The 72,089-nt window shown below is 40.7% G+C and overlaps 5 protein-coding genes across 10 annotated transcripts; 1 reads left to right on the plus strand and 4 right to left on the minus strand.

Annotated features, from left to right (window-relative positions):
* Window positions 1-330: 330 nt before the first annotated feature.
* On the minus strand, window positions 331-20,948 carry scml4 (Scm polycomb group protein like 4). Of its 6 annotated transcripts, none has more exons than XM_046873839.1 (9): window positions 20,676-20,948; window positions 19,075-19,315; window positions 10,766-10,992; window positions 9,881-10,010; window positions 5,504-5,704; window positions 5,068-5,271; window positions 2,132-2,338; window positions 1,883-2,028; window positions 331-1,664 (listed from the first exon to the last, which is right to left on the minus strand). In XM_046873839.1, the coding sequence occupies exons 2-9, from the start codon at window positions 19,277-19,279 to the stop codon at window positions 1,539-1,541; spliced, it is 1,446 nt and encodes a 481-aa protein (XP_046729795.1). In that variant the 5' UTR covers window positions 19,280-19,315; window positions 20,676-20,948; the 3' UTR covers window positions 331-1,538. The 6 variants fall into 6 exon arrangements, with proteins under 6 accessions (XP_046729795.1, XP_046729796.1, XP_046729799.1 ...); XM_046873840.1 differs by having other exon boundaries at window positions 19,075-19,326; XM_046873843.1 differs by lacking the exon at window positions 19,075-19,315.
* A 4,088-nt stretch (window positions 20,949-25,036) lies between these two features.
* Window positions 25,037-34,747, minus strand: sec63 (SEC63 homolog, protein translocation regulator). The gene is made up of 20 exons (XM_046873088.1): window positions 34,344-34,747; window positions 32,794-32,893; window positions 32,382-32,496; window positions 32,121-32,233; window positions 31,580-31,641; window positions 31,430-31,488; window positions 30,683-30,733; window positions 30,473-30,581; window positions 30,117-30,211; window positions 29,705-29,837; window positions 29,528-29,620; window positions 29,297-29,442; window positions 28,719-28,866; window positions 28,551-28,633; window positions 27,878-27,940; window positions 27,618-27,785; window positions 27,297-27,458; window positions 26,998-27,198; window positions 26,356-26,460; window positions 25,037-25,515 (listed from the first exon to the last, which is right to left on the minus strand). Exons 1-20 carry the CDS (start codon window positions 34,465-34,467, stop codon window positions 25,378-25,380), a joined length of 2,268 nt encoding a protein of 755 aa, XP_046729044.1. The 5' UTR covers window positions 34,468-34,747; the 3' UTR covers window positions 25,037-25,377.
* A 750-nt stretch (window positions 34,748-35,497) lies between these two features.
* On the minus strand, window positions 35,498-38,826 carry si:ch73-257c13.2 (protein ALP1-like). The gene is made up of 3 exons (XM_046873089.1): window positions 38,395-38,826; window positions 38,161-38,290; window positions 35,498-37,031 (listed from the first exon to the last, which is right to left on the minus strand). The coding sequence occupies exons 1-3, from the start codon at window positions 38,490-38,492 to the stop codon at window positions 36,024-36,026; spliced, it is 1,236 nt and encodes a 411-aa protein (XP_046729045.1). The 5' UTR covers window positions 38,493-38,826; the 3' UTR covers window positions 35,498-36,023.
* A 4,321-nt stretch (window positions 38,827-43,147) lies between these two features.
* ostm1 (osteoclastogenesis associated transmembrane protein 1) lies at window positions 43,148-48,976 on the minus strand. The gene is made up of 6 exons (XM_046873090.1): window positions 48,571-48,976; window positions 46,057-46,171; window positions 45,568-45,665; window positions 45,368-45,478; window positions 45,112-45,277; window positions 43,148-44,109 (listed from the first exon to the last, which is right to left on the minus strand). Exons 1-6 carry the CDS (start codon window positions 48,898-48,900, stop codon window positions 44,054-44,056), a joined length of 876 nt encoding a protein of 291 aa, XP_046729046.1. The 5' UTR covers window positions 48,901-48,976; the 3' UTR covers window positions 43,148-44,053.
* Window positions 48,977-61,448: 12,472 nt separating this feature from the next.
* nr2e1 (nuclear receptor subfamily 2, group E, member 1) lies at window positions 61,449-70,833 on the plus strand. The gene is made up of 9 exons (XM_046872452.1): window positions 61,449-62,930; window positions 65,766-65,911; window positions 66,424-66,511; window positions 66,644-66,879; window positions 67,623-67,769; window positions 67,903-67,999; window positions 68,304-68,453; window positions 68,581-68,686; window positions 68,816-70,833. Exons 1-9 carry the CDS (start codon window positions 62,873-62,875, stop codon window positions 68,976-68,978), a joined length of 1,191 nt encoding a protein of 396 aa, XP_046728408.1. The 5' UTR covers window positions 61,449-62,872; the 3' UTR covers window positions 68,979-70,833.
* Window positions 70,834-72,089: the final 1,256 nt, after the last annotated feature.

Consider the following 72,089-nt stretch of genomic DNA (forward strand, 5'->3'; position numbering starts at 1 on the left):
TTTTTTTGTTTTTTTTCAGGAACGGTGCTGGTCGTTCTGGAAGGCGAGGAACGCCTGTGGCTTCGGCTTGATTATATTGTTGTATTTACAAGAAGGAATTGATTTTTCACTTGCGTTTCATTGCCGCAATTTTTCAGCTCTCTGCTGAAAAACAAACAAAAACTCAGACGCTTGAGTCACTTTGCAATAAAAATCAAAGTAAGAAAAAAAAGAAGGCAAAATTAAAAACAAATTATAAAATAAAATACAAAAAAAACGACCTGATGGTCAAGTCAGGATTTGGTCGGCATGCTAGCTTCCAAATTTACCAGCTATTAATGCAATACAGTATAAAATTTACACTTTAATAGTAAACAGAATTGTTTATCTTATAGGATACTTCCATAAATGGCCAAAAGTATTGGGACACCTAACTTTTCCATCCACTTGAACTAGGAGATTCAAAGCTATGCACAAAACAAGCTCAATGAAGATCTGCTTCCCATGGGTTGAGTGGAAGTATGTGGAAGATCTTACATATCTGCTATAGAGCTCAAACCCCACTGAACACCTTTTAGGATGATTCTCCCCATTCTCACCTTTTTCCTGAATGAATCTTACACAAATCTCTCCAGAATCTAGTGGAACATCTTCCAAGAGTAGTGGAGCTCATTATAAGAGTGAATGGAGACTAAATGTGGAATGGGATGCTCAAAAAAAAGGACATAGCAAGCTTAATGGTCGGGTGTCCAAAAACCTTTGACCTCACGGTCCATATCTTACTATATGCACTATTTCCCAAAGATTGAACATTAGTGTATTTTGTAATAGATATATCTTACGGAACTTAGGCAGGTGTGTGTGTGTGTGTGTGTGTGTGTGTGTGTGTGTGTGTGTGTTCAGTGAAGAAACTTGCCGTGGGTCCACATGGATTTTGGTCCTCTCAGTTGGACTGGGATTGTGCCGAGATTTCGGGAATTGATGTGTAACTTGTGCAAAAACACATTGAATTTCTTGATTGGTCCACGGGTTTGTCTCGATGCCTGTTTATCGCTGGTTATGGAGATGTTTTGAGCCCTGTTGTGTGTTTGAGATGCGCACTGTCCAGTAGTATATATATATATATATATATATATATATATATATATATATATATATATATATATATACACACACACACACACACACACACACACACACACACACACACACACACACACACACACACAATTAAGTCTTGTTTAGCTGCTCTTGGAGAAATTAAATCCAGCGGTCATAGGGAGCTGCAATGTCTCGATTACACCACAAGGTGGCCAAAGATCCATGAATTATGGGAAGTCTAAAGAACCATGTACGGGTCTGGTCCATGACAAATCATGAGCAGTCAGTTCAAAAATCTTCATATTGTTATCCAAAAAATGTGTACAAAGAACACAAATTATGTCCTGATATTGTGAAGTGGTCCATCTCCAGGTGAGAGAACGTGTGTGTTTGTGGGATCAATATATTCGCATATCTGTACTCAAGTGTGTGTGTGTTGTGGAGGTGTTGAGAAGCATTTAAAACTTGGTCTGTTTTAACTTGTCTATGTGGTAGCAGAGTTTGAGAGCCGGGCCCAACTTGAGTCCCAGGTACTTCATGATCATGTCGCTCTTCAGCAGCAGAAGAGCATCTCCGTCGATCTCCTGCAATACAGGCACACATCCAGCAAATGCTTTCAAATAATTACCTTCAGAGATTCACACATTTTGAAGAAACATTCTTGTGCTAGATCATGAACTAAGGGATGAACATTCATGATCTTAATAGCCTGTGTATGTTCTCCTATGTTCTTCACATATGTTCTTCTATATACCTTGTTAATGATCTCGCCTAGTTTGTGATGCCACAAAACCGCACTCACATGTTTCCGAAAGAGTTCCACATGTGGACCAAGGGCCTGAGGATCTGCGTCTTTGATAAACCACACCACTTCTTCTACACTCCACCGAGACGGGTCTTTACTTGGAGGTGGTTTCGCCTCGCCTGCCTCTGGAGATGGACTATAGGCTGAACATAGACAGAAGAAAGACCAAAGCAGAGATTTAGTTCGAAAGATTACGGTCAATCTACCATTCCTACAGTTTAATACAGAAGCTTCGGATCCTCTTACCACTTCTGTTTCCTTCCTGGAATGAACTGGGGCTGGCCGCTGGTCTGCAAATGCCCCCAGAGTAGGTGGCACCAGAGCGGAAGCCGTAGTTGGATTTTGAGGTGATGTACGGTGATGTCATCACGCCAAAAGGCGTGTCAGTATGGTCGACAGAGTAGCGCTTGGACTCCATTGGTTCCGAGTGGTAATCATCCACCATAGAGTCTGCTACACAAGACAAGAAAACATTGCAATTGACGAGAATTATATTTGTGCTTATAGAGAAACTGGCAGGAGTGGAAACAGATTTAGGTTTGCCTCTGAGAAAACCTTGTGAGACGCGAGAACACCTTACATCTCAACATCTTACCCAGTGAGTTTCCATTACTGTAATTCATCAGCTCCCTGGAACACTTATCACTGGACATTTCTCCTACTTATGGCCTTCATCTCTCCTTACTCTACTCAGGCCATGTCTACGCTAATAAGTTTTTGTTAGAAAAAACGCATATTCTTCTCTTCATCTTGGTCTTCCGTCCATCTGAGACGGCGTCGCACTGTGGACCAAAATAATAACGCATTTTAAATCATTGGCGCGACTTTTCCAAGAGCTGAAAAGTCAATAAACAGCAGGTTGAAGCGTCTTAGGTTTTAGTCATTAACGTTTTCAGACGTTTCGTTTTCAGCATCTTTTGGGAAACGAGTCAAAATGAAAGTAAAGCGTTTTTACATTTTTTGTTGACATAGCCACAGCAACTTAAACTTTGATGTTCAACATCAACCCCAAGGTAAAAAAAAGTTTCTGGACCTGGTCTTCAGCTGGTCTTTTTTCAGATCATCAAATTATATTAATCAAACTCTCTATTCCTGCTTTTCATGCCACCAACTGTTCATATTTCTCTCCAAGTGGTTTTAACCTCCACTTGAACTCTCCTTCCACTTTGGCTTCTCACAATCTAAAAACCCTTCCACACCCTGTCTCCTTCTTCCCCTCTCGCTGAATCAGCACAGGAAAATAGCAGAAATAACAATTTTACACTGCTCTCCGTTAATACTGTCAAATTTCCCATTCAACACTGTGACATTCCAGAAGACCCTTCACTTGACTTCAAACCCTTCACTTCCTCCATTACCTTCTTTCCTGAGTTGCTAAATCTGCCACTCCATCCCTGCTAGCTCAATACCCAGATGCCACAACTATTATTCTCTTCCTGTTTCTGTCACATTGTTTTTCTTTCTGCAAAAAAGATCCTGCAAAAAACTGGATCCCATTTTTAACACAATGCTCCTGCTGCAAAATCGCCTCCTTCAAAAAAAAACTCTATGACAAAAGTTCATCTGATGAAGACCCTCAAAACTGCTGAGATGATTTCCTTCTTGAAGAACTTCAGATACCTTAGGCATTAGCAAAATCTCGCTAAGATTCAAACAAGTCTGACTTTAAATGCATTTGGAGGTTTCATGCCTTTCAATCATTGGTCCTCGTTTCCATCAGCCTTCAACAGAAGAAAACTCACATCACAGCACATTCAAAGACCAAGAGGCTCTTCTGTCCCTTCTACTAAGACATGAGCTTTGCTAATGACACTTAACACATCTTCTTCTTCCCTACCACAGGCACTCATGGTTCTGCTCAGATCTCAGCGTGAATGATATATGGATGGAATGAAGACATTTGTGCACAGCTTGACTGGCCCCCCATCATCCCTCAACATACAAGGAAGACACAGTGCTCCTCAATTCTGGCACCCAGATGGTGGGATGAATGTTTCCTGGCTGTTCCAGCTAATAGTATTTTAGCTTTATGCTATTCTTAGTCCTTGACCTAATTGAAAAGCACATAGATAACCGTTTTTTTATGGAAACACTGTGGAGCATTTGCAGAAGGATGGAAATGTAAATGGTGATCCCTAAACATGTTATTTATTGAGTCTAATTACATGCATAATGCTCATATTATTGATACTTATTAATCATTTCAAAATACATGTAAAAACGTTCGAAAATCGCATAAAAAACCAAGAGAGATTGTTTGGATCAGTGAGAGAAGTGGGATGGAAAACACAAAGGAGATTAACAGTGAATCTCATTGCACTAATGGATGTTCTGCATCCGTTGTTAAACATGTATGAACACACACACACACACACACACACACACACACACACACACACACACACACACACACACACACACACACACACACACACACACACACACATACACATGAGGCTAAACACCTGTGACACTCCCAAGACAACATTCCACTTATAAATCCAATTACTGCCAAGAGGAGGCTTCATTATTATGGGAACATCTCCCCAGAAACCAACATTTATAAAGGAGTTGCATCATCCTGAACCTCATAAATCTCTTCCCCCTGCTGTTTCCAAATCCGTTGAGGCCATCACTACATCCACTACATCCACTACATCCATAAGAACTGCAGAAAAGAACACTCAAGAGGTGATTATCCCCTTTCTGATAAGCAATTACAAGGGCTCAGGCATGTCAAAAGATCTCCACATGTAAGTATTAAACTGATTTGCAAGGACGACTTGACCCCTGGACCAAGAATTACACTGTTTGCCAAAAAACAATCAAAGAAATTGAAAGTTCCCTTTGTATTTTTTTGCTTTCGGCAGTTTTTTTTTTCTCAGGTGCTCAGTTGAATAGCCAAATTGAGTTCTCTTGATTGCCGAAGAGCTACGCCATCAATTAGATGTGCAGAATCGGCCAAAAAACAGCTAACACCTAGAGCCAACTGTGCTGGACACACTGCAAAAACTAAAGTCAAGGTTTGTTTTTGGTGTGTTTCTAATGAGCTCTCATGGAGTTTTGCGCTTGCCATTGCTGCCACTGGATCACTCGTCAAAAAGAAACGTATCAGGACTAATATAGATGCAGAAATGTATATTCTGGTGGGCAAAACAGAAAAAGATCCGCACTCAACTCACTCGACTTGGATTGTCCGTCTGAATGCTTGTCTGTGTGGGCCGAGGAAGAAGAGGACGAAGGCGAGGATGAAGGTGCGATTGGCTGATCGCTAAACAGGTTCTCGCACAGAAGGCTCCGGCAGAGCTTTTTTAGGAAGCGAAGGACGTAACCGACACTGTTCACCACCGGCAGACTCAGAAGGTGCTGCTTGCCGTCAAAGGTGGCTACATGGACGACACAGAAAGACGAGTGTTACCAAAATTGCACACGAGATTTCAGAGGAAACCTGCACATGTGGAGTAGGCGGAGCTTGTCCGAAACAAAGGCGTGTGTCTCAGTTGAGCCTTTTTGGAATATAGAAAGTTGGGGAAATTTGATAACATTTTGCAAACAGAGGGTATTTGAGCTCACCATTAGCGCTGCTTTCGCATGCGAGTGTGTGTGAATGTGTGTAACCTGATATCTTCTCTCCTCCATAGCCCTGTGTGAGCAGGGTGAAGACCGTTTTCTGCTGGTAAGCGCTATCGATGCAACCCTGCACGGCCTGCTGCAGCACCACGGATGGCCGTGCTGGGCCTAGGTGATCGGGAAGCTGCATGACTTTCTGCCGGTCCAGGTTAGGGCCGGTGTTCACCTGTTTGTTCACGTAGATACACACTAGACAGAGAGTAAAATACTGCATTAGTAGAAGCAATGGTGGCCAATCAGGGCCTTTTTTATCCATGAATATTAAAATGTTCCCAACAGTCTATTGTAAGATGTGCTGCTTCAATGTGTGTCTGTCTACACTGTTGGTGTTTTTTTTTTCCAATCAGATTTCAGAAATCACATCACATGTTGCCAGGGTCTGCTTTTTTTTTGTGCAAAATCAGATTGCAACTTGTTGACTCCGAGGCCCTCTAGCAGGCGCCCAATAACCTCTGCATTTTCAAGTCATTTGATTGGATACACTAGTCAGAGCATGCAAACCGAATCTGTAGCAAACTGCACTAGCTCAAATGTAATCATGTGTATTTAATAGCTGTTTTGTTTTTGTTTATTCATTTCACAATGACTGACAGAGGAGAAGAAAACGATTTCCTTTTTTTTCACAAATTTCATCCGTTTATACTTTTGTGTTATCTTTCCGGCACAAAAACACACAACTTGCCTTCATTTCAAATCTCCAGGAAAACCGTAAAAAGCATGAAAAAATGCATGAGGTGATGTGACGAGGTGAATATCGGTGCTTCTGCTGGAGATGATGTATGTGGAGGTGCAGTTGTGGCTCCAGTGAAAGGAGATGTGTTAAGTTGTGATCATTGGGTTTCTTGCTTTAGTGATGAATTCATTCTCACTGTATGAGATCCTGAGTGTGATGCTGTGCTCTGTTCTACTGCACTTCTCTATAATACTGATGTTTTCTATTCTTATGGGATTAAGAAGTGGATTGGTTCAGGTAGAACATAACTGAAGGACTGGGGTGAAACACACAGACTGCTACTAACTAGTAATTATTTTATAGCACACACTTATAGTTCAACAGTGCAGTCAAAGTGAAATAATATATTCCTAAAAGCCTCCACCAGCCCTACAGGAGCCTTCAGTGGCGTCTTTATGCTGCATCAGCCAGCGACGTCCTCCTGTGGATAGCGATTAGGCGAATCACCAATGGAGCCAGACAAAGCAATAAACACTGCGAATGAGCGTCTTCAAATACACAGGACGATGATCTAATGGCAGAGAAGTCATGTTTGGCTACAAAGCGTCTCTATATGAAAGTGGGGGGGGGTGAGTTAATGGAAGAACAAGCCTGAAAGAGTGTGTGCAGGAATCCTCCAATCACTCAGCATCCCTCTTTTTACACACACACACACACACACACACATTCCGCCCAACTCGTCTGTGCCGCATCGCTGCTTTCATGAGACATGCTCTGGGATTTCCTTTGGCATCTGTCAGACAAACGGGCAGACGGCACACACACACACAGACACACACGCGCGCGCGCACACACACACACACACTCTTGTACAGTAATAAAAACTCTTCCACAAGCCATTGCTTACTAATTCTATGAATTGTATAAATGGATAAGACTTTCTTTTTGTCAAAATTATTGCCGCCCTTTATTTATTTATTTTTTGGGAGCTTGTAAATGTTTTAATAAGGTTTAAAATTGTGTCCAATGCGAATAAAAAATAAATAAATGTTTTCATCATACCCTTAATAATTTTTTTGGATTTATTCGAATTGTTTTATTTCTACAAAGAATTCAACAAAGATCACAGGGAATTTAGTGTATACAACCCGACAAAAACGAAATACAAACCATTTGTCATAATTTTCAAAAGCTGAAGATTAAACATACAGAAATGAAATAAACTGAAATGATAATAAGAATAAAAAAAAAGTGTTACACTGGCTCTCTGCTCCGGTCAGACACCTGATATATTAAAACCCACATTTCCTTTAAACCTGAGATCAACGGGTGTTTAATTCAAGTTCTGGAGTCGTAAGTCGTAAAATGGTACTGCAGTATGTGAGGGACAGGTGAGACACCCCATGCTAGAGTTCACTCAGAAACAGATGCTTGGGTGCACCATACAGATCCAGTACACTGTAAAAGGCAGGATTTGATCGTGTGTGATGGAGATCCAGGAATGTGGTGTGATTATTGCAGTTATAAGACCTGATTTATGCCGTGGATGTGGGTTAATATCTTAATTAGCAACGACTGGAATGTGTAAATGAATCGAATGATTAATTAGGAGATAAAGGCTTTAAAATCGGCAATGCCCTCAGAGACAGTCAAGACTATTAACCTTTAAAATAATAATTATGCACACTCACACACTCTGTATCTCACTGTAATATTTTCACTTTCATAGAGGTCACGACCTCTAAGATAATGAGTATGGGTATGTGTTAAAAAAAATCCTCACCACGATTAGACTTTTCTAAAATCATGCCACTATTAAAAAAAGAACAAGGATGAATGAAGTCTTGCCATCGCTATGGTTATGCCAAGTTCACCAAATTACGTATGAAAATTATGTTATCAGGAAAATATTTACTTCTGCCTACAAATCATTCAGGTCTGACTGAAAACACACATCTGTACTGCACTTCAATACATCACTGCACATCTGTACTGCACTTCACTACATCAATGCACATCTATACTGCACTTCACTACATCACTGCACATCTGTACTGCACTTCACTACATCACTGCACATCTGTACTGCACTTCACTACATCAATGCACATCTATACTGCACTTCACTACATCGCTGCACATCTGTACTGCACTTCACTACATCGCTGCACATCTGTACTGCACTTCACTACATCACTGCACATCTGCACTGCACTTCACTACATCGCTGCACATCTGTACTGCACTTCACTACATCACTGCACATCTGTACTGCACTTCACTACATAGCTGCACATCTGTACTGCACTTCATTACATCGCTGCACATCTGTACTGCACTTCACTACATCGCTGCACATCTGTACTGCACTTCACTACACCGCTGCACATCTATACTGCACTTCACTACACCGCTGCACATCTATACTGCACTTCACTACATCAATGCACATCTGTACTGCACTTCACTACATCAATGCACATCTATACTGCACTTCACTACATCACTGCACATCTGTACTGCACTTCACTACATCAATGCACATCTATACTGCACTTCACTACATCACTGCACATCTGTACTGCACTTCACTACATCAATGCACATCTGTACTGCACTTCACTACATCAATGCACATCTATACTGCACTTCACTACATCACTGCACATCTGTACTGCACTTTACTACATCAATGCACATCTGTACTGCACTTCACTACATCAATGCACATCTGTACTGCACTTCATTACATCGCTGCACATCTGTACTGCACTTCACTACATCGCTGCACATCTGTACTGCACTTCACTACATCTGTACTGCACTTCAATACATCACTGCACATCTGTACTGCACTTCACTACATCGCTGCACATCTGTACTGCACTTCACTACATCAATGCACATCTGTACTGCACTTCACTACATCAATGCACATCTATACTGCACTTCACTACATCACTGCACATCTGTACTGCACTTTACTACATCAATGCACATCTGTACTGCACTTCACTACATCAATGCACATCTGTATTGCACTTCAATACATTACTGCACATCTGTACTGCACTTCACTACATCGCTGCACATCTGTACTGCACTTCACTACATCTGTACTGCACTTCAATACATCACTGCACATCTGTACTGCACTTCACTACATCGCTGCACATCTGTACTGCACTTCACTACATCACTGCACATCTGTACTGCACTTCACTACATCGCTGTACATCTGTACTGCACTTCACTACATCAATGCACATCTGTACTGCACTTCACTACACCGCTGCACATCTGTACTGCACTTCACTACATCAATGCACATCTGTACTGCACTTCACTACATCAATGCACATCTATACTGCACTTCACTACATCACTGCACATCTGTACTGCACTTCACTACATCGCTGCACATCTGTACTGCACTTCACTACATCACTGCACATCTGCACTGCACTTCACTACATCGCTGCACATCTGTAATGCACTTCACCACATCGCTGCACATCTGTAATGCACTTCACTACATCTGTACTGCACTTCAATACATCACTGCACATCTGTACTGCACTTCACTACACCGCTGCACATCTGTACTGCACTTCACTACATCAATGCACATCTGTACTGCACTTCACCACATCGCTGCACATCTGTAATGCACTTTACAACATGTGTGTTACCTGTGAGGACCTCTGGTGTGGCAGAATGTGGAACAGTGGCAGCATCTTGAGGGATGGAGCTCATGTCTGGTTCTGGAGTGCTGCTGGGAGGCGAGATAGCCAGCGGAGTCATCGCCAACCTGGATTTCAGCTACACACACACACACACACACACACACAATACCTTAGTGATCTTTACATAGACCAATATATCGAGAGGAACCTTAAGAGGAACCCTGAAGAAAAAAACTTGAGAGGAACCTTGAAAAGAACCTTGGAAGAAACCTTGAGAGGAAACTTGAGAGGAACCTTTTGAGGAACCTTAAAAAATACCTTGAAAGAAACCTTCAGAGAAACTCCTACTAGTAAACACATTTAGTAGAATAAGAACTTAAAATGGTTTAAAAATATAGAAAATTCTTTCTTTACACACACACACACACACACACACACACACACACACACACACACACACACACACATACACACACATACACACACCCCATCATCATAACAGAGGTATGTCTCTTATTTCCTCTCTTTAGACTCAAAAGATCTGCAGTAGTAGTATGAGGCTGGCAGACGTAGCTAAAAATAACTCACTTTAGAGCACAGACTGCAGATACATCAGTCACTGTGAAACCCCACACACACACACACACACACTCACACACACACACACACACTCACACACCTCCCTTCCTTTCAATCTCGAGTGTTTCATTAGATGCGTCTGAAAAAGGGAAAATGGGTCACAAATATACGAACCATACTGTATATAAAAACCTCTTCATCTGATTCTAAATGAATTATAGCTACTCAACCCATACACACACACACACACACACACACACACACACACACACACACACACACACACACACACACACACACACTCAGGCTGACCTTGAATCCAGGCTTCCTCCCTCTCTTCTTAGGCACTTTGATGGGAGGGAGGGATTCTGGGTAGCGACTCTGATATTCCGGATGCCTTTTGAGCGGCGGCCGTCCCCTCTTGCGACCTGGAATCTTTCCGGATGGGGGTGGGAGAAAGGACGGGCTTATTGCCCCAGGTGACTGCATGTCTCCGCCCCCTGTCTGTCCAGATGCTGCTGTAGGAATACTCATCAGACCTGCAACCAAGTGGCAAAAAGAGAGCTTGAGAGGGGATGGACGCATGGACGAATCCACATTCTGAGCTTCGGCAAAAAAAAAATGGATTCACGCCGTCTTAGCACATTGAACCCAGTGCATAACACGAGCAATAACACTGTAATTCAGCATCAGCATCAGGTTCATCAACAAGCACCACCATCAGCACCTTTGTCAGTTACAACATAAGTACCACTATTTACACCACTGTCAGCAGGATTGCCATCAACCTCATCAGCACCTTCATCAGCACCATGATTAAAACATTTATCATCACCTCCGTCAGCACTACGATTAACACCACCAACAGCATCGCCATCAACCTCATCAGCACCACCAACAGCCCCACCATTAGCCTCATCATAAGTACCATGATCAAAACAATTATCATTACCTTCATCAGCACCTTCATCCGTACCAACATCAGTACTACTATTAACACCACCACCACCAGCATCGCCATCAACCTCATCAGCACCTCCATCAGCCTCATCATTAGTACCATGATCAAAACAATTATCATTACCCACATCAGCACCATCATCAGCACCTTCATCCGTACCAACATGAGTACTACTATTAACACCACCACCACCAACAGCATCGCCATCAACCTCATCAGCACCTCCATCAGCCTCATCATCAGCACCATTATCAAAACAATTATCATTACCTTCATCAGCACCACCATCAGCCTCATCATCAGTACCTTTATCAGTACTACTATTACCACCACCACCAGCATCGCCATCAACCTCATCAGCACCTCCATCAGCCTCATCATCAGTACCATGATCAAACAATTATCATTACCTTCATCAGCACCTTCATCAGTACAAACATCAATACTACTATTAACACCACCGCCAACAGCATCACCATCAACCTCATCAGCACCTCCATCAGCCTCATCATCAGCACCATGATCAAAACAATTATCATTACCACCATCAGCACCACCATCAGCCTCATCACCAGTACCTTCATCAGTACTACTATTAACACCACCACCAGCATAGCCATCAACCACATCAGCACCTCCATCAGCCTCATCATCAGCACCATCATCAAAACAATTATCATCACCACCATCAGCCTCATCATCAGTACCATGATCAAAACAATTAGCATTACCACCATCAGTCTCATCATCAGTACCATGATCAAAACAATTATCATCACCACCATCAGCCTCATCATCAGTACCATGATCAAAACAATTATCATTACCACCATCAGCACCTTCATCAGTACTACTATTAACACCACCACCAGCATCGCCATCAACCTCATCAGCACCTCCATCAGCCTCATCATCAGCACCATCATCAAAACAATTATCATCACCACCATCCGCCTCATCATCAGCACCATGATCAAAACAATTATCATTACCACTATTAGCACCACCATCAGCCTCATCATCAGTACTACTAATAACACCACCACCAACAGCATCACCATCAACCTTATTAGCACCACCATTAGCCTCATCATCAGCACCATCATCAAAACAATTATCATCACCTTCATCAGCACCATCATCTGCACTTTTATCAGCACCACCACTATCACTACCACCAGCATCATGAAAACAATTATCACCTTCATCAACAACACTATGAGTACCACCATCAGCACCACCACCAATACCATCATCAGCTCAATCATCAGTTCCACCACCATCGCTACTCCGCCCAATTAATCTCAGATCAACTTTTACACAAAACACAAAATCAAGCCAGAAAAATAAACTAAAAAAGTCTAAAAGTTGTGCGAAATTCTGTATTTCGCTCCATACATTCAGAACATCACACACCTGAAACTGTTCCTTCTACAGAACAGAGTGCTCATGTGATCCAGAATGATGTGTATCCAATCAAACCATAAACAAACTGAAAGCAGAAATACTACGGCGTCTAGAAGCCACATAAAGCTCTCTCACTCAATCACTCACACACTCACACACACACACACACACACACACACACACACACACACACACACTCATCCCCTTCCCCCATCCCTCACTTGTTTCCACCCTTCCCCCTCCAGCTGCGGGGCCTGGCCTCCGGATCCCTGATGGACGGCTTCCTCTCTCTCTCTCTCTCTCTCTCTCTCTCTCTCTCTCTCTGTTTCTCCTCGCTCCCTAAATCTCTCTTTCCATCGCGCCGAAATTCCTCATGCAGGGACGAACAAAAGTGCCAAGACTTTTTAGGATATTTAAAAATAATAATTTTTGATTTGTTGAATCTCATGAAACACTTGCAAATCACAATTAAAAGAAGAAGAAGAAAAAGAAAAAGAAGAAGAATAGAATCCATTCGTTATGCAATCGCTCTTTTGTACGGATTTCTATCCAAATGTTTCGCTGAATAAATGCTGAGTAGCTCAAAGCACAACATTCTTTATAAATATATATAAAATATAAGGGGGTTGAATAAAAAAACAAACAAACAAAAAAAACAACAACATTGTACAGAAAAGTAAAAAAAAAATAATAATAATAAAATAATAATAAAAACTAGTGTATGAAATTAGTGGATGCCTGTGCAAGTTGACTAACAAACAAACAAACAAACAAATAAATAAATAAATAAATAAATAAATAAATAATTTATGCATAATTACAAAAAGTGTACATAAAACTGGAATTATGTATATATTTAAATTTATATATAAAATTAATCAGTCAATCAATCACTCACTCAATCAATCAATCAATCAATTAATCAATCAATCACACACAGGTCAGAATACAATAAAGTATTTTTTTTTCGGATAAGTTTTTGATAAAAAATTTCACCTGTGCGTCATTTCCATGTCACCGTTCACACCACGACAGCACCGATTAATTAATGATTTCCAATCACAATTAATCATTTGAATTAAAAAATAAATAAATAAATAAATAAATAAACAAATCGCAGCAAAACCCTGAAGCGCATGCGGAGATGTCATGCATATGCACAAAGCAATAAAAATAGCGCGTCACAAGGGAAAACGGTGTGTGTGTGTGTGTGTGAGCAGTGTGACGCGATTCCCTTCCTTCATCCGTAACAAAATATATAATACACACAACGATAATGTATATAAATATATTTCTTCGATATTTGGAGACGCACGTACCAGGCAGTGAATGTCAGAGCGCGGTCCTGTCGGCATGTACAACCGCGAAACCGAACATCAAAAAAATAACGATAAAAAAAAAAAAAAATAGAATAAAAAAAGCAGATCCTTTGATCCCTGCGTCCTTCCGTGCCGACTGGCCTCGATTCCGCTCCCGAACCGCGCACAGGTTTCGACACCGCCGGCTGGGGCTGGTGCGCGCTCCCGACCGTGCGCAGGTTCCGACACTGCCGGCAGAGGTGCGCGTTCTCGAACCGCGCTCTGGTTCCGAATCTGCTGACTGCTGCGCGTTCCCGACCAAGCTCAGGTTTTCATACTGCCTGGTACTACTGCGCGCTCCCGACCGAGCTCATGTTCCGACACCGCTGTATGCTGCTGCACGTTCACGAACCGCACACTCAGGTTCCGACACCGCCGGCTGCTGCTGATGATGATTCTGCGCGCTCCCCCGTGCACCGAGACCCGGAAAATCGTTGCTTCCGTGTCTCCCGTTGCGCGCTCCCGACTCCTCCGTTACGCGCCTCAAACTACTGTCCCTCTTTTTCTTTTTTCTTTTTTTTTTATTTCTTCCTTTTTTATTTATTTATTTTTGGTAGTCATGGCAACTAGGCTCCTAACATCCTTCCACCGAGCTCCAATGCAATCCAGCCCCCTGGATATACATCAACACGACCAAAAATATATAAAGAAATAGAACACAAAGTAAGTTTTTTTTATTAAAATAAAAAATCAAATGTTTTCCAGTATGAGTCTGGAATTATCTCCAAAATTGTTTCATCTTCACAATGCTCCTGTGCACAAAGCTATCAAGACATGGTGTGTTGGTCTTAAGGTTGGACTAGAAGAACTCGAGTGTCCTGCACATGCAGAGCCCTGACCTCCTCATCCTTCTCACACCTAACCTGACCTCCTCCAACATTACCCCCTGATCTCACTCACTAATGTTCGGCCCCCAAATGTAGTGGAAATCCTCTTATTATAATACATAAGAGGAAATAAATAATGAGATGTTCAACAAAGGTGTGACGGTCAGGGGTGCACATACTTCTGGTCATGTAGGTTCTCTGAGAGCTTTTTTTTTATAATAAAAGAAAATACAGGACAGGATATTTAATATATTTCATAGAGTAATGTGATCATACATAAATAAAATAAAATTATCCAACTTAAAATCTGTTTGTAAAATAAAATAAAATAAAAAACAATATAACAATAAACATTTATATGTATATTTGCATATCATTTTAAATACAACCAAACAAATAAATTAATACAAAAATGAAAAAAAAATGCATATACAATAAAAAAGTTAAATATAACTAAAATGCAATTTAAAAAATTTAATAAAATAGCAAAATAAAATAAATTACGAATAAAATTGAATTCAAATACAAATAAAAAAGTACCAAAAATACCAAAATTAAATTATAATAAAATGTAATCAAATATAAATCAAATAATACAATAAAATTTGTAATACAAATAAAATAATAATTAAATTTTTTTTTGAATAAAACAAAAATGCAAATATAAATAAAATTAAATAACAAAAGGAAATTAAATACAAATAATATAATATGTGAAGACAAAAATCGTGTCCCCCCTTGTAAATTCGATATATATTGTTCTAATAATTACGCCTCATGGAAAGATATTGATGGTGCACCACACGGGAGGTGACCTGGATTAAGACAGCGTGCAGCAGTAAAAGGTTAGAGACGTGAACATGCTAAAACCCAGCTGAACTGCCCTCAAGTCGTTCTGTACTTATCCCCAGATTAATCCCACACACTGGAGAGCAGCTGGTGGTAAATACCAACATGGCCACACATCCAATAAGCCGTATTTGCTTTAGTAAGCTGGAGCAGTAAAACCGGTGGCCGTTTCTCTGTGGTCTGCACCATGAGCAGGTTCTTTTCACACTCAGTTACAAAAGCAGAAGCTAATGAGAAATCTGATGGAGAAAACTGCGGACACTGGATCTCATAGTGGTGCTTTTAATAACGAAAGATCACGTACTACAAAGAGGAAGAGAAGACCATCTGTCCTTGGCATGGTCAATTATTATTATTATTATTATTATTATTATTATTATTATTATTATAGTTTCAATTTGCTCTTATTTTAAACTCCACTCTTCTGGGAAGATGATCCACTACATTTTATGGAGATTTTATTCAGCCACTTAGTAAAGTCAGGTACTGATGTAGGTAAGGAGGCATGGGGTGGAACAGGTTTGGGTCTCCCGGATTGTTAAAGAAACAAAATGAAATAAAACTAAATGAAACTAAATTAATTAATAGTTGAATTATTATAATATTAAGATTTTACACTGACATGGCAAAGCCAGTGTCCCACTGAAAGGATTAAACATGAACGCTTGTGTGTGTGTGTGTGTGTGTGTGTGTGTGTGTGTGTGTGTGTGTGTGTGTGTGTGTGTGAGAGAGAGCCAGGTAATAAATTACACTTTCTCTTTTTTCCACATTACCACTAGCACTGTAGCACGCAGATGGCCCTGTTTAACAAACAGAGCATATAATCACACAAACACCTACATTACACACACACACACACACACACACACACACACACACACACACACACACACACACATACACATATACACATAGATACACACAGACCTAAACCTGACCTCCCATGGGGACTTTTGCATTTGACAAACTACTTCCTGGTCAGCTGAAGGTCACACACACACACACACACACACACACACACACACACACACCACACAAAACAAAGAGGTTAGTTCAAGTTCAACATCTCCCCAGTTTGATCCAGAAGCACACAGACAGTAGGCACACACACACATACACACACACACACCTAAACAAATATGGCGAAGTCAAATAGGTCATCAGGAAGATCGATAACCCTTCCATCAGGGGTTGCCATGGCAACAGCCATCGCTAACTAGCAAAGAAAAATGAGCAAAAAGGAAACAAAAGCCTGAACGCAGCTCGTCTGTGCTACTTGGCTTTGCTTTTACGTAAAATTTGTTTCTTGTCTCGTGGCAGCAGACGTGTGGGTTACGTCTAGAACTCGTTCGTGTTATCTTGCTTGTAACCTTGCTAGGAACCACACATTCAGGAACCATCAAATTACCCTCTGAACATCTAACAAAGACACGGTGGTTGGACTTCCATGTCCATCCATGCACTCCTTGCTGTTCTTCTGAAATAATGGTTTCTTTGCCACAATTCCAACATGAACGTGTGACTCACACAATCTCCTCACTGTCTGCTTTAACTCCGAGAAGCAGTTGTGCAAAACAGTCAAACGTTTCTGAGGCTGATGATTCTATTAGGCTTATTCTCTGCAGCAGAGGTAGCTTCTCATACACACTCCTCACACACACTCCTCACACACACTCATACACTCATCCTCATACACACTCCTCATACACACTCCTCAGACACACTCCTCACACACACCTCAAACACACTCCTTATACACACTCCTCACACACGCCCATCAAACACATCCCTTACACACACACTCCTCACACGCACTCCTCACACACACCCCTCACAAATCCCCCCCGCTCTCTCTCTCACACACACAGCTGTGTTATGGTTCAAGCAGAAATGACTAAGCAGTAAATGATCTGAGTATTCTTATACGCCTTCATTTTCTTGTTTTTTTTTTTTTTGTTGTTCTTCAATTTTTACTGACTGTAATTTTGTCCCGAAGGTGTAGAAAACCACAAAACCAACACACACACACACACACACACACACACACACACATACAAAATATAATAGGTTATAAAAAAGAAGTGGTGTCTCTTTTTTGGCAAACTTTCCAGTCAGAAAATATTCTAATAAATGCACAGTGCGAGAATTTATTTACTACACTACCCGACATCACCATGGCAACAAGCCGGTGGGGTGAATTATTGTGATACCGCAATAAAATCATGTGACACAAAAAAAAACAAAAAAACAACCGCAATGTATGGAGACGCATCAGTAGGAGCTTCAAGGTGAGACGGATTTACACAATTCAGACTCTCCAGAGGATAAAAATGGGGGAATTAAATCTAAATCTAATCTAAATGTGTGTCTCTCAGATACACACGTACACACACACACATGCACACACTTCCCTCTGTGATCTCAGAGACAAAGATAATTAAGAATAGCACACGCGAAACAAGCACACAAACCCCCTAAATCCCAGGGCGGTGTCTAATGAAGAGAAGATTTCTCTTCCTCCACTCTTTGCTTTTTTGTTCTCATACACACTACTGCCAAAAGTATTAGGACACCAGACTCTTCCACACAATTGTATTAGAAGAAAGGAAATATTTCCTCAACTTGAACTAGGAGACTCAAACTAGTTCCAACATGAAAAAAAGTGCACAAAGCCAGCTCCATGAAGATCAGATTTTTTTTCTGGGTTGGATTTGTGGAAGATCTTAAGTGCTCTAGAGCTCAAATGATCTAGCTGAATATCTTTTCACGTGAGTGGAGTTTATTACAAGAGGAGATATGGAATTGGATAAAAAAAAAAAACAGCAGATCCATTGATCGCCACTACTAAATCTTCATCCTCATAGCGCTTATTATCAGCCGGCTGTCAAAAGAAATGAGTTGCAGGACAACCTGAAAGCAGCAGGAACAGTTACTCTGGACATTCATTCTACTGAAGAACCGGGTCAGTTCCAGAACTCGAATTCTGCCGTTACAAACAAAATAAGATAACGAATAAAATAATGATGTAAGTAACTGCTGACTTTTATACCAAACAAATTTTTTGCAGGAACCTAAAGTGAGTGTGATGCAAAGTAAAGGATGGAGAGGAACAGAGAAGACACGCGTCCAGCCTTTTTTAATCTAGAGGTTCTGTAAGATCTCAGCTAAGAGCTTCTGGATAAATTTTTTACACTGATGGCGTAATGAAACCGTTCTTACTCTGTGAAAAAGTGGGTGGCGTCGTGTCCCATAAGCCCCGCCCACGTTGTACCGTCTCTCCGCACTGATCAACCAGTTGCCAGAGGCTCCGCCCCCTAACAGTTCGCCGATCGAGGCGAAGACGAAGACGGACACTCTGCACACCCAGGACGCTCGGGATCCAGGAGCTGGTGGAATCCTCCAGATGCCTGCCACGCTGTCTCATTCCCACGACAACGCACACTCCAGACCTGACATTACACTGAAAGGGATCTCACACACACACACACACACACACACACACACACACACACACACACCTTTCACAATGACACTTCATATACCTTCCTTTCATCATATCATATTTACTATCTATTAAAAAATGCATAATTTTTAACATCTCAATTCACATTTAATCCCCATTTACTCTCACAATGAGCTCCACTCTTCTGTGAAGATGTTCCACTAGATTTGGTGGAGATTTGTGAGATCTCATTCAGCCCAAAGGTGTTCAATAGGGTTTGAGCTCTATAGCAGATACACCAAGATCTTCACACACATCCAACCCATGGAAAGCAGATCTTCATGGAGATGGCATTGTACATTTTGTGTTTGGGTCTCCTAGTTCAAGTGAAAAGAACTTGAAGTTTCATGCAATGCTACCACACCCAAAGATGTCCTACACAATTGTGTGCGTCCAAGTTTGAATGAACAGCGTAAATACTGCCCCTATAGGTTCAATTTAACACTACACATTTGTAATAATGTTAATTTAGACCAGAGGACACTAGAAGGCGACCATAGCAAAAAGTCAAAACACTTTTTTTTTAACCTCAAAGGTCCTCAGTATTTCAAACGAGTTATTACCCATGACAATTATCAAACAGCCACTGACCCCATGACAACCTTGATCTTGAATTTCCACTTTGAAATGTCGTGAGGTTTCCACTCATGCTGTACATCAACCTTCAAACCATTTCTACCAGACATTACATCTACACGGTGGCCAGGTTCTGGGTGAGCACAATAATAAACACTGTGTGTGTGTGTGTGTGTGTGTGTGTGTGTGTGTGTGTGTGTGTGTATTCAGGCTGGAAACTTGCCTCAGGGTCCCATCATACACCCCACTGCACAAAGTAAGTGTGTGTGTGTGTGTGTGTGTGTGTGTGTGTGTGTGTGTGTGTGTGTGTGTTTAGAAGGACACAATAAATTCAGATACCTATCTAATGGACTTCACCACAGCCACGTCCTCTGAAAATAAACACGTGCAATTATAACTATTAAAACACGTGATCATACAGGCAGGGCATCCCTTCACGTGGGCGCTCGGCCTCGTGTGTACACGTGTCGTAACGCGTTATAACGCACGCCGCAATAACTGATATTATGCAAAGACGCAAAGCATGAACTCTCCGGATAAACAGCATCAACTGGAATACACAGCAAGAGGGTTCTGCTTTTTGGGAACTTGGCGCGCGCGCTGGTGGCCTTTTCTACCCTAAATACACACACGGTCGCGCGCTTATACACAAACACACACGCCGGTTCTACATCCATCGGTGGCAATTAAAAAAAAACGAATGTATTAATAAAATGTCAATGCAAACTGATAGACACTTTACCTCTGTGCGCGTGGATGTCACGGATGTTGGTTGGTCTTCATGGCACGGGAGCGCGCGCACAAACGGCCGCCTCGCCGCCGCCGCCGCCTCCCCCGGAAGCGTGCGCGAGCTCGCGCACACCCTGCGCGCGCTCTCGCTCGCAGCAAGCAGATTTTTTGTTTGTTTGTTTGTTTGTTGGTTCAATTACCAATTCGTTCCGTCGTTTATTTATCCGGTTTGTTGCGGGAGGAAGAGAAAGACGGCGCGCGCGCGCGGGGAATTTAGCTCGCGAGGGAGCTCATCAACCAAACAGCAACCAATGATCATCTAGTGATCATCTAGGGATCACCAGGGCTGTTTGTTTGTTTGTTTTGGTAAATTATTTTTCTTATTGGTTCCTTATTGCAAAAAAGGTTTTCAGCAAAATACATTTCCGGTTTGAGAGGTTAAAGAGAAATTATGTCTGCTCATCATCATGACCATCATCATCATCATCATCATGACCATCACAATCACTATCGTCACCACCATCATCATTATTATTATCACCACCACCACTACCATCACCATCACCACCATCATCATCATGATCACCACCAACATTACCACCACTACCACCATCATCACCACCACCATCACTATCAAGACCACCACCATCATCATCACCGCTTTCATCATCATCATGACCACCACCATCATCACCACCACTATCACCACCACCATCATCATCACCACTTTCATCATCATGACCACCACTATCATCACCATCACTATCATCATCATCATGACCACCACCATCACCATCACTACTTTCATCATCATGACCACCACCACCACCATCATCATCATCACCACTATCATCATCATCATGACCACCACCATCATCATGACCATCACAATCACTATCATCACCACCATCACCATCATCATCATTATTAAAATCACCACCACCACCATCATGACCACCACTATCATCACCACCACTACCATCATCATCATCATGACCACCACCACCATCATGACCACCACTATCATCACCACCACTACCATCATCATCATCATGACCACCACCACCACCACCATCATGACCACCACTATCATCACCACCACTACCATCATCATCATCATGACCACCACCACCATCATGACCACCACTATCATCACCACCACTACCATCATCATCATCATGACCACCACCACCATCATGACCACCACTATCATCACCACCACTACCATCATCATCATCATGACCACCACTACTGGCAGCACCTGAAAGCTCTTCGGTTAGTCTTGTGTCATGCAGTGGTGCTTCTGTAAAACACCCGCTCCAGAAATACTTCATTATGTACAGTAAGTCATGACACATCTGGAGTGCAGTGCCAGATGTTTCCAGCTAAAACACCAGCTCTATCTTTAGACCAGGACTTTAGATGAAGAACAGGAACAGACCCAACAGAGTCGATATAAAATCTATTTGAACTGATTTGTGGTAAAATCTCACACTTTTTTAAATAGAATTTGCGTAATAGAATAAAATAAAGACTGTAAAGAAGAAAAGACTTTTTTATCCACATTAAAAACAATAAACATAAATAAAAATAATAAACTAAAACACGACGCTTGAAAAAAATGGCGCTAAACGTGGGTGAGGATAAAAATTTCTTCTCTTTCGGAAAAGAATTTCAATTCAATTTATTTCTTAATTTATTGAATATTATTTATATATGTACATTAAACCAGCCTGCTTAGTACCATTTAATTATTTATTTAATTATTTATTTTATTGGACATCATATATATATATATATATATATATATTTTTTTTTTTTTTTTTTTTTTTATTTATTTAATGTTTTCTTCTTTTTACTCCTTTAAATGAATTCTTGTTCAATCTGCAAATGAAAAAAAAGAATTCTGGAAGTCAACATTAAAAAATGCGGATGATCAAATATTCATTGGTGAGTGAGGTCATTTTAAAAAAATTGGAAATGTTTATGGGAAATAAACAGGACGTGAGCAGGAGAAGGAGGATGATTGGACTTTCTTCATGAAAATAAATCAATAAGTTTTTAAAAACAATAAAAAAATAAATAAAATTAAATAAACCTCACTTGCAGTAATAATTTTCTTTGTTAAGCCCCAAAAGAATTTGTACATTTTTTATTTCTTTGCACCAAAAACCTGAAAGGAACGAACTATATGTCAAAGCTCACAAACCTTTGCCCAAATACTGAAAAGCAGTGCGTGTGATCACGTTCATTTCCAGCCTCGAAAAAAAAGTTAAATTTAAAAATTCTTTTATTTATTGAAATTGACTTAAATACAAATAATATATTTTTCCATTATATATTTTTTTTTACAATGAGTTTTCTTGTAAACAAGAGTGGCAGAGACGTACTGGACACCTTTTCCAGCTTGTTTTGCTGAGCTATGAATGTTGGCGTGTGTGTGTGTGTGTGTGTGTGTGTGTGTGTGTATGAAGGCTTGTTTTCACCATCACAGCATTTCACATCATCCTAAAAGACTACAGTTGTGTGGACCAGTAATACTAATATGTCTGGAAAAGTGTGTGTGTGTGTGTGTGTGTGTGTGTGTGTGTAACCCAGAATAAGTTTTAATTCAAAAGGGAAAACAAAAATCTAATGGGAAAATAAACCTTCTGAAACACATTTACGCCAACGAGAAGATCCATCATCAAGTTCTGAATTATCAGAAGAAGAAAAAAGCGGGGAAAAAAATCCAAAAAGAGGTGAATTAAAGAATTGAAGAAAGAGAACAAGGCGTCCATGATTGACGCTTCTCTGAGAGCAGTGACGAGACGATCTCAAAGGGTTTCAATTAAAGACACCAAGCGGGGATTAAAAAAATAAATTAAAAAAAGTAATAATAATTATAATAATAATGGAAATAAAATCCCAACTAAAAATATTTTTGGATCAAAATAAAAATCCACAGAAAGTCTAAATCCATCCCTTTATTATATTATTATAATTATAATAATTATTATTATAGCAGGGGGTCTGATGGCAAACCAGGATTCTTCCGAGCCTGTTAGTAATCTTCAAATCACCACTAGAGACACGTCACAGCCTAAACAATGAGCTTCTCAGAAGAAAAAAGAAAGCTGCTCTTCTCTTTCTTCTCTCTCTGCTCGTCCCTCAGACATGAAACAAGCCACACAATCGACTGTTTGAGAGCACAAGACAGAACGTCGCCTCCATCTGGTCAATGCCAAACCCCTGCCCCCCCTCCTCCTCCCCTCTTGGGAAAAAAAAATTACTACATCCACACACAATGAAAATCACAAAAAGGAAGAGATACAAAAATAGTTTGTTTATCTTAGGCTCTAGATTCTAGCAGAACTTTCAAAAACGGGGGCTGAGGAAGGGTCTGGAGCCGACGCTCACTGAGAAATTAGAACCACCGTCTACACATTTATATTCCACTGCGACCCGAGTGAAAAATGTCCCATTATAGAAATATCCCACTGTGTATTTAAACAAGACCAAAAGTATCGGGACACGGATGTGCTTCTTTCCACGCAGATGTATCAGACGTTTTCAGGCGCACTAGTATGAAATGTTTCCGTTCCAGTATGACAGTGTGCTTGTGCACAAAGCCAGCTTCATAAAGATATGGGTGGGATCTGCTATAGAGCTATTGAACATCTTCGGGATGAATTTTTGATGCTGACTGCACCACCAGGCCTCCTCAACTCCTCACCTACATCAGTACCTGACTTTACGTTTCAAACGCCCCCTTGTGGCGGAATAAAATCTCATCACAAATATGGGATTTATATACTTAGGTGTCCAGAAACTTTTGGCCATATACAGTGTTTTAGATATATATTTGATATTTGGATAACAAATCAAAATCTCCTTCCCCCAAAGGAAAAAAAATTCTAATAAAAAAAAAATAAAAAAATTGCCGCTCTCGATCATTTCCAGGAGGAATAAGGCATAGAAGTGGAATGTGATCTAAAATATGAAAATACTACGATAAACATGTTTATCTCGCCGAAGTGAAACCTGACTGTCTCGAATTCCAAGTCTTTCGCCATCCAATTCAGAGACACAGTGCCACGGAGAAGTGTGCGGTCCAGGGATGATTATTAGCATTAAAGCAATAATAATAATAATAATAATAATAATAATAATAATAATGTGCTAAAAAAGCAAAAAAAAAAAAAAAGCAGGTCATTCCACCTGAAACCTCACACTGGGGCTGCGTCTGAGCAGAGACGCAAAAAAAAAAAAAAAAAAACAACAACAAAGGGGCCCGGTATCGAGGTCCGAGCACAACCTAACAACCTGGACACGGAATGTCTGAAATCGCCACGACGATGAGATGAGATTCCAAAAGGATGAAAATGAGATGAGTTAATACGTACACCTTCCCGAGTACATGGTCAGTTTATTATACTGCAAACGTGAGAAAAAAAGATTTTTATAACTAAAAAATGATCATGAGGTGTCTGTTTCGAGGGAATCAGTGTGTTTTATTGTTCTCTTGAAACAGCCTTCAAAAAAATAGACCCCTCGGCAGCCATTTTGGATTTCATATTGAACACACAAAAAAAAGAAGGAAAAAAAAAAAAAAGTAGTGGGCCACGTCTAAAATGTCACGTTTGTGTTTACACTGTGTTGTGTATGGCGACGCTTTCGAACTGCAAAGTGTGTATGTGAGAGAGAGACAGTCAGCTCATATGGGTTTGTCAGGATTAGTCGTTGTCTTCGTCGTCATCTTCCGACTCCTCGATTCCGTCGCTGTCCTCCTGGTCCTCCTCCTCTTCCTCGGTTTCTGGGATGTCCCACTGGGGATGGTTGTCCACCATGGCCTTCGCTTCATGAACCTCCAACTGAACACACACACACACACACACACACACACACACACACACACCATAAAAAAAAAGAGAAAAAAAAGCAGTCTGTTTAGTTTTGCACAATTAACCTGTACTGTAAAGGTATCGCGAGACCCTGCTTTTAAAAACAATACGATTTCAAATTTTATCTGTACTTGTAGATTAAGTGTGTCGACAGCTGCAGTTCCAAGTGTTTGACAATAGGGGGCAGTGTGTCGACAGCTGTAGTTCCGAGTATTCGACAATAGGGGGCAGTGTGTCGACAGCTGTAGTTCCGAGTGTTCGACAATAGGGGGCAGTGTGTCGACAGCTGTAGTTCCGAGTGTTCGACAATAGGGGGCAGTGTGTCGACAGCTGTAGTTCCGAGTGTTCGACAATAGGGGGCAGTGTGTCGACAGCTGTACTTCAGAGTGTTCGACAATAGGGGGCAGTGTGTAGGCAGCGCGCTGCTTTTACAGCACATTGGCTATAAGTATTGTATCGAAGTAAAAAACTTTGGTATTCGTAAAAAAAAAATGTCGGCATTAACGCAGTTATTAAACTTGTTTCACTCGTCATAATTTTGACCGTATACTAAAATAAAAGAGTGCGGGTCACATGACACTTTTCGGCGCTTTTCTGATTTGCAATTTGGGTTCCAAGTGCGAATTCGTATCATGTTAGAAGATCTACGCATCTGGGACGCTGTCTGGTAAGAAAACCGGAATTCTGTGTGGAAGCCTAGTGGGAAAAACAAACACACACACACACACACACACACACACACACACACACACACACACACACACACACACACACACACACACACACACACACACACACACACAAACTGACCTTCAGCGGCTTAAACTGATCCAGTCCCATGTAGGAGTCCGACCTCAGAATCACTGAATACTGATAGTTCCCTGTTTTGGATGGAGCAGGAAATTTCAGCTCGACCTGCACAAAAAAACATAAAAAAAAATCTCTTATGACTTTAATTGAATTAATAAATTGATTACTTAGCGCATACAAACAAATTGATTTATTTAGAAAGAAATGAAAAACACAGACTTCTCCATCAAAGACCGTGTGTGTGTGTGTTTTCTCTGTGTGACTGTGTCTTTAAACGTACAGGGACTGCAGCATGAATGTTGCCTGGCAACAAGCTGCTGTGGAAAAGCTGCAGAAAGATGCTCTCGCTCTCATACACACAGATCAGGTTTATCCCGACTACACACAATTATTTTTTATATATCTAACGTTGTGAATTAACCATTAGCACAGTTTTCAATAAACGTGTGTGTTGATTAGAATAGGCCTCTAACATCTGAGAAATCTGAAAATCTAACATCTGGTGCCTACAGGAAGCTAGAAGAACCTTCAGAAGCCTAGTAGAACTTCCACAAGGCTAGAAGAGCCTTCAGGAGCCATTACGTCTCAAGCCTAGAAGAGCCTTTACCAGCCGAGGCTAAAGGAGCCTTCATGCTCACTCACCTCCTCTGTGTCTTTCAGAGTACAGACGTGGTAGGGCATGGACACTAGCGTCTGATCCTTACGGTCGGCAATGTAAAGCCACCACCACTCATGCTTCTCCTCTGGGAAGTACAAACTGTACACAGGATGCGTGATCTTCGACTTGGTCTCCAGCAAGGCTCGCTCTCGCCGCTGGATGCTCTGCTGAAGGGCCTCCCACTCCTACAAAACGTGGAACCAAAAATAATAAATCACCAACAGCCACAAAACTTTAATCCAATTCTATATATTTATATATATGTTTTTTTTGCACACTGCACCTCTTCATCGTCTCCCGTGACCTCGTCTGCCTCAGTGTCGCTCTGTTTGTCGCTCTCGTCGTCTCGTTCGCTCGGAGAGTCCTTGTTTGCCTCGGCTTCGTCCGATTCGCTGCCCTTGTCGGAAAGATCTTCATCTTCCTCTTTGGCTGCTGCAGCCAGTTCCTGGAAGAACAGCACCAGCGAACAATGACATTCTTAAATGAGGCTCTGTGGAGCTTTTTGAAAAACGTTTGGAAAGTAGAAGGAAACCCACAAACCAGGAGGAAACCCAATGGCAGCACTTATGAATCAGATATAAAAATAAAATCAAAACCCACTTACATTTCCTGCCACGTTGCCATTGGCCTGTTTGGCTTTGTCTCCTTTGCCTTGCTGCTGAGGCGCCGGCTTTTTCTTAGTCAGTTTCTTCTTTTTGGACTTGGCTGCTTTTTTCGCACCTTTACTCTTGTTCTGCCAGACTTTCATTTTGTTCTTTGCGCCGTCACCTTGCTGAAAACAAACGACCAAACAACTATAAACACCGATCCTTAAATTAAAGCCTATGAAGCCACATAACAAATGATTGCGATTAAAAGACGTACCGCATCCTCCGCGTTGGCCTCCTCCGCAGGTGATGGAGCCTCCTGCTCCTTCTCAAAAACCTCCTGAAACGGCAGGCGAGCATAAATACATCGTTAAAATCTATATTAAAGTACAGTCAGGTAGTGATTTTTAGGTAGGTGAGGAAAGTTTCAATTCATCCCAAAGGTGTTCAATAGGGTTTGAGGACACGCAAGATGATAACATGGGCAGCAGATCTTCATGGAGCTGGCTTTGTGCACTTTGTCATGCTAGAACAGGTTAAGGTCTTTTAGCAGAAAACAAAAGGAATAATTTAATGTTACCGCAACCAAAAGAGGTCAGATATTATTGGAAATAAATTGAAGAAGTTACAATAATTAAATCTAGAATTGCACTCTAGTGGCCTCTAGTGGTTTTTCCCCATTAATACACACGGCTCCACAAAACTCACCTTCAACCCCATATTGACAGAACTTCCCTGAAAACAACAACACTGACAAAACCAATAAACCGATTCCTACATGGAACCTTGGTGTTCCTGTTCACAATACACATGTGGACAAAGCGAGCTCCAAAGAGACATGATTCTAGGTGTTATGGTTGGAAGTATGGAAGAACATAAGATGGATTGATAATTTGGCGCAGACGATAAAAAAAAAAAATTTTCTCTACAGGTGTAAATGCATTGCTTACAGACATCCTCTTGCGTATCAAGGTGACCGTAACCGTGACGATAGATCCTGCAGTGATGTTATTGCTGTCTTCATCGTCCAGAACTTAACAAACAGAAGACCACGTATAAAAAAAAGTCAATTAAAGCAACAACAAAAAAAAAAGTTTAAAAACCCCAACGCTTCCTACCTTGAAGTTTGGTTTCCATGGTAATGTGGGGGAAGCTTCCGAGGACGGCTATCACCTCGTCATACTTCTCCTCTCCGAGAAACCTCAACATGTTCCTCCTGTCCGAGTCTTTCAGACTCACAAGGTCCTGAACACTCCGTACCTTATACTGAGAGAGAATAATGTGAATGAAAAGAGGAAACAAACACATTTCTCCAAAAGTTTGTGAAACACCTGACCACGTGCTTCTTTCTGAACACCCTATTCCACACTGAGTGTTTATTCGCTCTTATTATAAGCTTCAGTCTTCTGGCAAGATGTTCCTCTAGATTTCCTGAAAATTTGTGCAATTTCCAATTCATCTCCACTAGGGTTGGCCACTCAAGATCTTCCACACACCTTCAACCAATGGAAAGCAGATCTTCATAGAGCTGTGCACTTTGTCATGTTCGATCAAGGTTTTGGATATCCTAGTTCAATTGAGTGGAACCATCTTGTGCTAGCACACCCGAAAGACGATAGAATTGTGTGGAATTGGAAGAAGCAAGAGTCGGGTGCCCGAATACTTTTGACCCTAAACTCTCTGAGGTTCTAGGTACCTTTTTGGAGATGCAGTATCTGAGGTGCTCTTCTTCAAAGTGGGGCAGCTGCAGTAAAGGAGACTTGGCCTCCTGAAGACCCTGCACCACCATCTGAGTCAGCTTCATGCAGTTCTCGATGGAGGACAGTCTGGGAGCACGGAATCCTGCATAGAATCACATATATTAACTATTTCGTGGGGAAAAAAAAAAACCATGACACACAAAATCCTACAGCAGTGAGACACATACCGCCTCTGCTGGTGGCCATCATTGTGAGCTGGCAACCCACGTTGATCATCTCCTGAAGCAAAGCCGGGCACTTTTTTACCACGAACCTCTGGTCTGAGAGAGAACAAGGAATAGTTAGCCACATGTCTGATCGTCAGGATGTCCGCTACTGTGTTATATTCACGAGGGTATGTTTACCTTCTTCGATATTCTCAGACACCTCCATCCGTGCAAGGTGTGTGAGGACGAGTACGCGAGCTTTCAGACTGTAGGGGTAACAAAACGGAGGCTCTTTCTTCTTCACGTTAATGTTTCCCAGCTCCCGGATCAGCTACAGACACAAGAGCAGCAAGTGAGCATGAATTCCAAACTAGCGTTCAGCATCAGCACCGATTCCAGATTGGAATGATGTACAGTATGAAACGGATCATGGCTCGGTGTCCGTGATGAAGGATTTAAAGGGGAGGAACCCCGTGAGAAAAAAAATCTTGCAATATCTCACTTAAGTTCAGGCGTACGAAAGGCTGCTTCCGCCGTAATTCCGACATTTTTCACAGTATTCCGACTTTTTTCCTTCGCAATTCCGACATTTTATCTCGCAATTACGTACCTGCGGAACTTCGATGTTGTCCGTGGGCCGGATGATAGCCTCTTTGTTGCTACGTGGGTCGAATTCGAAGGCTGCCGTCAGCACCATCACCAACCCTGTGACAGCCAAGCGTTAATTCATCAAACACTTTGAAATCTGTGTGCTGGCTGTTCGGGTCATGTGACCCCCATGTTGACCATCTTTAAATATTGTGTTTGTTTATTAAGCTAATTATCGCACTGCCCGGATAGGCGTTTTTTACATTTCTATATAATACATCTTTATATAATTCGATCACCACAGCCACGATGTTCTGTGTCACCACAAACCAAAGAAAGTTGAAGTTTGATGGATTCGTGTATTGGAAAGTCACTTACGTTTCATGTTCATCGTGGGTGTTTTGTACATAAAGTGCATGAAGAGCTGCGTGGTGTTAATGAGGATCTGATCGCCGCTGTAGCGAATGGAACGGTACCACCACGTACCCTAAACACACACAAATCATGCAGAATCTACATTTTCCTCAGATTTTGTCACATGGCTTTCAGATGTTTTAGAAATTTGGGGTATTTAAACAGTTCTCTTACCACAACTACTGGAAGAATGACCATAAAGGCTAAACCATACACTAGCAGCACCTGCAAACGTGAACACACACACACACACACACAAACACAACTGTTACTATTAAATTATAAAAGCTCTAACACAAAACTACTAATAAATAATTCTATAATGTGATATATTTCCATATATAGAGCTGTGCACTTTGTGTCAGGCTGAACCAAGTTTGGGGTCTCCTAGTTCAAGGAAAGGGAACATTTAATGCTCCAGCATCCAAAGACGTCCGATACAATTGATACAATCAAGTTTAATGGAGAAGCACATATGCCTGGAAACATGAGGTGTCCCAAAACTTTTGGCCAGATCGTGTACTTCCATATGAAAGCAATGGAAAAAAAAAAAAAAAAGATCAAAGGATGGAATAATACATGACACTGCCAGTGTAATGCTGAATTTGGATGAGAAAAAAGCTAAGTGTCCAAATACTTTTGTCTGTAGAGCATGTATATTATATTATATACACAGCATGCTTTGTATTTTTCTAATACCAAATGACTCGTTTGAACCTCTTGTGGAACGTCCTCAGAACCATTATTTCCTGTTATTCACGTTATACCTGCTGAAAACGGAGACTCCTTCCATAACAGCCCCTTTGTAGAACATTTCATTAAATAAATTCACTTATAAATGATTTAGAAATTCAGCTGGGCGTCCATGATGCTAGTCTAATTTAATGGATTTCTAATAAAGCCCAAAGTTCCAAAACCTACCAGCATGGAGTTCTTCTGATCAACGATCCATGCAGGAAGAGCGATTCCAAAACTTGTGACTGCGAAACAGAGAGACAAAAACCCAGAATGAGAAGGTACTTAAAAGTACTAAAGAAATTTAAACGCGATCAAGAGGAACTGGTTCTTTACCTCTAGGGCCATCCGGGTTGCCATAAGTCTCCCAGTTTTTCCTCGACTCGTCATTGGTTAAACTGTCAACGGCAGGAATAATACAGAGTCTCACTCGATAATCAGCAACAAAGCTCATAAAAGCGACGTATTTTCAACAAAACACATAGGGAGCTAAAAATCGCATAGATTACACTGACATTTTGGTTTGCACCCCGGAAAATAGAAATGCAGTACAACATATACAGAGCACAATGGTCTTGTACGGTTTAGGTTCTTTCACAGAGAAAACCCACTTAATTAATTGGCACCGAGAGTTGATTGCTGGAACTATCAGCAAAAATCCATACCGATAGTTTTTCCGGGTTGCATCTGCGCTGAGAAGGTCTGCTGTCATTATACAATACGAGAGCAGCCTCTAGAGGTGACTCACTGACGGCACAGGCCGTTTGTTTTTACAAGAGACTGTGCGCTTCACCATGGTCATGTTAGCTTTAGTTAATGTACTCTGATAACTCCATGAATACAAAAAGAGAAAAACGAAGCTCGGATGGTTCCTTACGCTGAATACGCTTTAGCAATCTTCATGAACATGACCTCATCTCCTCCCTTATCAGGGTGGTATTTTAGCGACAACGCTCTGTACTGCTTCTTGATTTCCGACACTGATGCACCCTACACACACACACACACACACACACACACACACACACACACACACACACACACACACACACAGCAGTAAATACAGGAACGAATGATCAGTTTTAGAATAAACACACAATAATAGAACACAAACACTCATTTATGTTTCAAACCTTACCGGATCAAGACTCAGGACCTCGAAAGGGTTGTATTCCTGGTACTCACGATCTAATTTAGACACCTTATAAGCCAGGAAGATAAATACCGCCCAACCAAAGAGCAGGGCTGCTTTTCTGTTAAAACAACGAAATGAATGAGATAATTTTTTCCCTGATTTTTATTTGATGACCATGCAAATTACAATAGTATATATGCAGGTTTCAGTTTCCACAGGAACACAGCCAGAAGTCTAAAGTTGTTTTGGAGAAGAAATGCATACGATGGGGAAAAGTGGGTGTCCAAATACTTTTGGCAATACCGTATAAAATGTTTTGGTGTGATTATTACACATTTTAATCCCTCACTCACACACACACACACACACACACACACACACACACACACATACATATATATATATATATACTTACTTTAGTGTTGGGATGATGCTCTGCTGTGATTTCATAAGCCTGAGGCGATACCACAGACATCTGCCGTGAACTCTTCTCAAGCTCTTCAGCCGCAATTGTTCTGCAAGGAAACAAAACCTCACTGATCAACTTCTGATGAGGGGCAAAAAGGGTAAGAGAGAGACAACCAGAGCTCCTACTTATAAAACTTGTCAACAAATGCTGGGGAACAAGCAAGATGAGCTCAGAGCATGAGAAGTAAACACAGTAACATCTCTCAGTTTTAAATGGGTTTTGTACTGTATATAAACCCAACTGTTCCCAAAAAGCAACCACTGATCACCACCTTCACCACCAACAACCAATCACTCATCACCACCTTTATCAACAACCACTCACTCATCACCACCTTCACCACCAACAACCACTCACTCATCACCACCAACAACCACTCACTCATCACCACCATCAACCTCTCACTAATCACCACCTTCACCACCAACAACCACTCACTCATCACCACCTTCACCACCAACAACCACTCACTCATCACCACCTTCACCAACAACCAATCACGCATCACCACCTTCATCAACAACCAATCACGCATCATCACCTTTACCACCTTCACCAATCACGCATCATCACCTTTACCACCTTCACCAATCACGCATCATCACCTTCACCAATAACCAATCACTAATCTCCACCTTCACCAATAACCAATCACTAATCTCCACATTTTCCAACAGCTAATCACCAATCTCCACCTTCATCAACAACTAACCACTGATCACCACGTTCTTTACGACCAATACCTGATCGTCACTGTCCTAGACACCCAATCACTGATCACCACCTTCACCAACAACCAATCACTGATTGTCACCATTCCAACACAATCACAGATAACCACCATCTCCAACAACTAATCACTACCACCTTCAACAACTAATCACTACCACCTTCAACAACCAATCACTGATCACCAGCTTCATCAACAGCCAATCACTTATCACCACTGCTCTTAATGACCATTTACTCATCACCACCATCACCAAACAACCAATCACTGATCACCCTGGTCAACACGACTTCCGGTTCAGCTCCTTTGCTACTTTCCCCTTACCGACACGTCAGACAGTAGATGTGACCGTGTTCGCGCAAGTTCTCTAAATACCACCGTGACTTATAGACGTGTTAGACACGTCACTCAGATCTGACTCAGTGGATCGAAGACTAATGAACGACTCTTCATACATATCTATATGTATATTATGTATATATACGTGTGTGTAGCACAATGCGTTACGAAAGTCACATGACTGACTTGGGTAAGAGCACGTAAAGGTTTACTACGCGTCTACAGCTAGCTAGCCGTCATGCTAGTCATTAGCAAAAAACACACATTTTCATTCTATTAAAGGGCGCAGGAAATTCCTTTACCAGCGCACAAGCGGCTAGCTAACTGACTAGCTGGCTATTTAGCTAGCAAATACATTATTGAATGCTAACGCGTCCCCGAAACCCCCCAGCCGCCTCCTTCTCCTCCTCCTCCTCCGCCGCCTCACCTGCATTCTGATCCCGCGGCCAGAGGTAATAGGTGGCCGGGATGACAATTAAGCCCACGAAGGACGTGAGAAAGTAGAAAAATGTGTTGCCGCTGTCGTCGTACTGGAACTGTTGTCCGGCCATGTCGGAAGCGGCCGAGAACGATCCCTAACGCTGCCTGCTGCTTCTCCTCACCCGCCGCCGCCGCTTATCCGCCCCTCTGCTCACAGCCAAGAACTCCGGAACGCGCATGTGCCACCCTCACACACACCCGTATTCCGCACAAAAAAATCCCACCTTGCTTCCTGATTGGTTATAACGCCTTCAACGCACAAATGAGAACCCCAATTTCACAGACTTGCTATCTAACCCGCCAATTGCAGACGCATACCCTGAATGCGGGTACGGTTTTAAAAGAGGGCGGCCATTTTGAATTTTTACAAAACTTTCTTCGTGGTAGAATAAAAGTCTTTTTTTTTTAAATAGGACACGCCATCATAGAATTAAGATGCATACAACTGTATACATGTTTAAATTAAATACGCCGGATTCCCGAAAAAGTTATAATCTACGAATAAAATTTTTTTTCAGTAATTTGAAGGTTTTATTGTAATTTTGTAATCTTATCGGGGACTGCGTTCTTTTACGTCACTGAGACCAACAAGTGAAAAGAACCTGACCAATACCTGCTCTCGGTATTGGTGGATGTACGCATGCGCAGTATTAGCGCAGCGTATTATGAATTCTAACCATGAAGTTATATATATAAAGATATTTGACATGACATTACAGAGTCATGATTTAATGTGGTATTTATTTATTTATTTGCTTATTTATTTATATTCAAATTCTGACCTATATCTATGAACATAGAGAGTTACTATTATCTATCTATCTATCTATCTATCTATCTATCTATCTATCTATATATATATATATATTTTTTATTAAATTAGTATTTTTTCCCTTTATGAACAGCTTTAAATTATTAATTTATTTATAACATTTTATTTACAGCTGAAAAATAATTACTGTAAAAGCTGAGATTCTTCCCCAAATTTTTCTATATTTTTTTATTTCCTGGATTCTAAATTAATTTTAGTTTCGGAATGATTTGCCATTCGCACACAGTCCTTTGAGATTCCGTGTAAAATGTAGATGCCTTAATGAAATCTGTATAAACACCGCATTTTATTTCTTAAGACGATGACTTTTTATAAAAAATAAAAAAAGACTCAATTTTGTTGATCTTAATATTAAAAACAAATGATTAAATGATGTATTTATGAGCAGTGATTGTAACCTGTACATTAGGAGTTCTCAGAGTTTACCACTGGAGGGTAGCAATGCATTTATTATTCATCATTTACTTCATCCAACATCAGAGCAAGGGGTTTTTTAGTTTATTTAAACAAATATACATACAAATCCATAATAAACATTAAACAATAATTACAATTTACATTTACAAAATCTCTTTTATCCAGATATTTATATACAGCCAACAGTTTCTCATTTCACATTTTCTCCATTTTCTCTTATAATGAGCTCCACTCTTCTGGGATTATGTTCCACTGGATTTTGTAAAGATTTGTGTGAGATTTCATCAAACCACTTACTACAGTCAGTTACTGATGTAGCTGAGGAAGTGAGGAGGCCACACATCCAGAGATCTTCCACAACCCATGTAAAGCAGATCTTCATGGAGCTGGCTTTGTGAAAAGGCTATTCTCCTGCTGGAACAGGTTCAGGTCTCCTAGTACAAGTGAAGAGAACTTCAGATTAACTTTTTTCTTTGTATTCTTTCGTCCCAGCGACGCGGCGACATCCTGGCGTTTGGAGATTCCTCCCAGACTCCCAGAGTGGCCGTACTGGAGCTCGTGAAAAGGAGTCTGGACGTTCGCTCGCTCTTCTATACTTTCTCCTCCTACGGTGGCGTTATCGGTCTCCAGATACATGTTATACAAGATACAGCAGGTTCTTACGGCCAGCTCGGTCTGCTCGACCGAATTCAACAGCAAACATGTCAACCTCTGAAACCTGCTCCTCAGGCTCCTCAGAGCCGCCTGGATCCTCAGGTTGTACCTCAGCTTCTTTTCTCCAAGCATCCCATAATCCGGAAATGGCGTCAGGAGGTGTTCCGAGAGCGGAAACGTGGCGTCCGCGACCACGTGCTTGCCGTGGAGCAGGTTCAGTGGATCGTCCCGTAACGCTTTTCCGACGTCGGTCTCGAGAAGGACCCGAGAGTCGTGCCAGCTCCCAGGATGCTCTGCGCTCACAAACGTGAAGCAGCCACGGTGCTCGCAGAAGGCCATGAGAGTTACAGAATACGCGCTGACGTCTACAGGATCTCGATACACCTCTGGATCAGGAACGTCGGCAGGCCGGTCAATGGGAACGGAACACGTTCCGAGGACACACACGGTCCCAGGAAGACCGACGTCCATTAAAAACCCGGCTGCAGAAGCCTCGGCTTCTTTGCGCCTCGGCCAGCGGATTTGATCGGGAAAGTTCTTTGCGATCAAGAGGCAGAAATCGTTGAGCTGGAGATAGATTAGAGACTCGCTGGTGTGGAAACGAGCTGCAACACTGCTGAGAGACTCCGAGGTGGAAAGTGTCCACAGGCTGGCAAGCACGGCGTGTGTCACGGTCCATCCCTCGAGTTTACGCGTCGCCCAGTCGCAAGGGGACAACAAGTTCACCAACTCCTACAATCAGCACACAGTGGAGAAAATACACTCCATTAAAAAATAATTACACTGTAAGGTCAAAAGTTTGTGGACACCCCACCCCAAGCTTGATACGTCCTTCTTGTCGTGTCCTCATTCGCTCTTATAATGAGCTTCACTCTTTTGATGACGTTCCACTAGATTTTGTAGAGATTTGTGAGAAAGGTTTGAGCTCCATAGCCGGCCACTTGGGAAGCAGATCTTCATGGAGCTGGTTCAGTGCAAGTCATGCTGCAAACAGTTTGGAATAAATGTGCACTTCTAACATCGTGCTCGGGGAACAGAACCACATATGGGTCGGGTGTCCCAATACTTTTGGCATTACCTTGTATATACTGTTTTACTGTATATCACCACTAGGGTTGCAAAGGTGTGGTAAATTTCCAGAAACTTTCCAATGGGAACGTCATCTGGGAAATTTTTGTAATATTAAAAGTTGGAAACTTAATAGGAATGAATTAAAAATTTGGGGGAAATTTTTATAAATTGTATCATATACAAACATTTTGTTATTTGTTTTGTTTATGCATGCAAACTAATCAAAACAAAAGATTTTTTTTTTACTTTGATTTAATTATACAAAGCACAAGGAAGTTTAAAACATAAATGTATGTAATATTATGATATGATGTTATGTGATGGACGAATGCAAAGTGAATGTAGGGGGCGTGGCCTCACGCTATCGGCCCTCTTCCACATACACAAAGCCTTACAGCATCACTGTGATTGGCAGCTGAAAGAAAGTAAGCCCCTCCTACCCAAGAGTAAAACCAAATCGACCAATTAAGTGTAAAAAAATAATAATAATAAAAAAAAAAGTATACAAATTAATTAATTAATATCCAGGTTGATAAATGAGGCTTAATTACATACATCATGATGTCAAAATGCTCAAACTCTGAAAGAAAATCCGCTAAAATAATAATAATAATAATAAAATTGGAAATATGTTTGGTTGGTATATGTTTATAATGTTGACCAATTTATTAATGGATTTAATGAATCAATCAATTAATGTATTAAGTAACTGATTAGGTCGTTAATTAATTAATTGGTTATAGTGTTAATTTATTTATTTATTTAATTAAAAAAAATTATGTAAGCCTACTTCAACTTGTGGGTGTGAGAGCTGGAAGCACTTCTGAAAGTCCAGGACTGAGAGACTGGGAACTGTAGCACTGAAGTAGTTCCTACTGCCTTCATCATCATCATCTTCATCATCGTCGTCATCAAAACCTCTGTGCAGAAACGCAGACGCAACGCTTAGCATGCTAGTTAGCTAGCCCCATAAGTGTTCTGCCTATTCTGACCCACCAAAACGCTGAGAAACCCCATAACTCACCCGGTTCCTCGCGCTCTGAGAGGAACCCTCCGGTCCACGAGTTCTTCTGAGTCGAACTCATCTGCTAACAAAAAGGCCATGCATCTCTCCAGCGCCATCTTTCTTCTTCTGCAGGGTTGCCAAAGACCTCAAAATCCTCATGAACTACCGTAAAAAAAATGTATCTGTTTCTATGTTCCTGACGATAAATTTTTCTATTGATCTCGAGAGTCGTTTAACAACAAATGACACAATGTGTGACCAAAAGTATTGGGACACCACCGACTTTTCCACCCAGTATGTCGTTGCTTCCCCCAAACTGTTACACTAAGTTGCAGACACACTTCTAGGATGGTGGTAACATTCAGAAATTGTCCCTTCACTCCCAAACCTGTTCCAGTGATGCCCCTGTGGACAAAGCCAGCTCCATGAACATCTGTTTTCCATGGGTTGGCTGTATGTGGAAGAGCTTGAGTAGTAATTAAGTCATTAAGATATTTTGTCTTAATTTACTCGTTTAATGAGCTCCACTTTGACTTATAATATTGACGTATAATAAAATTGACGTATAATGACTTGACTTGACTTTTCTGGCAAGATGTTCCACAAGTTTTAGTGGAGATTTGTGTGAGATCTCATTCGGCCACTTAGTAAAGTCACGTACTGATGTAGGTGAGGAAGAGGTGAGGAGGCCTGGGGTGGTGTTGATTGATTTATATGTTTGTGACTTCACATATGTGCTTAGGTATGTCATTGTGCTATTGTTAATTATTTAGACAAAACATATACATATAGAGTGATTTGTATGCACTCGTTTATTTGTACTCCTTTTTTTTTAGAGCTGCAAACTAGCTTTATACATATGGGTAGGAAGGTTGTGTCCCAATACTTTTGGACCCTTTTTACTTTTTACAGTATAACAAATAGATAGAAGTACACGGCACGGTTCCATCACGGCATGTGAGCTTTTTTTTTTTTTTTGTAGAGAATGAAATCAGTAGTCAGTCCAGATATTTGGGGCATCAGCAGCGCTAATAAAAAATCAAGATCCTGGAAAAAATATGAGATGCACTAATCAATTCCGTGCCACTACAGAATCAAGTATTTGCTAATGAATCAAGGCAAAGCATCAGATACAGAAATAACCGATGAAATACACTGATGGAGAGAAAAAAAAGAGATAAAGAGAGAGAGAGAGAGAGAGAGAGAGAGAGAGAGAGAGAGAAAACCCTGCTCAGTAACCTTTGTCACTTTCTCTTCAATCCTATTGACCCTTGTGCAGACAGGAATATCGAATGATGAGAGGCCTGATGATGAGACCTGGCTTCTTCAGACTGAAGAGGAGCTCTCACCCGATGTCCCCTAATCAAAGTTAAATATGCAGGAAGTAATTACACGGGTCATAACCCCACTTCTTAATTTACTTCCTTTTTTTTCTCCCTGACATGATTGGAAAACGGTCCTGAAAAACATGTGGAAAAAAAAACATGATTCCACGCTTATATCTCCAGGCTTATCGAATCAGAGCCTTAAAACTGCTGGCTTATTACTTAATACGTGTCTTCAAACATCATTGGAACTCATGAAATAATTCAGAAACGGTTCTGAAATGAGTAAAAAAGGTATAATCGAGGACTGGATTATAAAAAAGTCTGGATCTTGAGGGGTAAGACAGGTAATAGTTCCAATAAAAAAAAAAACAATACTAATATACAGTAAATCTGCATCTGCATGAGGCGGTATCACAAAGTTTCGACACATTAGTTATTTTAACACGCCAACAGAGGGCAGCACGGGGATGTTCGCACAGTCACAGAGAGCACCGACCCTCATAAGTCAGCGTGCTGAAAGAATCGCAGAAGATGCTCGACACGCTTCGATAAGAAGAGTTCCAGGACGCATTCCAGATGTGGCAGAAACGCTGGGAGCGCTGTATTGCTGTGCGAGGGGACTATTTGAAGGTGTGTAGATGTAAATAAATCAAGTAATTTTTTTGTAAACAGAGCTAAACTTTTAAATACCAACTCATATTTCACTAATGCAACCGTTTGTGAGCTAGCAGGCATCAGACTAATTTATTTGAATGTTTTATTTATTTATTTATTTATTGATTAATGTTAAAATGTTATTTCAATTTCATTGTGCTTTTTACGGGCGTTGAAGGCTTACCGGATTTGCTGCAGAACAAGCTTGGGTTCCTGTATGTAAAGTATGTCAAAAGTTTGTGGACACCCCCCCATCACACCGGAATGTCTCCAGTCTTCTGGGAACTATATTTTTAGCGTGTGGCTGTGCGGATTTGCGCTCATTCTGACACAAAGAGCAGCTCAGAGATGTACGGTGAGGAGAGCTCCAGCTCTATAGCAGGCCTTTCGAGATCTTCCACACACATTCGAACCATGTATCTTCATTGTGTAGTTTGTGTCATGCCGGAAGAGGATTTCTAGTTCTACCGCATGCATTTACATCCTGTACAATTAAATTTTGTCCTCATAGTTTGCAGAAGAACATTATACAGGTAAAAATGTCTGAACACGTCTGGATTTTGTCTTATTCAGTACTTGATTGAGGAATAAAAGATGTTAATGAAAAACGAGAATTTGGAAAAGGATTTGGGAGGGGGGCGGAATGGGGGGCACAGTTTCAACATCAGAAGTTTCCACCGTTCATAATAAACACACTTCAAATTTTTTTTAATACTCTCCCATTTCCTCTACAGACCCCTATCGATTTCCCCCCCTTGTCGAGGCTTTTGAGGATGTCTCTTCCAGCTGATGCACCCATAGAAAAGGCAGGAAGGGGTGCAGAAGAAAGGGTCAGATGTTCCTGCCCTTGTGCCATGCCCCCTTGCAGAGATGCTTCTATTGAAGAGAAAGTCATCTACTGAAGGTTTCTGGGGTCGTGTACTGTTCGGGATGTGAGGTGTCACCGCCAGCTGTTTTAACATCTTGAGGATTCAGCATTGTGTGTGTGTGTGTGTGTTTTGATAAACAGGGGATGGAAGGTGGAGGGCAGAAGGTGATTAGGAGAACCCAGGAGAACGTGGTCAGCGCTAAGCCGCTGTATAACTGCCATAATGAAGGGATTGTAAAATCTCTCATAATATTATAAAACCCCTGATTTCGAGACTTTGACCTCTGGCAGGTAATAACACCCTCCATTCATACGACTGGAAGTCTCCAGAGAAATCACATCTAATCATCACCTCCTGGCCTGCGTTTCTGATGTTTTTTTTGGTCACACTTCCAGTCACAAAGCACTTTATTCAGCCTGATCAACATAACGGCGAATAGGAAAAACCTCACATGGATGACAGCTGGAGAAGGACGTCATGGAAATATACTCTACATAACCATAGTTATTAGATATTTTGATGTTCATGGGATACATTTTTTTTAATCCTCAAGATATTTAGCCATTTTCTGAAGATAAAGGCTTAAATACCTGCACTTATGCAATATTCCTTGGTGCCAAACCATTTCTGAAGCTAAATAAATAAATAAATAAATAAATAAACCCTGCAGATATTTCTTTTACACGAAACATAGCAATTACAGTTAAACTACATGCACAAAACATTCGGGCTTCTTTTTGAGCATAATCTCTATTCACTCTTATAATGAGTTCCACTGTTCCACAAGATTTTCTGAAGATTGTTAGTAAAGGCAGGTACTGATGTAGGTGAGGATGTGAGGAGGCCTGGAGTGTTACTTCAATTTATCCCAAATAAGATTAGATGTCAAAATGGCGAGCTGGATCTTCATCTTCGGGAAGAGGGCGGAGTCAAAGCGCAGGAGCCAAATCCATCCAGTAGGGTGGGTGCGGAAGTGAGATCACGTGGATCGTTTTTTTCCCCGACGATCATTATGCATGAGTTTCCGAAAGGTTCGTCTAAGGTCTTTCTGACCTCTCGTCGTCCTTCCAGTAATGTTTTTCCACTCTTTAAGCTCGCATGTCGTTTGAGAAACCTCGTACGACTCGTCGCAACGTCGCCGCAAAACGTACGGTTTCACACAGAATTATATACACATTTGCTCTGTGTTCCAACTCCCTGTCCGTGATGAAAAAAAATAAATCACCTCGTGGTAACGCACCTGGGTCAGAATAGCACCAGTTTTGATACCACCTCGTACAATTGGGTGCCTCCAACTTTGTGAGGAAAAAAGTCTGACAAAAGAACGAACGACTAATACTAGAGAACTCATGAGATGAACAACACAAGTCTGTTTCCTTCATTTGAATTGTTAGTTTATTTTATTACAATTGTTTAAAAATCAGCAAACTAGGAAAAATCCAGAGTAGGTCATTAGTTTAAAAAAAAAAAAAACCTACACACAAACACTCCTGCCTTCACATGAGCCCTGAGAAGCAGCTGATTTCAAGGTATTTTGTAATTCTCGTAATTCTCTTAAATCCTAACGGTCCAAAAGTCACCACTAATATTAATCCTAACCTGGTCTGTGACGGATAATCGCCTGCTTCCTCTCGTTCTCTGAAGGGGTCGATTCAGGCGATGTACCGGTTCTTCTATCTATCTATTTTAAGCAAAAGTTACTTTCACCTGTGCGTTTTATTTTTTTGGGAAGGTAATCATGAAATCTCAGAATCTGTGTATTCAAAAAGAGTCTTTTCCAGCACTCTACACCGCCCCCAACCCCAACCCCAAGCAATCATATGATTGAACAAGTCGGAGCGCAATGCGCTTAAAGACCAGTGTGATAAGTAATGGCGCAGCTCCACGAGACCAAAAAGCCAAGCTTGTTTTTTTTTCTTCTTGTTTTTGCCCAAGTAACTTTATCCTACATTTAGATTATCCGATCAGGATGTCGACGCAAAACGGACGCCGAGTAACCTGAAAACAACGCTTTAGCAAATTATATCCGACCTGCCAAGCCAGTGGAATCTTATTCGGGTTGAATATACAGCGCATCAGTTAACTCTCTCGGTCTTTACACACATTTCATACATTATTTATATATTTATATATAAAATCTGTTCTTTGCCGGACCAGAAAACCAGTCAGACTGCAACATCAGGACCGTATAGTAATTCAAAAACACATTAGTACAGAAAAAAAAAGTGGTAGAGATGGTCAGTTCGTATACAAGAGGAAGGTTAAAAAAAAAAAAAAAAAAAAAAGAAAAGAAGAAAAGGCACGTCCGAAACGTCACGTGATGCGCATAGTTCTTTAGTGCATTCTCCTTTCATTTCAGCCATTGCTTTTACCTCTCCTCTCCTCTCCATGCATGCACCACGTATTTATTAATGGATCACTAATGGACATCAAGTGCTCACAACGGCGCTACTGCTGCTATGTTATATTTACGAGCCGACGCTGCTCTCCCCGAAAGAAATAAATAATAAAAAGCTTTTAGCGGCCGGGACGATGTCCTCTTAGTTTCGCAGCCAGATGACGGAATAACCGGTCGAGACCGAACCCGAACTCCGAATTCTCTGGAATTGGGAAACGTCCTACTCTCAAAAAACACGCAGTAGATCAGAACGTCGTGAAATAGATTTAGAATTAAAGCGATTTAAATAAATTACCAGAATGTCTGTGAATGATTTACAATCCATCACATTTCTATCTTTTTTTTCTTCTCGGATGAACGGAGAGGTTCTCCTCGTCATCTTCTACATCATCATCATCATCATCATCATCATCATCATCTCCTTCTCCTCAGCTGTACTTCTCTTGGCTATTCTTTAGGCTGTGGCTGGACTTGACTCTTCGGGCTGCACAAGAATAATCAGATTTTAGTCATTCACTAAAACCATATTTTACTTATTTTAGAAAATTAGGATAAAATATAATAATAATAATAAAAAATATTATATATATATATATATACACATACATACATACATACACACACACACACACACACATTAGATTTAAGTGGGTGGAGCTCCACATGGCTCCACCCCCAACACTTATGTTGATTCAGAGATCAAAGATAGGATCATTTTAGTGACTTCGTTCTTTGTTTTGTTTTGTTTTTTTGTCCATCAAAATGAACGAATCTTTTATTTTATTCTTTTAGTTAATTTCATCCTTTGAAGAGGAATTAAATGACAAGTTATATTTTCAATAAGCAGATCCCCAGAACGTCTACATGAACAAACTACGTAGCGTCAGTGTGAGTCATGTGACAAAAGAACGAACGACTCATACTAGAGAACTCATGAGATGAACAACACAAGTCTGTTTCCTGTGTAATGCACTGCATCTATAGGAGTTGCATGATAAAAGAGTGAATGAATGACTTGGACTGGAAGATTTGAAAGGTAAACTACTCAGTTTAGTTTCTTGTACATAACCAACAGAGACTTTGCGATGCTTTGCTTGTGCATGTCCAGTAGAAAATTAATGAATCACTCTTTGAGACTCGATTCCATATCTACTGAGTCACAAAGACTTTTTTCAAAATAAAAAAAGATATGCAAAGAAAGAATTTTCTTGTTCTGTAATATAAATATAAAGCACCTTTCCTAATTATTTTTCCCTTATAAACGAGAACTGACACCTACGGGCACGTCTGATTGACAAGAGAACCGATAGATGATCGAGGTACCGATAGTTTTTCCGGCTTCTGGTCCGCTGTCATTACGAGAGCGGCCCCTAGAGGCGAATCACTAATGCTAACTGCTTTAGTCTCATTTAACTGCTTTAGAAACGACATTTTCTGTTAAAATTTAGGGATCCGTACGCAAGAGTGCCGATCTCATCCTACTTACGGTGCATGAGCTTGCGTTTCTTCTGCTCAGAGTGCAGATAGTTGCTTAAGTAGAAGATGAGCGGAAGGAAGAGCATGAAGCTGGACACGGCGATGACCGGAACGTTCTCCTCACGCTGTAAAGAACATTTGTAGGTCGTGCTCCACAAATGCCTCGTCATGTTCATCTGGGGAAAGACATTGGACCAGGGGGTTACGAAGTGCACCGTTTGAACGTTTTTTTCCGTATTTATTTGGGGTTCAAGTTCAGTGTTTACCGCATCCTCTATATCGATGCAGAGGGAATTGTTGTTCGACATTTTGCTATAGAAATCGTTGAGAACTTTATATGATGGCCTGCAATCTACACACAGCTTGGAGTAGTTCCCCTGCAAAACACACACACAACAAACTATTCACTGTCTTATAAACTGTACCAAGAACATCTAATTATTATTATTATAATAGAATTCATTACCTGCTTGTATTTTTCAAAGCAGCTCAGCGACTGATTGTGTAGATCCAGGAAGTAAAGTGTTGTATTCGACACGCTCCCCCGATCTTTAGACAGACAATCTGTAATAATGACCGATAACCAATGAATGCGCAAAGACACGGACCACAAATTCATGAAGCCAAAAACTTTGTGGACACCTATAATAATATAATATGCCTCACACGTCTTATCTTCTATTAAAATGTTCCCCAAGATTTTTTGGAGACATGCTATATTTCATTCAGCCACAAGGGGGCGTTAGTATAATCAGGTAAGGGAAGCAGGAGGCCTGGGCATTTACATTCATCCAGAAAATGTTCTATAGCAGGCACCTCAAGATCTTCCACATACATCCAGATCCTATACAATCACATGCTTCTGATTTTTTTGGAGAAGAAACAGATTGGGGTGGAAACATTCAGGTGTCCTGCACCGTGGGATTAATATGTACACACATGACTGACTACTCACTGAGACATTCAGACACCGTCCAGACGTCTTCCAGATAATTGTAAAGGTTGATGAGCAGCATCAGTCTGTCTGAGCGAAAGAGGACCTCTTCACAGCTCATGTTCCCGGGTCCCATCTGTGGGCGAAAAAGTTTTTCCAAAACCTCATTCCATCAATCAATCAATTAATCAATCAATCATTTTACTCATTCATTTATGGCCACCTTTATTCTGAGCACAAACAAATCTTCTAAAGACCCATTAAATATTGCAAGGATGCAGTGTGGACATCAGAGGTCTAAATGCTCCCCTGTTCTCATCTGATACTGAAATCCATCAAAAAAATAAATCTGCTGCCATGGCAGCAGTGTAAGACGAGCGCCCTAGCCTGGGTCATTTGGGATGCCGGAAAACCGAAAGGAATTGCAAAGAAATCTGTTGTTACTACTAGTGTTGCACAAAATACCAGTACTATAAAGGTTTTACGATACCCTGCTTTTAAAAATAATACGATTCCTCATTTTATTAGTACCAGCACTTCAAGAGTGGCAGCTGTAGTTCTGATGTTCGTCAATAGGGCGCAGGGTGTGGGCAGCAGTGTGTTTTTTTTTTTTTTTTTTTTAAAGATTAAAGTTTCATCAGACAGGATACATTAAGTGTTTATTAATAAATAAAAACAAAGTTCCATTATTAAGTTACTTTTCCTGTTTTTTTTTTTTGTATCATTTTGGATTGGTAAAATGTTTGGTATTGTGACAACTCTAGAAACTACTTAATAACTAACTAATAAAGTACTACAATTGCTCAGTAGAGGTTGGTCGATTTATCGGTTTTGCCAATGAATCGGCACAGATCGTCAATTAAAAAAAAAAATTCCACCTGATAGTTTTTCTGGGTTGCGTTCGTGCTAAGACCTTCTGCTGTCATTATACAGTACAAGAGCGGCCTCTAGAGGTAAATGTTTGTGTTGATACGCGAGACTGCCCGCGGAACAGATAAAACAAAAATTAACTAATAAAAGAATGTATAAGTAAAAACAATAAAGAATACTTCTAAAGCATTTATTAACTTCGGTTAATGTTACGAATGGAATCTTACTGTAAAGTGTTACAAATAAATCCAACCCTTTTTAAAATGGCCATCTTTAATTAAATGTCTCCACAAAGTCCAGAACATCAAAATAGAAACAATCGAACGTAGATATCGGGAAAAACCTGGCTGACCCCTATAAAGAAGACTTCCTGGACACATTCCAGAATTGTCAGGAACGCTAGGAGTGGTGTATTGCTGTGCGAGGGGACCATTTTGAAGGTGATGTAAACGTAGATAAATATAGTACTTTCTTTTAGACGGACCTAGTCTTGAAACTTTTTGATACCACCTTGTATATATATATATATATATATATATATATACACACATATATATACACACATTTGTGTATATTTGCGGTCACATGATCAATCAGTGCCGTACCATTCCAGATTTGTACTCTCTTTTATTGTAATAAGCTCTTCCACTCTTCTCTTCTGGAAAGGCTTTACACTAGATTTTTTTGTGGCATGGCTGTAGGGATGACTGAGAATTCATGATCTATGAGATTAAGACCAGGTACTGATGGAAGAAGAGGGGAGGAGGCACCAGTTCCTCCAGTTCCATCAGCATCCCACAGTTCCATTGGTTCATCGAGATACTCCAGTTCCTCCAGTTCCCTTTAGTTCTGCCTGTTCCTCCAGTTCTTTCACTTCTTTTTGTTCCTCCAGTTCTTTCACTTCTTTTTGTTCCTCCAGTTCATCCCAAAGGTATTAAGTGTTGTGCAGTGTTTTGAGATCAGGGCTCTGCATGTGCAGGACATGACTTCTTCACAAACCTTTACACCCACACACCATGTCTTCACAGAGATGGCTTTGTCTACAGGAGGTTGATCATGCTGGTGTTCTATAAAAGGGAAATCCAAGCACTAGGGCTACTTACTGGTATGGTATTAGATTATTACACTGGTGAAGAGCTGAGGAGAGTTCCACATGAACAGCCAAAAGATCGATGAAGTTACTGAGCAACTCAGGAAATATGAGGACTGAGGATGTTGACTGTGTACAAAGACTTAAGACTTCATGAACTGCACCTCAACAATGAAGGAACTGTAATGAATGGACATGATTGGTAACTATTGGAGCTCCTGGGACGGAGACAGAAACTTTGAAGGAAGAAAATGTGATCTCCAAGCAGATGCAGATGATATCAATATAATCATGAATCCTGGATTAGAGCGAAAGATCCGGCTTGCTTGGTTGTTTGGTAGGAAGGTTGTGTGATCAGTGGAAGGTTCAGTGAGTAATGGTGTGATGCACATCACGAGTTTGCTGTCACGTGACCAGGCTTTCCAAGAGAACTTCTGCAATATAAAAAACCCCATGGCTGTGTCTCAAATAGTCCTGGATTGCACATGCACTTCAGGAAGGTTGCCCAAAGCTTGTGTAGGTTACATATACAGCAAAAAATATAAACCCATGAAGAATAAGAAATAAACACGTACCCCTGTGGAGATGTTCGCAAAGACCTCCTGGAAGCTGTTGTTCCTGCCATAGCAGTTCTGACACACTTTGACAGGTCGTGCGCTAGACACCAGGCAGCTCGCTAAACTCGAATACGTCCGACCATACTCATGCATCAGGTCCAAGCAATATTTAGTGATCTCCTGCTCCTCAGACATGCTCAGGCTCAGAGAGGGGAAGAAGATGTTCTCCTGGAAATCACTCGCTGTTCGCTCTTCGTCTCCACTCGCGTCTGAAGCACGGATAGAGATCTGATCTAACATTAAACTCAGACTGAATAACAAACACAACACACCATTTAAACTCCTCATTTTCTTCACAGCTTCTCATAAGCGCTTCAATTCCACTGGTCCTGGTCTGCTGCACACTACTTCCTGTTTTCTGCGAACTCGCGCTAATCACGTGATTCCAAATCTCGCGAGGTTTTCTATCCCGCTGAACGTAGACTTAGATTTTGGCCTTGGATTTTTATCCTCCTCTTCTTCTTCTTCTTTTCCATTTTCTTCTTTTTTTTCTTTTTCTGATTCATTTGCTTCCTTCTTTTTCGTATTCTTTTTCTTATTGTTCATTCATTCATTCGTTTTCTTTTTCGTTTTCATCTTCATTTCCTTTTTTTCTTATTTATTTTTCCTTTATTTCTTCTTCTTGCCTTTTCTTTTTTTTGTCTTCCTCATCTACTTCCTTTCTTTTTCATTTTGTTGTTCTTCTAATTTTAAGCATGCTGTTTTTATATTATTTTTCATCATCATCATGTTGTTTATTCTCCTACAGCTCCAGAATCTTAGGTTTCGATCCTAAGCTTGAGCTCTTGTGTCTGTACCTCCATCTGTTTCTTCCTGGTCCTCTGGTTTCCTCCTGCCACCCAAAACAAGTCCCTGTTTGGCGGATTACAGATGTAAATTTTTTCTAAGAACCTAAATGAAGATCTACACCAATTGTTGTAACCACAAGCACATCTTTAATCTGCGATTTATCTGCACGCTGTGTGTATGATAAGAGATGATTATCCGAAACTGATGGCTTCTTCTTTTTCTCCTTCTTCTTCTTCTCTTCTTCTTCTTTTTCTTTCGGCTGCTCCCATTAGGGGTCTCCACAGTGGATCATCTGTCTCCATACCCCCCTGTCCTCTACATCTGCCTCTTTCACCCCAACTACCTTCATGTCTTTCCTCACCACATCCATAAACCTCCTTCTTGGTCTTCCTCTTTTCCTCCTTCCTGGTGTCTCCATCCTCAGTATTCTCCTCTCGATATACCCCATGTCCCTCCTCTGCACATGTCCAAACCATCTCAATCTCGCCTCCCTCACCTTGTCTCCAAAATGATGGCTTCATGATTGAGATTTTTTGACAGTAACCCAAAGGTTGCGAGTTCACATCTAAAGATTGGCACGAGAGCCACTACCAGCTCCTTTAACGAGACCCTTAATCTCCAGCTTCTCATCTGATAGCCTCGATTGGATTTCTGCCTCACTTGTGAGTCGAGTTGGGGAAAGAATCGACAGGATGAATAATTGCAAATGATTAAGGATCATAGAGTTTAGGTTTGAGGAGGGAAACTTACAGAGTACAACGGGTTGGTGCTATATATATATATATATATATATATATATATATATATATATATATATATATATATATATATATATATATATATATATGTATATCAATCACTACTACTATATACGCACCTTTGGATGTGAAAGAAATTACATTTTCATGTGATCTAGGAGATCCAAAACTGTTCCAGCTCTATGGAGATCTGCTTTTGTATGTATGTGGAAGATCATGAGTGGCCTGCTGTAGAGCTCAAACCCTACACCAGTACTGACTTATCATATATATATATATATATATATATATATATATATATATATATATATATATATATATATATATATAAATTCAGGAACTGATGCAGGTGAGGAAGTGAGAAGGTCTGGAGTGGTGTTTCAATTTCTCCCAAAGGTGTTCAACCAGGGTTTGAGCTCTACATCCTTGATAATAAAATGAACCTCATTTAAAACTGCAGTTTAAAATGTAAGCATGAGCAAATGTGTGTGTGTGTGTGTGTGTGTGTGTGTGTGTGTGTGTGTGTGTGTGTGTGTAGCAGCGGGTGGAGAAAGGAGGGGTGTGTGGGGTTTGTAGTGATGACAGGCTGGTCAACACATCTTCAAAAGCTGTTTCTCTGCCTCGCCTCAGGCCTGAAGAAGAGGAGGGGGGTTTCACATGGAGTGTGAGCTTCTCGGCTCCTCAGCTTGCAGCTGGAACATTAGAGATGACTGGGGTCACCATGCTTCACACACACACACACACACACACACACACACACACACACACACACACACACACTGGGATGCAGGGGTATGGGAATGGCATCTTTTTTCCTGAACACATGCAATAAGTCAAACCAAATCGTTTTTTTTCCCCTCCCAGTCCTCCTTTTCTTCTTTCTCTACATATTTTATTTCTCACTTTCAGAACAAACATACTTCAACACACACACACACACACACACACACACACACACACACACACACACACACATATATACACACCACCTCTTTTGCTCGTCTCGAGAGGCGATATGAAAGCTTTCGTCGCTCCGATCCCGCGTTTTTTGACACTGTGCAATTTCCGAGCGCTCGCGTCCACAAAAAAATAATTACGGAGTCAAGGTAAACGATCCGCAGGCCCTGATTCTGATTGTGGTAATTGTCATCCACCCTCGAATCAAGCCACTGCAGTCAATGGTCTTTAATGCGAAATTAGTGCCTCTTGATAACTTGCAGTCCGCGGCAATTCCGCAGTCATCAGAGCTAATGGAGACTAGCGACGCCGAATGCGGCGTATTAAGGCCTATTCTCACGTCTCGAACATAGCGAGAGCTGCAAGGCCGGACGGTAAAAGCGGCGTGTTTTTTCCCTTCTCACTGAGTGGATTGTAGCTTCAGCTCGCCAACTTTAGCATCGTTCAATGCGGAAAAATCTCCATTCGTGATCGTTCCCATCCCCCGTGGTGTGTGTGCAAATCTCCATTTATTCCTAGTATTCATGGATTTCTAGTAATATTGTGTATTGAAAAGCTCCTGCTTCTTTTACTGAGGTCTTTTGTTTTGTTTACCTTTTTCACGCTTGTATTTCAGTATTGAGGGTGAATGTTGAGCTCCTTTTCCTTCTTCTTCTTGTCTTCTTCCTTTCTCTCCCTCTCTTTCTGCTCCTCTTATTACAATTAGTAGTAGTAGTAATTGTGTTAGTATTCATTTTCTTTCCTATTTTCCTTCTTCTCCCTTTTTTTCCTATTCTTCTTCATCGTTATTAATAGTAATTATATTAGTGTTCTTTTCCCTTCTCTTCTTTTTGTCTTCTTCTTCTTCTCCTTGTCTTCCTCTTCTTCGTCACCTTCTTCCTCTCTCTCCTTCTCTTTCCATTCCTCTTATTATAATTGGTAGTGGTAGAAATGTTATTAGTATTGGTTCTCTTCTTTTTCTTCTCCTTACTCTTTCTTTTCCTCATTTTCCGCTTCTTCTTATTATTATAATTTGTAGTAGCAGTGATTGTGTTAGTATTCTTTACTATTCTCATTCTTCTAACTTTTTCTAATGTTCTTCTTATTATTGGCATCATTATTAATAGTAATTATATTAGTATTCTTTTCCTGCCTCTTCTTCTTCATCATCATCTTTTTCTTCTTCTCCTTCTTCTTCTTCTTATTATTATTATTAGTAGTAGTAGTAGAAGTATGGATACATGTTGGATTTGGATTTAGGAACTCAGTGGAAGGGAAGGGGTTAATCATTGTCTGTGTGCTTGACCTCGTTTTCTAAACTTGGCCTTCTGGGACAGAGGAGCTGTAAAGTTATGCAGAAGTTATTCTCTGTCTTTTCGGCCCGTCCCTAATCCTCCAAACCCGAGTTCCTTTGGGTGAGCACTGTGCTTCTTTTCTTGTTTGGGACTGGCTATACAACATAAAGTCACAGCGCATTTAATGCTTACTGCAGGATGGGAGTGAGGATTTTACCAATGCCTAGCCTATATTCTCTCTCTCTCTCTCTCTCTCTCTCTCTCTCTCTCTCTCTCTCTCTCTCTCTCTCTCTCTCTCTCTCTCTCTGTGCGTCGTGTGAGTCCACGACCCCCAAATCCTACCCCTCTTTGCCTCAATGTCTGACCCGAGTGACAAAAAAAAGCCCAAGCCCGATTTCCAGCGCGTCTCTGGGAAATGTCGGAGCCGATAATAGAGATTTCGTTTCCATCTTTTACGCACGACTTGGTTATTGTCGCTTCTGCTTAGTCGCAATTCCTCCTCGGAGATTAAGTCTGACTTCTCCAATCACACCGGCCAAAGTGGCCCGAACTGAGAAGATGACAGCCAGGAGGAGAGGAGAATCACGCTTTCTGATCTTCTGCTTGATCTTCTGGTTTGCCAGGTGTTTCCAGTGCAGTTACATGACGCATTGGGGACCATTATTTACTGTTGGTTTTGATAATAATTTTCAGATTTAAATAATTTCCACCCCTATTCATAAAGTTCCTATCCTGGGATTGCCATTCTGTAGAAACTCCTTCTAAGGACACCAGCGCATCCAAACACTAACAACTCCAACTTTTCCCTAAACACTTACAAACTTCCAGGTGATTTTTGCAACACTTAGATTTTATACCTTTCATTGAACCTTTCATTTTTGGTATCATGAACACTTTTTGTCTTGCTGCAACATCAAACCAAAAAAAAAAACAGAAAGCAGAATTCTTCATCAAGAGCAGAGAACTCAATACTTAGAGAAATGCAAAAATGAAGTTTACTGGCATTTTCAGCATGTTGTGTGAAACTATGCTTTTTCTAGTAAAAAATATTCCTTATCCCTTCATCCAATGTTCCAGTTAATTTTTTAATTTAGATTACATTACTGGATCGAGATGATAGATAGATAGATAGATAGATAGATAGATAGATAGATAGATAGATAGATAGATAGATAGATAGATAGATAGATAGATAGATAGATAGATAGATAAAATCAAATCACATTTTCCCACCAAATCCCCATAAAATAATAATAGAAAAATTTACGTCTCCTTGCATAATGGAAAAAGAAAATATTACATTTTAATTATGTAATTTAAAATAATAATATAATAATATATTATTTTTATTTATAGTATGCTTATCCATGACCTCAGTGAAACACATTCCAAATAAGCTCTTCTCAAGCCATCATCATCATCAATTATAAATATCTGCATACTGAGGTATATAATTCTTTTATAATAACATTTTCTGTTTATGTTCATGTGTTGTAAAAAAATTCAAGATAATTACTTCCTGATTGATGCTGACCACGCCCGCTTTGTCTGGCGTCACATGCATTGTCGGGATATTTTCATTGTCGGGTTGTTTCCATGAAATAAAATAGAAAGTTGTGGTTTTTACGTGTCGGGGCAGAGAGTAAACGGTGTGAAGGATGTGGCAAAAGTATTGGCGCTCCACGTTTAGGTTTGATTGTTCTTGTGGTGTCTGAAAGACGTCATGAGGCTGAAACAGAGCATGTTGAGGAAGTGTTTTAATGGTGTTTTGTGTTTCTGAACTCTCAGCTCTGAGACTGGATGATTCCCAAAATGCACAAAGGAGCACAAAGGCAGCATTGACTTCATCATCATGCAGTGGCTCAGCTGATGAAAAAAAAAATAAAAACGACGTGTTTCATAATAACTCACAAACCCTCACTCTGTCCAAAGGCAGAGAACTGGACCTGTAAATAACTAGTTCAGTAGATATTTTACTGCACAAGGCTTTCTCTACACTGAGGAGTCAAACATGGCAGTTTAAATTACGTTCTTTTATTATAAACTAATCATTGAACACTGGAAATCCAATGCACAGATGCAGACATTATAACTACAGCCTATACACTGTGCAGAAGTCACGTGCACAGAAATGATGTAAAAAAAAACAACACTATATTATTAAAGTGCAGCAACCCCAAAACTAACACAATGAGTATTAATCTAACTGATTAGCTGATCTATTTAAAGCATTCCTGTTTTGGCCATTTTTTTCATGCAAATCCCATCAGCATTATTTTACTTACTATTTAATTTTTTTTTTTTTACGTTTCTTGTGAAATAATTAGCTTCTTTTACTGACACACAGACATTGTTGTGTACGTGAATAATTCATTTTGGTTAAAAGGAAATAAACAAATAAATATAAAATTGGAAAGAAATATTGAGGATTAATTATTTGGTAATACATTTTTTTAGCTGTTCCTGCTCTTTCATATTTTAATGATCATCTGGGAATAAAATATGGAACATATGGATTTCTGATGGTGTAAAAGAGTATTTAAAGAGAAAAGAAAAATAGCATTTAAGATGGTGTTAATCAAATAAAAAAAGTATTTTCTTAAAAAAAACCAATTAATTAAATAATATTCATAAAAATAATTGAATTCAAAATTATTATATTCAAAATTCTATATGATATGTAAAAAAAAAAACATTTTCGATGTTTGTAGTGTTTCTTATACGTTTTAACTCTTTTTTTCACCTCCTCCTGACGCGCGCTCACTTGCGCATAAAGAGAAAATGTAAATAAAAAAATAGCAGGATGTTAATCAAATAAAAAATTTTATTTTCTTTAATTAACCAATCAATTAAACAATTAATTGCTTGGTTGTTACGTTGATTGATTAGTTGGTTGATTGGTTAATTAATAATAATAATCAAATTCCAAATGAGATAAAAAGTATTTCTTATATGTTTTTTCCCCCCTCCTGACGCGCGCTCACGTGTAGTCCGCGTGTGCGCGCTCGCTCCCCCGCTTTGCGCCAATTAAAGCAGAACGTGCAGCGACCGTAATGGGGCCCGGGGCTGATTGTTTTGCGCGAACAACAACAAAAAAAACCCACACATAGGTCCCACCCCTCCGATTAGGAGTCCGGGGGAGGTAAAGGGGGTGTGTGAGGAGATAAAGTGGCGTGGAGAGAAAGAGAGTGAAAGAGGGAGGGTGTGTGTGTGTGTGTGTGTGTGTGTGAGGAAGCTTGTCTTGAAGGGCTTCTAATGTCAAAAGGACAGACAGCTCCTGAGTCAACGTCACAGATAACACATATATGATAGAATGTTCTTACAAAGAAACCTGCATGGATTAAATCAGACCAAGAAGTTTAAATCTAACCCAGAGATCACAAAGGCTAATAAGACCTTCTTCCTTCCAAGAGACTTCATATCAAGGCCTCAGATTTTACCCCTACAATCATCACCTTACTAAAGTGTACATGACACTGCTAGCACACTGATGTCTACCTGAGGTTTTAGTGCTTAAACTGCCCATAATCCCCCAATGTATATATACTATCTCTTAGTATTATATTCTACATACATTTTGGTATAAACCTGGGGTATTAGTGTACATACAATGTACAATAATTTATAATATACACTATATATATATATATAATGTGCCTTGCATATGTTTTGCACACATTCACATTTTTTCTTTTTATATAATATATATACCCACATACATTCACATTGCTGCTACTTCTATCTATCTATCTATCTATCTATCTATCTATCTATCTATCTATCTATCTATCTATCTATCTATCTATCTATCTATCTTACTATCTGTCTTTAGCTCAATCATGATTTTGTCTTGACGTAGAATAGTTGGTGAAGAAAATACATAAATCAGAAATGTTTTTTTCCCCACACGCTGGAAAAGTTTTAAGTCTCGTAGTTTAAATGAAGAGAAAATGTCACGCTGCAGCATCCAAAGATGTCCTGTATCATTGTTTACCTCCAACTTTGCAACGTAGGGTGGGTGTCCCAATACTTTGGGCCTAACAATGTATATTATAATTGTAATATAAAAAAGGTCTAACCACATAAACCATATTTTGTGTGTGTGTGTGTGTGTGTCTTTTAAAAAGAAGACCAAAAAGACAAAGATATGCTATTATGAATGTCACACGCGCACACACACACACACACACACACACACACACACCGCCCTAACTTAATTTTCCAGTAAGAGATGAATCAGTCCCTAGGCCTAATTAAAAATATGTGATGATGATGATGAAAATGATGATGGTATCGGCTTGTGACTTTTCTAAACGCACTAATGACGCTGATCATGAAAAAGAACAAAAGCTAGAAAGCTAGTGTGTGTGTGTGTGTGTGTGTGTGTGTGTGTGTATGGGTGTATGGGTGTATATGAGGCAAAGGGCCCTTTCCTACTGAAAAGGCTTTGGCCGAGATGTAGTAATGTTAACTTCAAGTGGCTCCCTCTTTTCCCTCCTCTCTTCCCAAGGCCCCAGGTTGCCTTTGCATGACATCATCGCCGAAGCATGCCCCCCTGAACCCCCGTGAATCTCCCCGTCGTCACTCCAATTGAGACTTGCTGCTCTGCAACTCATACGTTTTTATTTCCCGTCTTCTTCCTCTCCCTTTCTTTTCTTCCCCTCCTTCTTTCCTTTCTCTCCCTCCTCTCCTCTGACAATCCCCTCCCCTTTTTTCTTCCTTAACCAGGAGAAGGCATTGTCTTGCAGGCAAGGGCCTGATCAAAAAAAAAAAAGAAGAAGAAAAAAAAGCAGCCCGCCCAAACCGCTCCCTTTCTGTAAATTCAATAAGCCCACCTTAAAGATTTGCCTAATTAATGGATGACATCTTTGGCTGGAGCAGAGGCGAGGTATTTTGCTCGAGCTCGGTCATTGTTGGCCTCCTAATTAACTTTCCCAGGTCAGCTTGGGTCTCAGCAACCTGAGAGTGAAGAGCTCCATTGTGCTAGGAGTTGTAAACTTACTTCTTCTTTTTCGTTTTTTTTCCCCTTTTCCCTTTCGCTTCGGCACTTAAAAGGGAAAGCAACTATAGGGAACAGAAAATATCCCATTTAAGGCTTTTGTGAGCGAACTGCCTGCACATGGTCCAATAAAGGAAATCTTTTTAAATAAGCGTCAGTGGTCCTCCCTACAATCCTCCCCTCCTTTCTCCTCTCTTTTCCTCTCCTCTTTTTTCCTCTCCTTTATCGGAGCGATGGGGGAAAGGTTATGAATGATAGCTCGGGCGTCTGACGAGTGAGGGCTAAGGCCCGGGTTTCTGTGTACCATTTGTGTTTGAGGCTTTTAAAGGAATTCGTGTACAAAAGTAAGGAGATGGGAGGGAGGAGATGGGACGGGATGGTAAAGGATGGGAAGGGGTTCGAGAGAGAAAAAAAACTCTACGCTCTCTGTCTGGCAACTGTATTATTATGATTCTATGTGAAGAATAGCAAATAAAAGTTGCTACTGTAAGAGGAAGTGACACTTATTGGCTCAGACAGTGGTTTTGAAACTTCGGTTTCTGGTGCTCCTCTTTTCAAGATCGGTGATCGACCAATCAATTAATTATCTAACAGATAGAATGCACATCATTACAAAAAAAAACGTAAAACAAAGACCACAACAGAAACAACCTAAACTGACCTGTTGGAAAACAATGGAGTCCCTTATAAACACCCCTCTTTCTTTATCCACACACACACCGTCTGTTCATCCTCTAGTCAAATACAAAAAAAAATGGAGCTTCCTCACTTAATGAGAGGGGTGTGATGTTCCCACAGTCAGAAAGGAAGAACAACAGTGGTAGAACCTCCATTAGCCATTAATTTGATGGTGCAGGTTAAACAATTTACACCAGTAATTCTCCCTCTTAAGCGTCCGATATTAAGCAGGAAGATATCAAGTGACAAAGCAACAGGTCGTCTTCATTTTTATACACTATATGGACCTGATTATTAGATTTAAATATCACAATTAGTCCCAATCCGCTGTAATGAACAGCTCCACTCTTCTGGGAAGATGCCCTTTTAGATTTTTGTGAGATTTCATTCAGACACATGGGCGTTAGGAAAATCTGGTACTGATGTAGGTGAGGAAGCGTGGAGGCCTGGGGTAAAGGTAGCATTCCAGTACATCCAACCCATGGAAAGCAGATCTTCATGGAGATAGCTTTATTCACAGGGTCACTGTCATAGATTTATGCTCACGCCGCAACCACAAGGGTGTTAGGAGGCCTGGGGTGGTGTTCCAATTTATCCCAAACATGTTCAATAAGGTTTCTCTATAGTAGGCCATTAAAGATCTTTCACACACATCCAACCCACGGAAAGCAGATCTTCATGCTGGAACAGGTTTGGGTCTCCTGGTTAAGTGAATAATTTCATGCTACCATATTAATCCACAGACATCCAATACATGTGGAACAGTTTGGGGAAGAAGCACACCTGGGTGGGGAAAAGTTAGTAAGGTGTCCCTTTAGTTTAGTATTTTGGGTTACATATCGTGAAGGACAAATATAATTTTAAAAAATCACTTTATGGATAAAAACAGGTCTCGTGGGTGAGTGTTGTGTTTTTTCTCGTATTTATGTAACACTGCGGATTTCTGTATCTCTTTCCTTCCAGGGAACCGTCGAGAACTTGTGGCGATGACCGTGCAGCATTGCATCACGCCGCTATTATTTCAGGATTATTATAATCGCGGTTTGATTGGATAACTTTTGGCAGGCACATCGTTGCTCCAGAATGTTCCATTCATCAACTGTCACGTGAGGACATCAGCAAACCACGACGCAGACGAGCAGAGGATGAAAGTTACAGTAAAATCATAAAGCCTGGTGATATATTGAACCGTTTGGTGTGAACGGCCGATGCTTTTCCATCCAGCAGTCATAAAAAAATATTCAAAGAAATAGCATGATAATGGGAAAGTGAAGAGTGCAAGAGAAATGTCAGAGTTGAAGGTAGTATTATATAGGAGGGGGTTTATGGGTGACCTGAAGCAGGGAGCACGTTCCCCAGGGAGTCCAGAGGCCGACATCAGACCGATTTCAGTGCAGCGACATGATGGCATCTCTGATATTTTAATATTAATGAGCAGCCTCTTCAGCTCAACAGGTGCCAGGGCGGCACGCTACACAATACTAAAGCCTCTCCAGTGTCCTCTATACACATGACCAGCCCAGTTAGGGCCGGTGTGACTTAAAGGGGGAAAAAAAGGAGACGTACAGCGAGCGAAAGCAAGAAAGAAAGTCAGCTATTTGAGAAAGAGAGAGAAAGAGAGAGAGAGAGAAGAAAAAAAATAAAGACGAAAGCCCAAAGAAAAGCGATCCTTTTTGAGTCGACTCTCGTGAAGCCGAAAACACGAGGGCCCGATATTTCTCCTCTTCTTCCCAAACCCCCTTGAGAAAGAAATTGACTTTTGTTTGGAGTTTGTGAAAAGTGGGAATCAGGAGCAGGACAATGAGGCTCCCCATGGAGAGGACCCGAGTGAAGCCATCTCAAATCAGTCAGCCAAGGGACCAATTAATCCGGCCATTGTCAGGCCCAAGCCACTGCCAGCACATCAACACATTCACGGCCCATTGTCCCGACCCTCCTGCAGCAGGATTTAGTCCGTCCAACAGCCAGTTTTGTCCGAGCCAGCTCAGGCGGAAGTTTCTCACTGACAATTTGCCCCAAATAGATTTGTCAGAAAGCGTCCATCAACCTGCCAGTTATAAAGTGGGTGAGGTGGGTCTGAGTGAGAGCTTGTTTAGGAGGATGTGCTGTTCCATGTGCAGAGAGCAACACTGCAGGTGTTTGGCAAATGACCATGATGATGATAATGAATATGTACTCTACACTAACCGTGTTCAATCTGAACTTTTCCAAGAATCACGTTTCATTGGGAAAAAAGGTTCCTCAAGGGAACCCTTTATTGACAGAAAAAGGGAAACGAGATCCAGACCCCCAGGAGACGTCTGGATGGTTTCTGAGCTCCTCGTTCCATGAGACGATTTAACTGTTACTTCTCGCCCGAGATCATTTTCAGAGCAGACCTGTATAGCTTAATCCTTTTCCATCCATCCAGCTGTCCGGTGCAACAATGGAATACGTTCTCCACTCAACTTTGAGGACTATGTGAGTAGCTGCATACCAAACAACTAGATACACAATCTGATGGTGCTTTGTCAAAAGATTTTCATTGACTCTTATTGAGAAGAGAGTCAGCAGCCTGACACAAAAAAAGAAGAAGAGAAGAAGATGAAGAAGAAGAAGAAGAAGAAGAAGTAGTGAAAGCAAGCAGCTGGGGCAACCATGATGTTGGTTATGTTTGTGTAAAGACTATCTCTGAATGACAGGATTAGAGAGAGTTAAGGAGATTACTACCAGCGGACCACCCCACCCCAACACACACACACACACACACACACACACACACACACCATACTTGTGTTGTGTTACCATACTCATGAGGACCTTTCACTGACATAATTATCAATGGAGGCAATTAATGTTAATGGATTATGTCTATTTCTGAGTAAAACCGCTGAACCTTATTCCCAAAAATCTATTTTACTTTTTAAGAGTTTTTTAAAAAATATATATATATATATATTTATTTATTTATTTATTTAGTGTTTGACAAGCAAAATCTTTATACTCTGATATTTCTACAGGGAAAGATAAATATTTCAGGCATGACAATTATATTGTTTTGTTTGTTTTTTTTAATTAAATTTTTTCCTACTATTTTTTTCCCCCTACTATTTATTTCTTGGGTAATTCTGTATTTCCAGAAGTCGAACGTGTAAATTCCAACCTGTGCACGCGCACTCAGTCACCTGTCATGCCATGCTAATTTCTTTTTAAGGGCTCGTTAACAGAAAAGAAAGAAAGAAAGAAAAAAGAAAAAAGGAAAGCGAAAGCACACGACAATGCCTAATTGCGATTGGATACGCCCTCGGACGCGGGGTCGCTTGGACCAAAGCACCCGAGACTTTAGGGACTCCCCATATGGTCCTGTGGGATCTGGTGTGGGAATTCGCGTCGTGGAAAAAAAAGCAGGAGCGCACCGACACCCGAGCTGCGAAGGCGTTTGAGGAACGCGTGTGCGCAGTTACGCCGGTCATTCTGCGCGCAAGGGATCGATCAGAGTTCACGGGTGGAAATACTGACCCGGTGATAAACTCTGGATTCGGGAAAGAGAGAGAAAGATATAGAGAAAGACGTTCGTTTTGGTGATGCCTGGCGCGCACACGCGCAGTGCACGCGTCAGAGCAGCGCGTTTACGCACGTCCCTTAACGCGCTCAGCTCCTTACCCTAGCGCGAATTCCAAAAGGAAACCGGAAATGGTGAGGAAAAAAAAAAAAAAAAAAAAGAAAGCTTTGTGGCTTATAAGTAGCCATGTAACACCTCACACGGGCACGCCAAGGCGCGCGCAACAGGTGCCCGCGCACACGGCGTGCCAGCGTCGCAGACAAGACGCCGCGTGGATCAGCGTCGGGGGGTAGGGGAGGGGGCTTGGACGACTCGCGCACAGGTCGCCCGTCGTCGGCACGTCGTAAACTTTTTTGTAAACCGATCCCGGAGACGCGACGCTCGTGGCGAAGAGAAGGATAACGAGGCAGTGGATGGAGGTCCGTGCGCGTGTGTCGGTCTGCTTTAGTAAGCTTTAGTGAGCAGACCAGAACACCACTGCTTCCACCACTCGTTCCATCACTCCTTCTTACACCACTCCTTCAATCATTACCTCCACCTCTCCTTCCATCGCTCCTTCCTCGGACAACTGACGTCATGCGCAAACGGAACGCAGAGTAGAAAGCCTAAGTGGGCAGAGGAAGTCGGGCTCTCCTCCCACCCGCCTTCTCTCTCTCTCTCTCTCTCTCTCTCTCTCTCTCTCTCTCCATCTCCCTCCCTCCCTCTCTCTCTTTCTCTCCCTCCTCCAGTACTTCTCATACATATTACCAAAGCCTTTAATCTGACGGCACACATCACAAAGTCAGCTTCAGGCTTCAGGCTTCCCCGCATTTCTTAGCTCGTGCAAGTGTGTATTTGCGTGTTTATGTGCGCGGGCGCGCGTATGCGTGTGTGTGTTGCGTGTTTCCCCCACCCCCGCAACTTGGCTTTAGGTTCGTGTCTGAGGTTTTGCCAAGGTACCTGGGCACACACACACGCACACACACACACACACACACACACTGGTACACGTAGCAGTTTATCTCTGCATGGAGAACCTGCCTGGACATCCCCCGGAGTTTAACGTGATCCGTCTGCAGTCATCGCAAACTCACGTGAAAGAGGAAAGGTGGAAAAAACAGGGTGGATAAAAACAAATCTTGAAAGACTGAAACCAGCTGCCGGACAGTGCAGGTTACAATTTTTAAAACAAAAAAAACCGAGAAAAAAAAAAAGAGCAAACAAAAAAAAAACAATTGTAAAATCTTGGTGTCTGGAAGAGTTTCGGGTGAACCTGAAGGCCAGGATGAGCAAAGCTGCCAGTTCAACAAGTGGCTGTTTGGATATTTTAAACGTCAAATCCAGTAAGTAAATCCACTTTTACTCCTTTTACACAAATCAGACACAACATCAGCATCGTGTAATACAGATGTATTTGTAGAAAACAAAATGAGTAGGGGGGCGAATATATTTGCTTGACTTAATTTCTTGGATGAAGTTCGAACCTGATGACTTTCCAGGTCCTTATGACCTCCCTGTCGGTGTGTTTCACAGATTAAAATAAAGTTTATCTAATCAAAAATATTTTTTTTGTCGAAAATGCTTAACTGTGATTCACTGATTATTGCTGCAGCTGTTTTTTGCTTACTTCGGGTTTAGTGTGTATGCTGGTGTGTGTGTGTGTGTGTGTGTGTGTGTGTGTGTGTGTGTGTGTGTGTGTGTGTGTGTGTGTGCACCTGTCAATTCGTTTTTCGAGGCAATGAAACATGCAAGTACGATGCAATAAAAATAATATATATACAAACAAACAATAAAAAACAATAATTACATTATAATTTGAGTAGTTATTATTTTATTAAAAAAAGAAATCCGTCGAAAATATATTTCAAGTAGTTCTCATAATAAAAAAAAAGATTTACAGAATATACCACACACACGGTGTTCCAAAATTATATAAATACACACATTTAACAGCTTTATGTAAATGATTCGGGATTTTTATACATTATTATTTAATTTAAAAAATACAAATAAAAAATGAGTCCGCTGTCGGGTGTTTAAAAAATTCAATCAGCGCATTCGGGAATTAATGCAGTAAAAGTTTCGAAAGTTTTTGGCATTTGAGCGCAAGTTCACTGTAAAAAACTTGGATGCAAAAATACCAAAATGGTTTTTAAATAGAGAAAAAAAATTCAAATATGTATACATTTTAAAACATATTTTACCTGGTAATTTTTTTTCTCTCTAAGCTGTTTTTATTAGAATTTATTAGAAACAAAAACTTATGAGTTGATGGCGAGTTAAATTCTTGTGATAATCACTGTATATGTGTACTTGATAAAAATAATAACAATAACAATAACAATAATAATAATAATAATAATAATAATAATAATAATAATAATAATAATAAAAATAATGATGCAAACTCCCAGTGCGTGTAAATTCCCAGCTAAAGCCAGGAGCTAATCAGGTATGATTTCTAATAAAATTACTTCGAGTAATTACAACCCATTTCTTCCCTTTTCTTTTTTTTTTTCTTTTTTTACACCTGAAGCAAACCCGTCTTCTGTAACACTGACTGGAAAATGATAGTCTGAACACGCAACTTGATGTAAACTGTGCGTAAAGCACGAAAAGAGATAGATAGATAGATAGATAGATAGATAGATAGATAGATAGATAGATAGATAGATAGATAGATAGATAGATAGATAGAAAAAAACTGCAACATCTCGCATTTCGTATTTGTTTTTTTGTTTTTTTTTTAAACAAAATTTAATAAAAGAAAAAATGCAAACAAGGCAGCAAGTGCGTTAAATATTTTTCCCAAACTTATTGAGAATCGGAAATAATAATAATAATAATGATTATAATATTAATAATAATAATAATAATAATAATAATAATAATAATAATAATTAAATCCATTATATTTGCCTAATTCGAGAAAATATAAAAAAACAAAAATTCGGGTCAAAACTGAAACTCGGATTAGTTTTGTAGAATAATTGAACCACTTTGAAAGTGGTTAATAATGTTATTGTGTGGTCGTAATGAAAAATTAGAGGTCAAATTTGTTTCCATTTTTTTTTAAACAAAAAAAATAATTTGTTTCGGAGCGAATACTCGAGAAAGCGATTTTTTTCCATCAGCACGCCTCTCCCCCCCCCACCCAAAAAAAAAAAAGAAAAAAAAAGAGAGAAAAAAAAAACAAGAAAAAGAAACAGAAAGCAGAAAGTCATTGTTTTGCCCTGAATGCTTGCTGAGCTTTATCTGAATTCCCATGCTACCGTTTTCAGGACGGGTCAGTGCAGAATCAATGAGCAGGTGGACATATGTCAGTAATTACACGGCCGTTTCTCTAAACGACACCCCCACCTCCTTTCCATATACATGCAAATACACCTCCATTAACGGATTTAAATACGGGGGTGGATGGGTGGATGGAGAGATGGATGAAGGGGGGGTGGAGTAAAAGTTTTATACACACTCACACAAGAAGAGGAAAGAAAGAGAAAAAACATCACAATTTCATTTAGTCCATCCTCATTTGCATGCACTTCATTGGAGGCGCGTATTGACTCCCGCTCCGGCGTGTCCCTCCGGTAATCCGCGGGGCCGCAGACAGCGCGCAGAAAGGCAGCTGTCGAGCTTCATTATGAAGGCAGCACTGGCAAGCTTGTTCACATTGGTCCAGTCAGACGAGCCTCAATAGGGGGAAATCATTAAGTTAACACTTTCCCCCTAATGTCGCCTTTTGTGCCCGCGGGCCCCATTGTTTTATTGGGGAAGAAAACCTGCGGCACTGAGGAGCTTCACGCAAAAAAAACGCACCATCAGATATATACACCCCTGGGGGCTGGATTCCCACAGGCACGGGGCTGCTGAAGAACCTGTGCTTGGTGTGAAATCATGTCTTTCGAATGGGAGCTTCATATCATAACCATAGATAGCTATTATTATAATTATTATAATTATTATTATTATTATTATTTTTGTGGTTGTTGTTATTAATATTATTATTAATCATATTATACTACAATAATTTCTCGGAACACTACTAAATATTTTAGAAACATTTGTTGTGCATGCAAAAATTACTATTATTATTATTATACAAAAATGACTGAAAATATTACTAAAGTTTTTATTACATTTGTGTGTGTGTCTATGTTTGCTTGTTTTTTTTATTACAGGTCGCATCCTGGATATACCGTGCAAAGTATGTGGAGACCGAAGTTCAGGGAAACACTACGGAGTGTATGCTTGTGATGGATGCTCTGGATTCTTCAAGAGGAGCATACGGAGAAACAGGACGTACGTCTGCAAATCTGGCACACAGGTGAGTCCTTCTTTGAGTGCTGCAGAAAAGCGCTATATAAATGTAACAAATTAATAATTAATTAATGCAGAGAGAGAGAGAGAGAGAGAGAGAGAGAGAGAGAGAGAGAGAGAGAGAGAGAGTGTGTGTGTTGGGTAATTTGCAGCCCCTCGTGGTGTTTCCTCGAAGGAAGAGGCTGCGTCTATTTCCAAAATAATTGAAAGATTATCCGAGGAGAGTGAGAGAGCCTCCTCCCGGGCCTTTGAGGGCCCTTTGGTGGGTCTAGTGTAACAGGTGTAATCCAATCTAACTGGCTGGATTTGAGAGTGGTAGGCGGGAATGAGATTATTGGCCAAGCGGCAGGGGAGCGAGTCAATGGCCGTCATTAGTGCACCATTTCACCCCCTCCATACCTGTGGAGTGTCTCCCTCCCCTCTTTAGAAGATGTCTCGATGTCTCTCTCTCTCTCTCTCTCTCTCTCTCAGATCCTTTCGCTTCTCTAATTCCTTCCTTTTTTCCTCTCCTGCGTTTAGGGAGGCTGTCCGGTGGATAAGACGCACAGGAACCAGTGCCGAGCCTGTCGCTTGAAGAAGTGCCTGGAAGTGAACATGAACAAAGATGGTGAATAGATGAACTGACCCATTGATAATCTGTTCCATGCTTTCAATCCTATACACTTGTAGAACATGTCTTTCTTTATTTCCTCCCCAAATTTTGTCTTCATCCCCGTCGGTTTGGTGCGGTCCGATCCAGCCGTGCAGCACGAGCGAGGCCCGAGGACGTCGACCATCCGCAAGCAAGTGGCTCTTTACTTTCGCGGACACAAGGAGGTGAACGGATCCTCGTCCCACTTTCCCAGCACATCCATCCCCGGCTTGCACTTCTTCACCACAGTCACTCAACTCGAGACTCACAGCCTGGAATTAAACACCGTTCCGAACACTCCGGAGCGCCAGGGCATGGTGGGGCTCGCTCAGCCTACTCCCAAAGTAAGCTAGATATAAGTGTGTGACTAAAGACAAATATATACATTATATATTTCTACATATATATATATATATATATATATATATATATATATATATATATATATATATATACACGTATATATATATATATATATATATATATATATATATATATATATATATATATATATATATATATATACACACAAGGTGGTATCAAAAAGTTTCAAGACTAGGTCCGTCTAAAAGAAAGTACTCTATTTATCTACGTTTACATCACCTTCAAAATGGTCCCCTCGCACAGCAAAACACCACTCCCAGCGTTCCTGACAATTCTGGAATGTGTCCAGGATATCTTATTTTTGAAGCATGTCAGCACCTTCTGGGATTTGCGCCGGATTTTCGTCAAAACGCGACCGAGTAGGGTGAATGCGGAAGTGATATCACGTTGTTTTCGGCAAAAAACTCACATGTGAAGAGAGCTCAGTGACAGGGTGCGCACGTGGTCAGTTCAGCCCCAGCCCCCGATGTACAAATGTCTTTTTGCACAGACTTGTGAAGATCGGTGCTCCCTGTGACTGTGCGTTCAGCCTTGAGCTGCCTTCTGTTGCCGTGTTACAAATCTAGTCTTGAAAATGTTTGATACTAACTATATATAAATATAAATACATATTGAATGAGTGTGATGGCTTCATATGAGCAGTATTGATTTCCTCAATCTTACTGGTTCATTCCTGTCAATCTGATTATGGTCTCCTCTGCAGTATCCACATGAAGTCAGCGGAACGCCCATGTACCTGTACGAGGTGGCCACGGAGTCCGTGTGCGAATCAGCCGCACGGCTCCTGTTCATGAGCATTAAATGGGCTAAGAGTGTTCCGGCTTTCTCCACACTCCCTTTACAGGATCAGGTAGCAAACTAACAAAAGACTAAATGACAAAGGAAATAAGTGTGTGTGTGTGTGTGTGTGTGTGTGTGTGTGTGTGTGTGTGTGTGTGTAAAAGTCTGATTTCTTATCACTAATCATAATTTACATTCTGCAGTTGATCCTATTAGAAGACGCCTGGAGAGAGCTGTTCGTTCTGGGGGTAGCGCAGTGGTCCATTCCCGTGGACTCCAACACTCTGCTTGCTGTTTCAGGTATAATATTTCATTTTAGATATCCGGACTAAAAATTTGTGGACACCTGATTATAATAATGGTGCTTTTTGGACATCCCATTACACAACGAGTTCCACATTCCACTCCATTTGCTCTTATAATGAGCTCCACTCTTTTGGGAAGATGTTCCAGGGAGTGTTAAAAAAGTCAGGTTCTGCTGTAGATGAGATAGTGAGGCCTTTAGTGCCATTTAAATGCAGTCCAAAAAGTCATCAATAGGGTTTGATATCCACATTGCTAGATTTCCAAAACTCATAAGCGAGGATCCTCTGTGTTCCTTCAGGTATGACGACAGAAAACACAGAGTCCCAGAGGCTAAACAAGGTGGTCTCAGAGATCCAGGCTCTGCAGGAAGTGGTGACACGTTTCCGGCAGCTGCGGTTGGACGCCACGGAATTCGCCTGCCTAAAGTGCATCGTGACTTTTAAAGCTGGTAGGTTTCGAGCTACCGCGTTCTCGCAACTTAAGGGTTGTCCTCAAATTGTAAAGTAGAAATGTATATGTACGTATGCGTAGCCTAAATGACCTCCTGAAGTTGTTTTTGTTGGTTTATGGCGCAGTTCCGACGCACAGCGGAGCCGAACTGAGGAGTTTCCGAAACGCGAGCGCCATTGCAGCGCTTCAGGACGAAGCCCAGCTCACGCTCAACAGCTACATTCACACCAGGTACATTAGCGATAGTTTCCATTCGGTTTGCTGACACTGGTGACTCCCTCCTTGAATGCTAAACGGATAGCAACAACGGTAGGATTTTCCAAAATTCGATAGAAACCTTGTGGGTTTTTTCCATTCTAGGTACCCGACTCAGCCGTGTCGCTTTGGGAAGCTGCTCCTGCTTTTGCCGGCACTGCGCTCCATCAGCGCGTCTACGATCGAAGAAGTGTTCTTCAGGAAGACGATCGGAAATGTTCCCATCACACGGCTTCTCTCTGACATGTACAAATCGAGTGACATTTGAGCTTTTTTTTTTTGAGGACTTTTTATGACAATGAAATATAAAAAAAAAAATCCTAGATGGAAAAGTGACACCATCAAGTAACAAAACCTGACTTACGACAATTATAGAGAAGGAGAACGGCTTAGAATGCTCCCGGAAACATCTCTCTCTCTCTCTCTCTCTCTCTCTCTTCAGACGGCTCAAAAGAAACCAGGAATAAAGACTGTGAACGAGTTCTGTTCTCTGATGCCGGTCTGAAGGATGCCTCGGGATGCCTAATTCCCATCTAATCTTTTTTTTTTTTAAACCTACTTATCGAGAAAACGTTTGTGATTCTTTCCCTCCCCAAACAATCAGACAATTATGATCAGCTTTCGGACCAATGACCAATAGTTTTTTTGTGTTATGTTGTTTTTTTGTTGTTGTTGACTCGTTGAGAGCTGTGGGTGAAACCATGTGGCTTTCGGCGACGTACACTGTGTTGCCAAAAGTATTCAGACACCCAGCCATATGTGCTTCTTCACCAAACTCTTACCAGAAATTTAGACCATGAAAATACCACTTCCGGCCTGGAGTGGCAGAATAGTTTATATATATATATATATATATATATATATATATATATATATATATATATATATATATATATACTGCCTTGCCAAAAGTATTGGGACACCTGACTTCTCCAGCCGTGTTTGGTTTTCCTCCAAAACCGTTCCCACAAAGCATAACGATGCACCTGCACACAAACCAGCTCCATGACTTATCTGCTTTTTATAGGCTGGATGTGAGTGTGGAAGATCTTGAGTGGCCTCCTATAGAGCTCCAACCCTTTTGAACATGTTTGGGATTAATGTTTATACGGTGACTTCACCTCACTTCCTCACCTACATCAGTATCTGGCTTTACTAAGTGGCCAAATGAAATCTCAAACATCTGGAACATGTTCCAATGGGTTGGATGTGTGTAAAAGATCTTGAGTGGCCTTGCTATAAAGCTCAAACCCTTTGGGATGAATTGGAACACTGGCCCGGAGCACAAATCACCAACAAAATCTAGTGGAACATCTTCCCAGACGATCCTTGTTCATAAGAGCAAAATGAGACTCAATGTGGAACAGGATTTTAAAAAGGAAACTCCATTCTTATAGTCAGGTGTCCATAAACGTTTGGCAATATAGTGTAGGGGTCCAATTAAAGATGCGGATGGAGACAGGTTTTTAAACATGGTGCTGAAATCCAAAAGCTTGTATACCTAAAGTGGTGAATCCTACATCTCCTGAACATTCGAAGCCAAGGCTCATATCGAGCAATCAGGACGAGATCGAAGACAAGCTGGAGGACATCAAAAAACATTTCTTTATGAACAAATAACTACATCTGCGTAGAACGTTGTGGGTCAGCATCAAAGCAGAGGGACTTGAACATCTCTTCAAATGTGAAGTAAATCGAAGATGCATAGGAGTTCAAGGCTGCTGAGAAACAACCCATTTCTCAACGCTGTGGTCGGAATAGATCAGACCTCGTTCTGAAGAAAAGTCGGACTTCTCCAACCCTTCTCCTCTCCTCCACCAGCACATGTGGAACATCTCAAAGCTACATCCTTTACAACCATACTTTCTCAATAGCAATTGGTATTTGATTTGATTTGATATGGTATTTGATTTGATTTGAATAGAAAAATGAAATCTGCCTGTTTTTTTTTTTTTTCTCTCTCCAAAATTTTTGAATCTTATTTTCATGTAGTTACTAACAAACGTCCGGAAACATGTTCAGCACTTGTCTTTTTTTTTGTAGCTTGTAAATATATTCCTTGTTGTAAAAAGTATTAAATTTGTGCAAAATTGTCTAAATATTAGAATAAATATTGAATATTAAAAAAATCCCAAATCTGAAATCTTCATACTTCAGATTTTGTGTGTGTGTGTGTGTGTGTGTGTGTGTGTGTGTGTGTGTGTGTGTGTGTGTGTGTGTTACCAATCATACATAGTAAAAAAAGCTCCGGATTCAAAAAATCCTCCCCTTCCCCAAAAACCCCTGCCTCTAAACTCCTACTAAACAAGGCCATAGAGAGGTTCATGTCTGGCTTGGAGTGCATATTGAACCATCTCTGCTACAATACACCCAGACCTTGAGTTAAGTTGCTGTTCCTCGGGCTTCGAGCACTCTTTGATAAATCAAGGGCTTCGGCCAAATTGCATTTTTTAATCTTTTAAAATTTTTTGGGAGCGCTGAAGCGGCACAATGGGGAAAGAATCATGATTGCAGATGACAATGTTCAATCCAATTTAGCTTCTTCCTTTAATGCGCTCTGCACCGGCGTGGAGCGAAATGCAAGGTTAAAGGGACCAAACGCATGCACCTTCTGCCCGAGTCTCCTTCGAAACGTCAAGCTGTTGTGTAAACATCAACCTTTTAACTGCCGCACAGCATCATATTTCCGTATACTCGATTTACGTGTGCTCTTCTCTATCAGACTCTTCTCTATTCTGGCTCCAAGGAGGTCAATGAACCTCCCCTAGATGTCCGATCAGCTCTTCAAATGATAGCAGGAGACTGATTTCTCCCTGAAACACAGACAAGTGCTTATTTTCCTTGTTTCTTGTGTCTTTATGTAATAAAAATCTTCAAAGAACTTTTGTACATCGCTCTGGATAAGGACGTCTGCTAATTTAAAGCTCAAATCCAATCAGCCAATCAGGTAGCAGCAGAGCAATCCAATAGAAACAATCTGTACAGTAAATTAAATACGTAGACTTTTAGGGGGTTTGGACCAAAAATGTGATTTTGATCACATTCTCCTTGGAACTATGGTGAGCAGAAAAGCATCTCAAACCCTGAGCAGATCCACTACAAACAACCCAAAATATATTAATTTTTCAAGTAAATTTGTTTATTATACACACACTGTAAATAGATCATTAGTTCACAAACAAATCTGTGATAAAGTAAAAGAAAAAACAACCAGCAACGAGTCTTTATCCACCACGAGAACCCAGAGGAGCTTCAGTATGCTTTGGAAGGGATTGAAGATGTGCCCTAGATCTCCATGATGGCTGGTGGTTGAGAACGCTGATATACTCTATGGACAAAAGTTTGTGGACACCTGCTATGTGCTTCTTTTTGAACATCC

This window comes from Silurus meridionalis, chromosome 18 (genome assembly GCF_014805685.1).
Source record: "Silurus meridionalis isolate SWU-2019-XX chromosome 18, ASM1480568v1, whole genome shotgun sequence".
Lineage (NCBI taxonomy): Eukaryota > Metazoa > Chordata > Actinopteri > Siluriformes > Siluridae > Silurus > Silurus meridionalis.

Excerpts from the sequence above, each read along its gene's own strand:
- nr2e1 (XM_046872452.1), top strand. The coding sequence starts at position 62,873 with ATGAGCAAAGCTGCCAGTTCAACAAGTGGCTGTTTGGATATTTTAAAC. Across the intron at positions 65,912-66,423 it reads TCTGCAAATCTGGCACACAG|GGAGGCTGTCCGGTGGATAA; the intron begins GTGAGTCCTTCT and ends TCCTGCGTTTAG. Across the intron at positions 68,000-68,303 it reads CACTCTGCTTGCTGTTTCAG|GTATGACGACAGAAAACACA; the intron begins GTATAATATTTC and ends GTGTTCCTTCAG.
- ostm1 (XM_046873090.1), bottom strand. The coding sequence starts at position 48,900 with ATGAGGAGTTTAAATGGTGTGTTGTGTTTGTTATTCAGTCTGAGTTTA. Across the intron at positions 45,666-46,056 it reads GACGGTGTCTGAATGTCTCA|ATTGTCTGTCTAAAGATCGG; the intron begins GTGAGTAGTCAG and ends TCATTATTACAG. Across the intron at positions 45,278-45,367 it reads GCATCGATATAGAGGATGCG|ATGAACATGACGAGGCATTT; the intron begins GTAAACACTGAA and ends GTCTTTCCCCAG.
- si:ch73-257c13.2 (XM_046873089.1), bottom strand. The coding sequence starts at position 38,492 with ATGGCGCTGGAGAGATGCATGGCCTTTTTGTTAGCAGATGAGTTCGAC. Across the intron at positions 38,291-38,394 it reads CTCAGAGCGCGAGGAACCGG|AGGTTTTGATGACGACGATG; the intron begins GTGAGTTATGGG and ends GTTTCTGCACAG. Across the intron at positions 37,032-38,160 it reads TCTCACACCCACAAGTTGAA|GAGTTGGTGAACTTGTTGTC; the intron begins GTAGGCTTACAT and ends TGCTGATTGTAG.
- sec63 (XM_046873088.1), bottom strand. The coding sequence starts at position 34,467 with ATGGCCGGACAACAGTTCCAGTACGACGACAGCGGCAACACATTTTTC. Across the intron at positions 31,489-31,579 it reads CAACCCGGATGGCCCTAGAG|TCACAAGTTTTGGAATCGCT; the intron begins GTAAAGAACCAG and ends TCTGTTTCGCAG. Across the intron at positions 28,867-29,296 it reads GATACTGCATCTCCAAAAAG|TATAAGGTACGGAGTGTTCA; the intron begins GTACCTAGAACC and ends ATTCTCTCTCAG.
- scml4 (XM_046873839.1), bottom strand. The coding sequence starts at position 19,279 with ATGAGACAGCGTGGCAGGCATCTGGAGGATTCCACCAGCTCCTGGATC. Across the intron at positions 10,011-10,765 it reads GGAGGAAGCCTGGATTCAAG|CTGAAATCCAGGTTGGCGAT; the intron begins GTCAGCCTGAGT and ends GTGTGTGTGTAG. Across the intron at positions 1,665-1,882 it reads TGGAACTCTTTCGGAAACAT|GAGATCGACGGAGATGCTCT; the intron begins GTGAGTGCGGTT and ends CCTGTATTGCAG.